We start from the raw sequence: 72,089 nt of genomic DNA on the forward strand, positions 1-72,089 counted from the left end.
TTTGTCGGCGGCTTCCACCTTCAGCGTACGGACATCGACAGCGATCTCGCCGGATTCTGCCTTAGGGCGATGTTTGCTTTTCTCGTTGTAGCCCACACTTATCGGTATTTCCACATTGGACCATGTCATCACACGGTGCTTTATGTCCAGGTTGATATCGAAGGCAATCATGAAGTCTACACCAAGTATAACTTCGTCCACAATATCGGCCACTACAAAATCGAAATTTACAGATTTTCTACCCATGCTCAGCCTTTGGTAGACCTTTCCATGCACCGTTGTAGTCTCGCCTGTGGCCGTCCGCAATTTGACTCCATTTAACGGCAATACCTTCCCTTTTACCAAATCCGGTCTAATAATGGACTTTGTTGCACCGGTGTCCAATGTCAAGGTACGCAATACACCATTGACGAAGCCTTTCACCGTTAAGTTTTGGTTCTTCTGCTGGACTATGGCTATAGAAATTGTGGGACCATCGTTTTCATCCTCTGCCAGCGGCGCCTCGTGATCGACGGAATTCATTTTATTTGATTCACCTGATATCTCTCTTTCCAGATTCTTGGCCACCAGTTGGTCGTCGCTTTTTGAAGGCGGTGAGGTGGATCTGGGCCTTGGTCGTTCCAATATGCATTCTCGTGCAATGTGTCCAGCTTTACGACAGTTATAACAAGTCTTTTTCGTTCTAGCAGCCCCTCGTTTCACACGCATCAGTGCATCTTTCAGCAGGTCGACAACGGTCTGGGAATTGTTGTCCTCAACTTGCAGCCTCCGCACGTTGTAAGCTTTAGGTTTCACCAGCATCTTCGCGGTTTCTTGGCCCAGGGCAAATGACACGGTTTCTGCAAATGTTCCTATCGGTGCCGCATACGTCGCAAATTTTATCTCTGGATCACGAATACCACTTGCAAATGTCTCAATCTCTATGCGGTCCACCAATGGATGTGTCTCTCCTGGATATGCCAACTGCGCCAACCGCTCAATACCAGCCGCAAAGTCTTGTAAAGTCTCATTTGGCTTCTGGACTCTTCCCCTCAGTTCCATGCGGTAGATCTCTTGCTTGTGTTCACTACCGTACCTACGTTCAAGAGCAGCCATTATATCTCCATAGTTGTTCCTAGAAGCGGCGGGAATACTCTGTAATACGTCAGCAGCATCACCCTTCAATGCCATCAGGAGTGATACCGCGTTGTCGTTGTCGTTCCAAGAATCTCTAGCAGCCACTGTCTCGAACTGTAATTTGAACACATTGAAAGGGGTAGAGCCGTCGAACACAGGAGGCTTGATTTCTAACGCGTTATGGATAGCTCTCACTGGACCGCCTTTAATTTCCAGTTCCGACATTTTCTTTTCTATGCCCAGAATCTTCTCATCTTGAGCCAGAAATTTCTCGTCAACAGACAAAATCTTTTTATCCAACTCTTTCATTTGTACCTCCACGTTTTCTACTCTCTTTTCAATCACTATCGTGATATTCTCGAGTTTCTCGTTAATTTTTCTAGAATTCTCTTCCAACTCCTCTTTTAAGTTTCTTGAATTTTCTTCAAACATCCTAGAATTCTCTGCCATTAAGTTTTCGGTGATTTTTCTAGAGTTCTCTTCTAACTTTTCCTCTAATTTGTCGTCGAATTTGGCAAATCTTTCCTCCAATTTTCTAGAATTTTCTTCGCTCATTCGACAATTTTCTGCTTTCATTTCCATCATAAGTCTGGAAGTTTCTTCATTCTTTCTAGACATCTCTTCTAACATCTTATAGTCGTTAGATTTCATTTCCGCCATAAGTCTGGAAGTTTCTTCATTTTTCTTATTCATTTCCATGGAGCTACCTTCTATTTTCTTAATTTCCAGCATCATCATAGCCAGCATTGATTTCAAATCGTCTCCACTGGCAGCTACCGATGAAACTTCCTCAACGGAGGATTCGCCCTTTGTCGATAACTCGACTTCCTCCTTACTGTCGAACTCATATGCGTCGATGTTCATTCCACGGCGCTCGAACTCTTCCAATAAGCGTTTTTGTAGTTCGGCCTTGTTGCCAGTAGAAAACAACTCCAACTTACTTAGCTCCTTCTTCAAGTCTTCCACTCGTAGATCCTTAAACTTCATTGTAGGATTACCGTAATCCCACTTCTGACACCAATTATTACGGAATTAGATTTAACTAATCTCCGTGTAGACGTTGTTTTATTCCCCGATACGATTTGTACCAAATAAAACAGGGTTCGTTTTAGATTACGTTTCTACAATGCTTTATTTACTTTATTACACTTATTCAGAACCGACTTTAATTACAAAGCACACAGCAAGTCTCTAGTTAGCACGCAGCTATTCTTTAACCGATCTGTTCAGTTCAACGCTTAAAACACAACTACTCCGTCATTGCCAGTTCCCCTGTATTTATATCCCAAAGTCTCCCTGTTCGAGAGTCCTCTAGGAAATGTCTGGCAACTCCTCGAATATGTACAACGAACACACAGACGCACATTCGCACTAAAGGGCTGTTTACACCATCTATCAATGTCATATGAGCTGCCATTTCTTTCACCCATTCGACATTCTCTATGTTTGTCAAAATTGACGCCATCCATACAACTTTCAATTTGTGCGTTCATACCTGCAAGTGTTATTTTCGTATAACATAAACTAAAAATATAAAAACAGCTGTTTTGTCATTATTTACATTTATTGTTGAGTTGCAATTTTGCGCAAATTTTAATTTTGGTTGAAGGAAACTGAATTGGTAGAATTGGTGTTTGGAGTTATAGAGGCATTCATGTTTTTGCCACCAAACAATCATTTCAAAGACTGACTTTCAATCGATCTGAAAATAACATTATAAACGCCATTTATTTACTTTACTGAATATTTAAATATACATACCTTTACATCATGGTAGAACAAATACAAGGTAAAGTTAATACTACAACAAATACAACTCGAACAACAACCACAAAGGAATTTGTTTTTGTTTGGAACGTTAGTGTCAAATATAAATGTAAACAAAATAAGGAAATGTCTATAAATTATTGGAATTTAAAAAACTAATAATTTTTCACATTTGATTCAATATTTTGAAAAACATAAATGAAAACTCGTTAGATTTTCAGTTTGAATGTTTCCATATCATTCCACTAAATGCACAATATCACGCAGGAAGTAGAATTCTTGTAAAAATGTTTGGGGTCGCTCGTAATTCATTGAAAAAAGAGAAGCTGTTTCAATCTTTTGTTTTTGAAAACAAGAAGCACATGTTTATTAGGACTTTATTATTTTCAAGTTTAACAAAATAACACACATATTAACAAATATTGTACCGCCTCTATAAGTGGTGTTTTAGTGTGCGACATGTCGTTCGGACCTGGAGGAGGTTACATGTCAATGATATGAAGGAGTCTTTATGGGAAATTGTTTTTATTTCAGATGAATAATTTTTTTCTTCAAAAAACATATGTCCCTAATATACATCGAACATAGAAATAAATATATAAAATGTCGTATGGAATTTGACACTAACACTACAGCCCAGTTCAGTCAGCTGGGTATTGCTGCTACCTTTTCTTGTTCTACCATGCCTTTCCATTTTCTTTTTTAAAAGATTTTGTTTTTCATTTTTTGTTTGAGAATGACAGAAAACAGCTGATAAATGTATGTTACATACGAGAATGCCGTATCAAATAGAGCGCTCCCTAAATGAAAAATTTACATATGAGTTGCCAAATCATTTTGATAGATGAAAATTTTCATAGTGGTTACACTATAGCCCTGTTCCTTTACGTTCAAGAATCTTCAAGTTTTACAACTTTTTACTCGAAAAGCGTTCCTTTACTTCAGACACAATACAATTCATATGGGAGCAGTTTTCAACTTTTACTACTTTTGCCGGTTTTACCATTTTCAAAAGTAAAGGAACAGACCATATGTGTACAACATTCGCAGGTAGAAAATTTGGCATCTCATACGACATTGATAGATGGTGTAAACAACCCTTAAGCGAACAACCAGACTCACATACATGGGGGATGATCAATGACGTAATTACAACAACAAATAAATGCAAGAAAAGAAGTAACAAACTAAACGATAATTACATGATTTTGGCAAAACAAACAAAAGAACATTAACAAAAGGTAATGTAACGACTAGAATGATGAAGAGAGTTCTACATGGTAGTTGTTGTTGCTTAAATAAAATAACTGCGTAATAAAACGTTACGTTACAATTCAAATTTTTAAATTAACGGAAATTAAACTAAACTAACTTAAACCTATCAGTTACATTCGTAACACTATCATAGTCCCGGTCCACACTAGAGTCAATTTCATTAAAAAATTTCATAAAATTAGGTGTTCTTAGGTTGAGTTCCCCACTACAGATTTTACTCTTCTACTTTACTCTTCTTCATGTCAAAATTTCAATGAAATTGCGCTAGTGTGGCTCGGGACATAGTTTTTGTTTACTGATTTTAAAGAAAGTTTCAGCCAAAAGACGAGTAAAATTAATTGATATGAATAGTCTGTCACAGGACTTACCCCCTGTTTTCGTAACTAATTTTTGTTCGTTCGTCTATTTTCTTAATAATTTAGGCATCCACAGCTCATCCCCTAGATGGCATACATACCTAATTATTCGTAAACGCGTTATGTATTTAGTAGAGAACTCCTCATTTAAAAATCAGTGCTGTACATTTGCGCTAAGGCGAGTAAATCGATCTAGAAAATTTGACAATTCGTGTGAGAAGAATAATTTATTTACAAAAACTGGGGGTTACTTTTGGAATGGACATCTAACTTTGTTCCAGAACTTTTGTGTGCCAACAATTTTTCTCTCTTTTACGATTTTTACTATTAAAAAGTACGGGAACAAAGCTTTAATTGCTTACTTTTGAAAGGGACATTTACGAAACTTGTAAAGAAACTTTAACGAAATTGGTTTCAAGAAACCTTGCTAGTCTGACCATCGACTTGGTAATTGTTGCTACATTTCAATTTTGCAATGATTCATATATATGGCCTGTTCCCGTACTTTATAAAGTGGTAAATGTTGTAAAAGTCGTAAACGATTTTCATATAAATTTTGTGTACGGGAACGCAAAATGTGTAAAAGTGGTAAAAATTGTAAAAACTTTTTAGTTCTGGAACAGAGCTATAGCTCTGTTCCTTTACGTTAAAGCATGGTTTAATAAAAAAGGTTACCTAAAGCTTTCTGTCAATTTAAAGCTCTGTTCCAGAACCAAAAAGTTTTTACAATTTTTACCACTTTTACACATTTTGCGTTCCCGTACACAAAATTTATATGAAAATCGTTTACGACTTTTACAACTTTTACGACTTTTACCACTTTATAAAGTACGGGAACAGGCCATAAATTTTTTCTTTCGACTGTCCCTAATAGTACGTTTACATTTACGAAATCCACTCGATTTCAACTGTCAATTCCATTGCTCAAAATTCAAATGAAATCGAATCGATTTCAGATGAGGTTTCATTTGACGTATACGCAAAGGAATTGATAGTTGAAATCGAGTGGATTTCGTAAATGTAAACCAAGCATAAAACGTCAAAACAATATACACAATTGGTCTGTTCCTTTACTTCTGAAAATGGTAAAACCGGCAAAAGTAGTAAAAGTTGAAAACTGCTCCCATATGAATTGTATTGTGTCTGAAGTAAAGGAACGCTTTTCGAGTAAAAAGTTGTAAAACTTGATGATTCTTGAACGTAAAGGAACAGGGCTAATCTGTGTATGTGTCTGTGCTGTTTGAATAATATGCCAAACAATTTTAAAAACAATCGAATTCAATGATTTTTAAAACTGTTTTTAGAACATTTGTATGGAAGAAATTCTTCAGCTTTGCCTTGAAAACATACATTTTATCATATCCACAACTCGATTATGTGAAAAACTTTGACTCTTCATTCATTTTTCGCGTTTTTTATAAAATGCTCAAAAATGGTATTGTAAACAAACCCACTTGTTGCTTTACCCAGCAAAAAATTTTTGGAAGTTGTGCAATTGAAGTTATGATTTCACTACATCTTTCGATGTAGTCCAACAGAGTTATGAAAAATGAAATGAAGAGAGCTTCTCTCTTTTGCTACTTTTACTATTAAAAAAGTAAAGGAACAAGGCTTATGTACGTACTTTCAGCTTTAATAATGGGGCTTCTACATGGTATGTTTGATACATGTTATGCATAGCAACTGTCACTGTTTTTTCGCCCATATGTAATTCCATCTGCACAGCAAAATTTCATTTTCCGTTCGTTTCCTGTTGTTTTCGTATTTTATATTGCGAGCAAACAAAACAGCTGTTTTCCTTTTGTTGTACAGACAAGAATAAAGCGCGTTCTTTTCGTAAAAAAATCATAGGTATATCACTTTGACGCATAAACATTTTTGTATGGTTCACACCATTTGTACAAAATTTAGATTTGTAAAAAGTGACAGTAGTTATGCATAAAACATGCCGTGTAGAAGCCCCATAACTGCGATATAAATCCGCGGCAGCTGAACCCTTAAAAAATAAGAGACGGCGGCGCGCCGCCGACTGATAGTCGACTCGCTCTGTTGTGAGGAGCTAGCTTAGCAGTCAGGAATTTCACGCAAAAATATAAAATGATTATGGCAAATAATAATGCCAATAGTAGTGATGCAGCAAATGCAAATTCAACAGAAAACAAACCAGCATTTCCACGTTTATATAATAAAATCGTGTTGACATTAGAAAACAGTCTTATTCCGGAAGCAAAACTCGATGAAACTCCATCACATTTGGATGGTTTGGATGCTGAAACTGAAAAGGATTTGCGAATATTGGGATGTGAATTGATACAAACGGCGGGAATTTTGTTGAAATTGCCACAAGTGGCTATGGCCACAGGTCAGGTAATATTTCAACGATTTTTCTATTCGAAAAGTTTTGTTCGCCACTACATGGAGACGGTCGCAATGAGCTGTGTGTGTTTGGCATCAAAAATTGAGGAGGCACCACGAAGGATACGTGATGTTATCAATGTTTTCCATCATATCAAACAAGTGAGGGCCCAGAAGTGAGTACAATATACAATTGAATTATTTCCAATACCATTATTAATATACTTCTTTTTGTAGGGACATAACTCCCATGATCTTGGATCAATATTATACCAATCTAAAAACTCAAGTTATCAAAGCTGAACGTAGAGTGCTCAAGGAGTTGGGTTTTTGTGTACATGTAAAACATCCCCACAAATTAATTGTTATGTACCTTCAGGTGCTGAAATACGAAAAGCATCAACAACTTATGCAAATGTCTTGGAATTTCATGAATGATTCTCTACGTACTGATGTATTTATGCGTTATAATCCTGAGACAATTGCTTGCGCATGCATTTATTTAAGCGCCAGAAAGTTAAATATTGCCTTTCCAACACAACCAAATCCCTGGTATGGTATTTTCCAGGTGAACGAAGATGATATTATTGATATTTGTTATCGTGTAATGGAATTGTACACTCGTGGTAAGCCAAATGTAGAGAAACTCGAGGCGGCTGTTGAAGAATTGAAGAAACGTTATATAGAATCGCGTAATAAAAACAAAGAAATTCACACACCACCAGCTGTTACTACAGTAGATCGCAACAATGGTTCTCACAATGCCTGGGGTGGTTTTATACAACGTGCCGTACCGCTTCCATTGCCTAATGAGAAATCACCCAGCAAAGAGTCTCGTTCAGCATCTAGATCACGTTCAAGAGATTCACGTCGTACAGCAAGATCGCGATCTCGCTCACGTTCAAGGTCTCGGACGCGATCAAGGTCGCGGTCCCGCTCAGCTTCGGTAGGTCGTTATAAAAAGTCACGACGTGATCGTGGCAGAGATCGTGAACGGGAGAGAGAACGTGAGCGGGAACGTGATCGATCACCACCAACATCGAAAAATAAGAAAAAGTCACGTAACTACTCGAGATCACCATCAAGTTCGCCACATTCCAAACATCGTAAAAGGTTCCAAATTTATAAATTTTGGTCCAAAGGCAGATTTGTCTAAATTATCTTCTTTTTTCTTTTAGGAAATCTTCCAGGGAACGCCATACAGATAAATACATAAACGACAGACGCGATAAATACGATGATCGTGACAAACGTCCGAATATGCATCATCATCACCATCATTCGTCTTCATCAGCTACTGGCAAACATCATCACAGCAATTATAATTCACATCGCGATTCTCATCGTGAAACGTCAAGAGATTCCAGAAACCGGAAACGCTGACATATTATTTATGGCCAAGATATACTTGAGTTAATCGATTAAATTGTGAAAATCAAAAATTATACAAATTCCATTTCTACAAAGAATGACAATTCATGATTTTTTCTAAATTTTGAAAATAAAGTTAAATGTACATAAATATATTTAATTGTATTGTATGTATGTATATCATTCTGGGTGAGATACTGGAGAATACAGCCGCAATATCAATTTAAAGTACGCACAAACCACCTACTAAATTTATGGATAGCAACTCAAATGTGGTTTCGTTGCCAGAAGAGAAAATCCAATTCAGATAAGTTAAAGGATAGACATTTTTGTCAAATTAATTCAGTATCCTTGTTTTGAACCTTCAGCTATTGTAAATAAAAAATAATTTAAAAAATATGTTAGTGTTTTATTTACAAATGCACTAAAAACTAGAAAATAATTTTTCATGATGGAATCTCTCAAATAAAAAGCTTGGCGTTTAATATTGTCATCATTTTTAATTTAAATGCGTTTTATTTGAGAGATTGCATCATGAAAAAATATTATTTAGCTTTTAGGGCATTTATAAATAAAACCTATGTAACTTATGGGTCGAATCTGTATTGCGACCGAGTCGTGTCGCGTTCCTAGTTGCAATTTTTCCATTACGTATGGCAAAAGTCGCCCGGCGACGTCAAATTCTGTCGCCATAAAGTTCATTTTCCGGCGACAAGAAATTAGCTGTCGCCGTGCATTTTTACAAACGAATAAAAACGAAAAATTGAAACGCAACTAACATTTTCATTTGTTTTAACTGAATTTATTTCATATTATATACGTTTTTTGGTGTTTCAGTACTTATAATGGTGAAAATTACAACAAGACAGCAATTTGAAATGCTGGTTGAAAAAATGGAAGCCCACCTAAACGTAGCTCGTGGAGTCAGACTTTTTGGCGAAATTAAAGCCACTTTTGATGATGTGTGGAAGGATGTTGCGGAGTAATTAAATAGTTGTGGTCCACCAACCCGTACACCAGATGAATGGCACAGAGTGTGGACTCATTTTAAATCCAAACTTCGGAAGACCAAAAGATCCACATTCTTAAGGAACAAATCGTTTTTTCTCTTCTGTTAATTTGGAAACAATCCAAATTGTACACAGTTTTTCCTCTATTAACTCCAGAACTTCTCTTAATACCATTGACAATGTGGGTTGAGCCAACCCGAGGTTAAAGTCATTGCCATGGGCTTTTTGAAAGCTTCCTTCTGCAAAGAACCTTAAAGCAGCATACAGCTCTACTATATAAATAATAGTGTATTTTGGAAGGCTTTAAACCAGGGACGAGCTTCTTTGCTTAGATCGTATAGTGAGGGCGCCCACTGAGTTGTTTTTGCATTTGCTTCTCTCTCTCACGTACAGTGTAAATGAATGAAAACAAACAAAAACATAATGTGGTTGTTGCTTTTTTCACTCATACGTTCATACATGTCTTCGCTTTGGTTGTATTTCTGTGGTCGTCGCTGCTTTAAACCTAAAAAATTAACAATTATTTTGATGAATGTTGGAAACTAAGTAAACTCACTATACTGATGGCAATTCTAAAGGATTAGATTTAGATGCTACGTTAACTATCGGGCATGTTCTGGCATTCACCTCTGCACCTCACGTGTATCGAACACACCTGAAGCTGTTCTGCAACACTCTTTACACCTAGTTGGGGTGTATTCCTCACACTGAAATTTTGATGGCGAGAGATGAGTGAATCCTTATTTTTTAAAGAAACTAATTGAAAATTTCTACAAAAACTGCATAGGACTAAAATTTAATTTTTTTCTATGAGCATTTAAAAAATATTTAATTTTCTTAACAAAACACCGTTGGCGTATTATATTATTACCGTAAATTGCAAGTTGGCCTGTCGAAACGACTGATTGGTATATGAACATACTATTTGTCGTATCAAAAAAATAAATGCTATTTATAACCCAAGAAATCCGTCGAGGGAATGATGAATGTGTTTCTTTCGATATTTTATGGATCTATGATGCTATAAAATAAAAAAATTTTCGTAGTATATAATTTTTCATCATATAAAAAATGCAAACTACGACTACGCCTACGACATTTGAACGCATACGACTACACCAACCGTAAAAAGGGTGAATGTATTTTTTCTTGAAGTACTGAATTCAACATGTACGCGCTCTTGTAAGAGTTCGTTTCTTTGTTTACGTCTGTTTCGTAAACAATCAAAAGCAAGGATGCCAACTGTTCCGAGGAAAAAATTGCTACAGCCACATACGCATCATAGGTCTGTAGCGATTTTTACCTTAAAACAGTTCACTTTCCTGCTTAATCAGTGGTTTTTGTACGTCAAAAATCACCACAAGTAGCGGGAAAACCACTGCTGATCAAAAGAACAAAGCGTACATGCGCCAACACAGACGGATATTTTTTCATTGTTAATGATAAAAGTCGAAAGCTCTAATAAAGCTTTCCAAAGTTCTTTCGTGAAATATGAAGCTCTTTTCACGTGAAATACAGAACAACAATTGCTTTCACATGTGAAGTGCATGTGTGATGTGAAATGGATGCACGGTGAATTCCAGAATATGCCCGTATATCTTCACTATCATCAAAAAATAGTTCCACTGAGCTTATCATTTTAGAAAACTATAACTTTTGTGTACAACTTGTTCTGATAATTGGTCTGTTCCAGAACTGCAAGAATCTACTAATTTCTAATATTTTTTCCGATAACATAAAGGAAAAAAATGTTATCGTAGTAAAAAATAGTAGCTTCTTGCAGGTTCTGGAATAGAGCAAGTTTTTCTATTTTATTCAAAACAAAAAACGCTGCGCAACATCACCGATAACTTTTTATCGACAATTTTTTTCTATCGCTTTACGTAGTACAATTTTTAAAATTTGACACAGAGACGATACGGAATCGACCCATTATTTTTTTAATTAGTTTTTATTTTTAAATTTTTAGTAATTAAATTCTCTGACCACCGAGAACCTCAACGTAAACTCTTTAAAATACCTGAAATCGTGCGGTACCATTATATAGGGGCTATGCCAAAACTTGCACTTATGTCATGTGCTAGTCTTAAAATGTTTACCAGAAATTTCCTTATCTTTCTTACAAAATGTTAAAATACAAAGGTTTTCCTTTAATTTTATTCTATATTTTGTTTCATAGTCTACGAAAGATTGCTAGGAAATGTGAACCTTTATTACGCACAACTTTAGCACCTTCTTCACTGCTTTGATATAATTTGGGAGTTATGGGATCATTCGCCTGAAATAGAAGACAAATCAATGATTAATATAATCATTTTTGTGCAGTAACGAAAGTTATGTCTAACCTCTTCTTCTGCAGAAATTCTTTCAAACAGCGGATGTTCTTCCATATGTTTTACAATCCATTTGTGTAGATCCTCAACATCAGTCATAGTATAAACAAGACCCTTTAAAAATTTTTACAAGAATTAGGAGATATTTTAGAGAAATGGTGTTTAAGGGTTGCACATTGATAGTTTGTTTTTTCGGGGATTAAAGACTCGAGTGGTTCCAACTTACCCCCTTCCTTAGAACATATGCATACTCCGATAATAAAGCCTGATTGATAATACGCCACTTGTGTTTAGCTTTCTTAAAATGTGGATCAGGATATAAAAAGAACATTTTATCCAATTGATGTTTGACAAAATAATTTGGCAGGTACTTCATTGCATTGGTGCGAATGCAGGCAATATTGTTATATTTTCCAGGATGTAGACAACGTAAAGCTTTTATACGATCCATAACATAATCTGATACTTTTACGCGAATTTCCATGCCAATAGCTAAACGATCGGGGAACATTTCTCCCAAGGTAACTAGAAAACCGCCATAGCCACAACCGATATCAGCAAATTCAACTTTTTTGGGTGGATCGTATGAATCATATTCCGGATATAGGTCTTTCCAATTTACATCATCTGGATGAGCTGGACTAAAGAAGAAACAGTATAATTTCCAGTAAAATATATAAAATATACAGTTGAAATGTGGTCATTCATTATCACTTACTATTCAAAACAATGATCAGCAATTGGGTTTGAATGCGCCCGTTGACGGTAATATCTTTTTTGTGGTAAAGATAAGATAGTTTCTTCTTCCTTGCTGGGTGCCATCATTGCATTATTAAGATTCCTATGGGATAGAACTGCCTTCCTTTTCTCTTGGAGCAGTAAACACGTTTCTATTTTTCTATTGTTTTGATGGTGGTCTTCTTCTTATTATTCATTACTTTTTAAATCACTATGGAATGATAGCATGTATGCGCAAATGTAATACCATGTTAACACAGAACGAATTAATCAGTAGTGGAATTTTATAACTCATTTTTGAGTTACCGACAAAAATCGGCAAAATATAAGTCCTAATTTACATTGGGCGAGTTTACTTGCGGCAATTGTCATTTTGTAGGAGAGAGAGGTGAGGCATATGGTAACCCTTTGCCTCTCAGCACCCTCTCTCACCTACAAACTGACAATTGCCGCAAGTAAACTCGCCTAATGTAAATTGGGACTAAATTCCTAACTTCGGACGTTATTATTCGGTAAGTTAACGACCATTAAAAGTAATCGTAAAGCTCTACCGATAACAGTGCTGTCAACTTTAATTAATAATTTTGCGTTTTAATTTTACCGAAGTATGATCAAATTAAAATTGGTGTTCTAGTATCCGGTTAGTCGTGGGAGTTATTCTGCTCTTTATCGGAATAGATAACTTTTTGTTTTATTGGGAACATAATACATTCTGGGAACAATTTGAAAGTTCTGCCGCCATGGCACAATTACAAAGGTAGATGCATCGCGAAACAAAAAACCTTTTAAATTGTCGACATTTTTTGTGGTTTTGTATGAGAATTCAATTGAAAATATGGTCCAAGAAAATTTAAAATTTTATATAATATTACTGATTACAAAGATATAAAGTTCTTTGGGGGAAATCCAATTATTCTCTGTAAAGCTTAGCCCATATTTACATTAGGCAATTTTCCTTGCGACAAGTGTCAGTTTGTCTGTAAGAGAGGGTGTTGAGAGGCGAAGGGTTATCATATGCCTCACCTCTCTCGCCATCAAACTGGCAATTGCCGCAAGGAAAATTGCCTAGTATAAATATGGACTAACGGAATAAACTATCATGTACAATACCACTCACTCTGGAGATTTAAGACTTTCTCCTATAGACGAAAACATTTTATTTTGAATTGTAATTTTTTCCAAGTAGTCGGCCGGCCTTCAAGCAAGGGAATTTTCGGAAGGCACATATCTCGGGAAGTATGGAGTTCAGATTTTTCCGACAGCGGGTCCGATTATCTAGTATTTTCTTTTATGGCATAAGTTGAATGTTTGCATTAGGCTTGGATCGGACCAGGTAGGTTTCGTCACCCTGATCACAAATATATATAACATTTATTGCGGAAGTCCATACTTCCAGAGATATGGGCCTCTGAAGTTCCGAAAATTCCCTTGTTAAAGGCCGACTATTTAGACAAAAATGTATGATTTTAAAGAAAATTTTGTCCCCGATCCCTAGAATTGCACCTGCACATAGGAAAAAGTCTCAAATCTCCGGCCGAAGGCCGTCTATTTATAATAAAATATATAAATATTATAGTATATTCATTAAGCTTTACAATAGTACCGAATTATCATTATCCGTTTAAAAATAGCGAAGTTACATACAACTTCAGAGGAACTTCAGAGGCCCATATCTCGGGAAGTATGGACTTCCGAAATAAATGTTATAATAAATGATCAGGGTGACGAGAGACCTACCTGTGAAAAAAATTGGTCCCGATCAGAGCTTAATGAAAACATTCAACTTGCTCCTCTTTTAAATACGCATTTATTTATTATTTCAAGGTAACTAGAAATTGGAAAATAACAAGGAAAATTAAAAAAATGGGGCGTATGAAAAATGCAACATAAAAATATTAATGGAAACTTATTAAAAAACATCCCCTCGAAGAATTTGTTCTATAATTGAACTGTTAAATTCATCAAGATCATCTTTTGGCGTTGTCGTCGATGGCTGTATGACATCCTTGTCATTCGCGGTAGTACCTTTTTTTGATTTTTTAGGAGGCGTTGGTTGTAAAGAATTAGGCACTTCAGGTGTTGTTGCAGGAGGATTTTTCGGTTTAATCAAATCCGTTGAATCACTAAACGCTTTACCCGACAAAAGTTGAGTATTTCGTGCTTTATAAAAATACTATTCTTTAGTATACAAATTATATGATAACACAAAATGGCTTTAGCTTACCTAATATATATTTACGCATTCTAATTTTGAATTCGTCTGGTGATGGATACACATCTTCGCCTTCATTACCTCTTATTATACTAAAGAAATGTTGAATTCCATCGAGATTAAGACGACGCGTGAGTATATGTTTAAAATCGTATTTTTTCAAATACTGATACATCATTTCCAGGGAAGTATTGGTTATAAGAATACCTTGTTGAAAGAATTCCAATGAGGATTTATTTGGAACAATTGGTTGTGACATGACTTCATTCATTTTATCCAGTATAGGCTTTTGTATTTCCCATTTCTTGCCATATGCTTCCTAAATTAGTAGTGAAATAAAAAATTTTTAAGGGGAACACATTTCACATTAAAGGGGAGGGTTTACCTTTCCTGCTTGCGAATAGTTTTTCAATGACGAATTGTGAATATCAAACCAGTCATTAACAATTTGTATGAAATTTGCCGTTTCTGTGGCTTTGTAAAAATCCAATCCCAACGAAGAATATTTCCGCAAAGCATTTGCTGTGGTATTAGAAAATAGTTGTGTAGCTGGTTTCATTCCTTGTGTCCCTGAAAATCACATTTCATTATATATTAAACTTTCAGTAATATTGTAACTTTGTTTTGGCTTACATGGTTTGCCGTTGATAACAAGATGCTCTTCAACCAGATGCAATTTAATAGGCCTGTTACTTTTTCTGTGTAATTTCAATAATTCCCGAATTATTGTGGAATCTATTGTTTGATTATTTATAATATAGCCGGTATATAAAAACTGATTCCGTAAGCATTTTAAAAGATTTGGAACATCGAGAAATGTAAATACTTTGTCTTCCGTTTTCACAGGATGTGAAAACCATGGTTTTTCTAAAAGACAAGATTGAATAGAAAATGAAGACAAAATATCAATACAACAGACCAAATAAAAATTTGTGGATGTTGTATCTCTTGCACAATTCCATTGATTCATTATATACATAATACTCACCCGGTGTTATATCCAAGTCGTTCAACAACTCACGATTGAGAGGTGTCATATCACAGACAATACCCACCACGGGAAATCCATCTTTACTTAATGCTGATATAACTTCCATCAATATTTCCTTAGTTATCCGACAATCAAAATCAAAGTATACAGGTTGTTTCCATGCCGTTTTTAGGCCACTAGCCAACACAACATTAACAGAATTTGGCGGTTGCTTTAGGGTATTATCATTACAGTTGAATTCATAAGCCCCTGATACCTTCATTTCTTCAAATGAGAGAACGCAAAATTTTTCTTCAGCTGTCATGAAACTATCATGTTTGAGCAAATCTATTGATATCGTCAATAGACCCTCCTTTGGTATCAGGGTTGAAGTCCAACGTTGTAGAGTAGATAGAGCCGGTATGGGAAATCCTGTACGATGCAAATGCCTATAAGCTCTCGGTCCGGTGGCATACAATGCCAAAGAACTTGCAACTTCTGGCCACAGCCATTGTACACTATTGTTATGCTGTTTTAGTTTTCTTACTTGATTTTCAGTGAATATTTTTCTTATAGCATTTATGGCAATATTGCATTCTTCAACTTCTTCTTTGAGTTGTTTATTTTCCTTTTTTAATGCCCTTAACGTTTCGCTATATTTGTTGGATTCTGCGGCAACAACAATGGGTCTAAAAAAATAAATAGTTTTTTAAATGTATTTATTTGTTAAGAAATATTGCTCTGTTCCAGAAATGCAAGAATCTACTAATTTTTACTTATAGACCAACCTACCTTGTTTGTGTTTTTTGATCCTTAATTAGTTTACGTTGCATTTTTGTGGCCGTCGTGTAAACTAATCGTTCTTCAGTATCCGAGTAATTACCATCAGAATCACTATCCTCCCCTTTGTCATAGACAATTTCCGTTCCTCCAGGAGTTTTTATTACTTTTCCACCCATGCCTTTTTTACCAACATCACTTGGCTTCTTTTTAGTGGCAATTGGTTTTAGTATTACAACGGTTGCTTCGTTGTTGTCAACAACGGTAACGGATTTACTTTGAGTTACATTTGGTTTTGTGGGAAAAACTGTTGGTGTGGGTTTTACAACTTTCTCCTGCTGTTTTTCAACACCAATTGATTTGCTCATAGTTTCACTTGGTTTTAATATATAAACACCAGCGCTTTTCCTGTCAACTGAAGACAATAGTTTATTTGGAGTTCCATTTGTTTTTCCTAGATTTGCACTTGGTGTTTGTTTTACAATTATTTGTTCTTGTTTGGCTACTTCAGTCGACTCACTTTGAGTTTCTCTTGTTTTCAGAATAAGTACTCCGGCGGCTTTTTTCTCAACAGCTGCAATTAGTTTATTTCCCTTTGATTTCTCTAAATCAGCACTTGGTGTTACTTTGTCAACATTAAGTTGTTCGATATGAGTTTCACTTGTTGTTTCTCCCAAAACTTCAGCGGCATTATTGTCAACAGCAAAATTTGGGCTTCCTTGAGTTTTATTTGATGTTCCGCAAGAAGCACCTGGCGTTTGTTCTACAATTCTGTACTTCTCTTTGTCAACACCAATTGGATCACTTTGGGTTTCACTTGATTTTTCAGGAGCAGAACTTGGTATTGGTTTTAAAACACTCTCCGCCCTTTTCTTAACACCAATTGGTTTACTTTGAGTTTCATCTGGTTTTGGTATTAAAACCTTTGCGATCTTTTTCTCCACACTAGCAATTTGTTTAATTTGAATTTCCCTTGATATTCTTGGAACAATAAGTGGTTTACATTCATTTTTATTTAATGTTCGTGGAGCTGCAATAAGTTTACTTGGTGTTGAATTAGACGTTTTTGGAACAGTAATTAGTTTACTTTGAGCTCCATTTGATATTGGCGATGTTTTCTTCACAGCAAATCGTTTTCTATAAAAAATAGTCTTGTATTTAAAATGTTTTAAAAGTAATAATAAAGAAAAAAGTTTCATTACATTGTAATATGAGTTTTGCCCACAAGCCGCAAATTTCCATTACTTTCTGTTACCAAATTCAAATTTGGCATATTGGGTGTAGAACTCTTTCTTTTTAAGGCATTTTGAGGCGGGGGCGGCTGGCCTACATTTATTTTAGTTGGTCGCAGTGTAGGTAAAGCTGTGGGAAGTAGTTTACCGCAATGAAGTATATGTGCTTCATTGAAGTGGTCTGAACATAAACGGGATGCATTTGAAAGTTCCACACCACAAATTTTGCTCCATAATAATCTTCTCGCATCATCTTTTGGAGCAGAGAAAAAACGGATACCATCTTGTGGACCGGCCTTTTTCTTACAAAGTTTGCAAATTCTCATTTTTTACATTTACTTCTTTATTCTGAAATGATGAATAAAAAAAACTTTTTATTATAGGAAATGTAAGTTTAAATTCAATGGATTAGAATGAATTCCGAATTTGGTTTGCTGGGCTATAACGCTATTTTCACTAGCACATATGCGAGCTTAAGGTGAGAACACAATGAGAAATGCATTGTGTTTTCACCTTAATGTTTTTGTTGCCCTATAAAGAACTTTTGCTCCCGAACTACACCATTTTCACATGTAATTCGAAGAATTTCAGTTGTAATTTGATTATTTTATTTGAAATTCGAAACATTTCACTTGTAATTGTAATGAATAAATTTAAATTACAAATGGAAAAAATTCGAATTACAAATGAAATTATTCGAATTACAAATGAAAAAAATTCAAATTACAAATGAAATAATTCGAAATTCAATTGGAATTTCAACTGAAATTATTCGAATTACATGTGAAAATTGTGTAGATGTTTTTTTTTTTCAAATTTTGAGTAACAATCCTTCAATTGGGAGTCCCGTAATCCTCCACTTAGTCGTCCCGTCGAAGGCTTGGCCGCCCGTTCCATCAGCAGGCTAGTGCTGATCCCGCCAATATATATATATATATGGGTGCCACCGTGGTGCAATGGTATGCACACCCGCCTTGCACACATAAGGTCGTGGGTTCGATTCCCCGGCCAGGCAACATCAAAACACTTTTCAACGGAGGCAAAATACCCCTCAGTAATGTTGGCGACATTTCCTGAGTATTTCAGCCATGTAAAACTTCTCTACAAAAGTGGTGTCTTAGACACGCCGTTCGGACTCGGCGATAAACTGTAGGTCCCATATCATTGAGCTAATATGAATCGGGGTGCACTCATTGATATGAGAGAAGTCCCCCTTGTCCCTATGGGATGTTGTGGAACAATTATTATTATATATATATATATATATATATATATATCATGCGAGACCATACTTCCCGAGATATTGGCTCCGAAAGTTCAAAAAATCCCTTAGTTTTGACGATATGTTTAGTTTAAATCATTTTTTATACATATACTAGCTGAACCCGGTGCGCTTCGCTACCCCTTTAGATTGATATGCATTTGAAATTTTACGGATTTTTTAAAATCAGAAAGAAATCAAATTCAAAAATATAAAGTAAAGTATTTATTGTAATGCTTTAGGATATACAATGTTTTTTTGTTTTTCCTTCAGGAGCGTAAACAAATAAATCGGCCGGTCTACAAACACGTGAAAATGCAACGTAGAGCTGACCATGAGAAAAGCAAGAACATGCTAAATTTAGGCCGCATACACGAAGAGTCTGTCCTTGGGATTTACAGGAAACTGCAATCTTTTAAAATTGAAGGGCGTTTCTGTTGCCTCAATTAAATAGTTATGTAGTTTTTTTACTGTTAACCTTGTACCATTGCAAAGGCGAGGTGGGTCTATGTTTCTTAATAAAATAATAGGAACACCAACTTTTAGCACTAAATTATGTGGTGGAAAGCCTGAAGATCCAACGAACTTAGGAATTCAACTGGATAGTTAACCGCGTCGTCTTCAGTTGCCACAGTAACAATGGATTTGTAAGTTCGTGCATTTCCTTAAATTCTATATGTAAATCTGAACCGATTTCAATATAATTTGACAAATTTTTTTGTAGATCAATTTCCGCCACATATTTCAAATCTCATTGAAATTGGACAAACATAAGGTGTTTATTGCATAAAATATATGAAATCGGCCAAAAATATATATTTGAGGTATATCCAAATCTGATCCGATTTCAATATAATTTGGCAAACTAATTTCTAGGATCAATTCCGTCAAAATTGAACATACATGGCCTGTTTGGTGTAGAAAATACATGAAATCGGCCGAAAATATATATGGGAGCTATATCCCAATCTGAACCGATTTCAAAATAGTTTGGAACATTTATTTCTGCAAAAAATTCCGTCACACATTCCAAATTTCATTGGAATTGGGCATACAAAACGTGTTTTATGCATCAAATGCATTAAATCGGCCGAAAATACATATATATCCAAATCTGAGCCGATTTCAAATTACTTTGGCAAATTTATTTTTAGACCAAATTCCGTCACACATACCAAGTTTGAAGACTGTATCGATAATCGTTCGTTAGATATCAGCATACAAAGTCTACAGTTTTTGGAGGCTATATCTCCAGATGTGGTCGGAATTTTTAAGATTTATATAGCCTGTGACACTTTCAAGCCATGTGGTAATATACTCTGAAAGTTTCAGGAAGATCGGTTCAGCGGTTTTTGAGTCCATAAACTTCAAACAAAAAACGTACAAACATTTTCCTTCGTTATAGATATACTCGTAGAGACCGCACAAATTTCATTGAAATAAATATGGGAGCTATAGCCAAATCAACACCGATTTAAAGACTTATTTCTACACCAAATTTAGTTACACATTGGACATACATAGCGTGTTTGGGGCATCAAATATATGAAATCGGCCGAAAATATATATAGGAGCGATATCCAAATCTGAACCGATTTCAATATAATTTTGCGTACTCATTTCTAAAACAAATTTAGTTACATATTCCAAATTTCATTGAAATTGGACATACATAGTGGGTTGGGTGCATCAAATACATGAAATCGACCGAAAGCTATATCCAAATCTGAACCGATTTCAAGATAATTTGGCATGCTCATTTCTGCAAAAAATTTAGTCACACATTCCAAATTTCATTGAAATTGGACATACATAGTGGGTTGTGTGCATCAAATACATGAAATCGGCCGAAAATATATAAAGGAGCTATATCCAAATCTGAACCGATTTCAATATAATTCGGCATACTCATTTCTACAACAAATTTAGTCACATATTCCTAATTTCATTGAAATTGGACATACATAGTGAGTTGGGTGCATCAAATACATGAAATCGGCCGAAAATATATATAGGAGCTATATCCAAATCTGTACCGAATTCAATATAATTCGGCATACTCATTTCTACAACAAATTTAGTCACACATTCCAAATTTCATTGAAATCCGACATATGTAGCGTGTTTGGTATATCAAATACTTGAAATCGGACGAAAATATATATGGGATCTATATCCAAATCTGAACCGATTTCGATATAGTTGGGCACATTTTGTTATAAGCCACATTCCGTCACGCATTCCAAGTTTCATGGAAATCGGACATATATAGCGTGTTTGGTATATCAAATACTTGAAATCGGACGAAAATATATATGGGAGCTATATCCAAATCTGGACCGATTTCGATATATTTTGGTACATTTATTTTTAGGCTAAAATCCATCACACATTTCAAATTTGGAGTCTGTATCTGTAACCGTTCTATAGATATTTGCATACAAAGTTTAAATTTTTTGGAGGTACCTCCGATTCTGATGCTATATCTCAGGATCAGAACGGAATTTCGAAACTTTTTATAGCCTATGTTACTTTCAGGCGATGTAGTAATATACCCTGAAAATTTCAGCAAGATCGGTTCAGCGGTTTTTGAGTCTATAAATTTCAAACAAACAAACAAACATTTTTCTATTTTATATATATAGATGTACATACAGTCTGTCGCAAAAGTTAGTATACACCGTTGAAACCAAAATGTATTAGGGATAAAAAGCACAATAACTTATTGAAAACAACAAACAATTAGTTTTATTTGAGAGACACGAAGGTCGTCTTCGGTAATAACAATTAAAAATGCGCAATATTTGCATACATTAGCAAATTTACGGTTCGAATCCAAAAAAGACCAAAATTTATATCGCAAAAGTTAGTATACAACGGAGAATCATCGTGGAACTGTGTAAAAAATTCTTGATATTTTTGAACAAAATTAAACTAAATCTGTACTTAAGATCATAAAGAGTATATTAATTGGTTTTAATGGCAGTTATAGTACTTATAGTGACAAGTCCAACGTACACTGGATCGTAAAATCTACAAAAATTGGTCATCTACATATACAACACTGTAGCGACAAAATTCCGGGTGTATGTCCTGTTTATGAATTCTAAAGCCATGAAATGCTCAGAAAGGCTCTAAAGTTTCAATATGGGGTGATTTTGATCGAGTTTCGACTTATCCTGTTTGAAAAAACGGGAATTTCTTGAAGGAAACCCATACTTTTGAGGCCATTGTAATTTTGAAACATGTGATAATCCTTAATCCTTACACATAAGGACTTTCCTTTTGCGTTAATTTTCTCACAAATGTTGCCCCTTTTCGTATTCCCACCTAAAGTAAATAGTAGGAGAACCTTAAGTTCTGGTGTAAGCCCTACAGTGATACTCCACCACCACAGAAGGATATGATAGCTAATTTAAAATTTTAATACAGAGTTTTCTCTGGTGTTATAACGCATGGATTGTGCAAAAACGTTTTGAAAAACTGTGTTCTAAATGGATCAGTAAGAAGTAGTTCATTAGACATTAGACACTATGGACACGAGAAGCATGTCCGATACTGCTAAAAGGCCGGTAGGACAGTATAACTGTAGGGCTTACAACGGATCTTCAGGTTCTCCTACTATTTACTTTTGGTGGGAATACGAAAAGGGGCAACATTTGTGAGAAAATTAACTCAAAAGGAAAGTCCTTATGTGTAAGGATTATCACATGTTTTAGAAGGACAATGGCCTCAAAAGTATGGGTTTCCTTCAAGAAATTCCCGTTTTTTTCAAACAAGACAAGTCGAAACTCGATCAAAATCACCCCATATTGAAAATTTAGAGTTTTTCTGATCATTTCATGGCTTTAGAATTTATAAACAGGACATAACACCCGGAATTTTGTCGCTACAGTTGTTGTATTTGTAGATGACCTATAAGTACTATAACTGCCATAAAAACCAATTAATATACTCTTTATGAGCTTAAGTACAGATTTAAGGCCGCGGCACATACGGCGCGTTCAGCGTTGCGTTACAACAACCACATGAAAACTGCAAGAACAAACTTGGCATCACTTACACATTTTTCATGTGGTTGTTGTTGTCAACGGGCAACGCATCGCACAACGGACCGTATGTGCCGAGGGCTTTAGTTTAATTTTGTTCAAAAATATCAGGAATTTTTTACACAGTTCCACGAGGATTCTCCGTTGTATACTAACTTTTGCGACATAAATTTTGGTATTCGAACCGTACATTTGATAATGTATGCAAATATTGCGCATTTTTAAATGTTATTACCGAAGACAACCTTCTTGTCTATCAAATAAAACTAATTGTTCGTTGATTTCAATAAGTTATTGTGCTTTTTATCCCTAATACATTTTGGTTTCAACGGTGTATACTAACTTTTGCGACAGACTGTATTTCTTCTATGGGCAAACCGAATTTTTTTTATCATAGATCACGAATCCAGTCCGGGCAATTTATTAAAAAACAAAGATCGGCTGTAGTGATCCTGCTCATTGCTTTTGGCGGCTAGACTAAGAAATTTTTTCCGCAGGTTGATCTGGGAATGCTGAGATTACGTATAGTCTTTGAAAGTTCCTAAAAATATGATGTTTGGGGAAAAAAATAATACATATTGGAATAATATGTGTTCGGGTAATCGAGCTTTAAATCCTTCTGTAGGAGAAAGTCCTAAATAGAAGACAGTTTACTTAAAAAAAATATACATTTTTTAATTTGTCTGTGGAAAACATTTTAATTCTCTCCAAAATAAACATGCTCTTGTTCTTGGATGTTGCTTCAGTGGGACTACTTACGACAATGATAAATAACAAGTTTCTTCAGCGAATTATTCTTGAAATGACAATGTGGAGCGTAACAATTGCATCTTTAAAAGTGAATAAAGGTTCCCAATTTTCTCCTTTTAAAATAATTTTTGTAAATAAAAAATTCTATTTGTTTACATTAAATGATTTTTCTTCTTCATCGTCGAAAGCGACATTCACGTGCAATTGATAGCTCCTATCCGTTGATGCCACCTTCAAAAATAGTGGATCCAGTTTAGGAAATCTACTGGGGGATTTATAGAAATAAATGTAGAGAATTTATAAATGTATGTTTTTAAAGTACATTTATTGTATAAATAAATTAAAAGTAAATTTTTAAGAATAATGTGAATATGAAAAGTTGAAACAAACAGTCAAATGATTCAAAAATATGAAAGTATCACACACTAAAACATCAATGTAAATTTATTAAAAAACATCCCCACGCAGAATTTGTTCTAAAATTGAACCATTTATTACATCAAGATCTTCCCTAAGGCCTGCCAATGCTATGATATCTTCGTCATTCTCGATAGTGTCTTTTTTCGATTTTTTAGCAGGTGGAGATTTTGATGCATTTGGCACTTCTGGTGTTGGTGGCGTAGGATCTTTCGGTTTTATTAAATCTGTTGAATCACTGAATGCTTTGCCCGATAAAAGTTGTGCATTTCGTGCTGTAAAAAGGAATAAATCACATTCTTTAATATGTAATTTTAAGGATAAAGAAAAACGTTTTAGCTTACCTAATATATATTTACGCATTCTAATTTTAAATTCTTTTGGCGTCGGATAATCATCTTCGCCTTCATTAGGTCGTATTATACTAAAGAAATGTTGGATTCCCTCGAGATTAAGACGCCGCGTTAGTATATGTTTCAAATCGTATTTTTTCAAATACTGATACATCATTTCCAGGGAATTATTCGTTATTAATATACCTTGTTGAAAGAACTCCAATGTAGATTTATTTGGAACAATTGGCTGTGACATGACTTCATTCATTCTATCCAATATGGGCTTTTGTGTTTCCCACTTCTTGCCATAGGCTTCCTAAATTAATATTGAAATTTATAAGAAAATTGTATTATAGGCAAATTTACATACTAAAGCACTGTTTACCTTCCCTGCTTGTGAATAGTTGTGTAATGACGAATTATGTATATCAAACCAGTCATTAACGATTTGTATGAAATTCGCTGTTTCGTTGGCTTTGCCAAAATCCATTCCCGATGAAAAATATTTCCGCAAGGCATTTGCCGTGGTATTTGAAAATAATTGTGTAGCTGGTTTCATTCCTTGTGTCCCTAAAACATGATTTTCATTATTAGTACAAATTAAAACTTTTTATATCAATGTATATATATATATATATATCAGGAAAAATGTCTAAAATTGTCTTTTCCATTTCAAAAAAATCCAAAAAAAATTTTGATACTACATAAATGATTTTTGGTACATTGGTTAAGAAAAAAATCAGCATTCCAAATCTGTTTTCGTTACTAACTTTGATCGTTGCGCGCAAAAGATATGACCGTTTTAATTATGATAATTGGAAAAAATTCTAAAAAAATCGCGGCTTAATATAGTTAGCTGTTATATCCTATTATCGTTAACTGAATTCGTAACCTTTGCGATGATGCAAAAAATAGTCGCGAAGTCTCAATGGATTCGCGAAAAATCAAATTTGTTAAATAATTTCACGTATTTACAAACATATTTTTGAAACAATAGCGCTCATTGTTACGAAAAATATATAAAAAAATTATAACAGCATCCAGACATTTTGAGGAATAAAATGAAACCTAAGTTGTGAAGGTTGGAGCTATAGTATTCATGTTATTTGCAAAAATACGAAGAAAATATTACGAAAAAAATAAAATCATATTATTCTAATTTTATTTTTTTTATGGTTTTATAGGAAAAGTTGGAGAACAAATGTTTGAGTTCTTCGGCATTTTCGTCAAAATTTCACGCATTAATGATGATATTCCGTTGTAACAAATTTTTCGCTTAAAGTTTTCCTATTGGATAATATTATTAGAACCTTATATTAAATCACAAGGAATTCCAATTGTGGCATAACGTTAAAATAATGTTATATTGAATATTACAACATTTGAGACGCATATAAACCGCGTAATTATGAAAATGACATGATGCGCACCCGATTTTCCAACACAGCGAATCAATCCCTCTTATTTGATGTACAGCTTGTCAAATTCTATTTGGCGGCCACGATGTAGCATCTGCTGCATATTAGGGTGCAAAATACAGTAAAATGGTCATAATTTCCGCGAAGTTCGTTTACATTTTATGCGCATCCGATTTCAATAATCACCATTAAAAAATACATCCTTCTATGCCGTTTCAATGCGATCCATCAAGAACCGTGGATGTAGCATCGCACTCAATTTTTAGAAAAAATCTATTATATCTCTGGATTTACGAGAGTTTTTAAATATCTGTTTTCGCGCAGTTTAAACACGCGTATCGATCTATTTATTTAAGTCGAACTGACACATTCAAAACGCGTTTTAATATGCGATATTTTCAAAATAATTTTTTGCAAATTTTCGAAATTTGAGGGGTATCATATCCGCCGATCTAGTGGGTGGATTTTTACGCGTCGTGGCTTGTTAGATTCAGAACGTAAAAAAACTAAATTTACGCGGGTTTCCACGGAAATCGAATGACGTTTGTAAATTTTAAACCAAAAAAATAGGTTTTTGAGAAAAATTTACGCACAAAAATTTCGTGTTTAGGCGCAGATTACTGTGATCCTGTGAGGGCTACACCCTCATGTTATACATTAAAAAATGCGAAATCGCGAGTACTACAATCCAATAGTAAGCCTTTAGGGAAATCCATCTGCGCGTTCCGATTAGAGCAAAAATTCAAAAAATCCCATTTTTCAGGTTTCAAAATGTCAGCATCCGTTTGAGGTAGATAGAGTGGATATATTAAAAAATGATACATTAGAAACTTCAACTCTGAAGTGTGCTCTTTAACTTCTCCTTTGAGCATTAAGCTCTACATTGTGTTGTAAAACCACTAATTGGAAAATAACATAATGAAACTCGTTTATTTCAAAGATTTTTTCCGATTTTTTTACATTAGTACGACCACAGCTTCCGCTGAAATTATTATTTTAAGAAACCCCTCGGTGAATCGGGCTAAAACAGTTTATTTTACCGAAATGCGGTCAAAAGTTATGGTATAGTAAAACTGATCGCGAGTTACAATACCCCATACCTCAGTTTCAACATAAGTTAATTTTCTACAAAAAGCTTGATATATATATATATATATATATATATATATATATATATGTAACTTACAAGGTTTACCATTAATAGCAAGATGTTCCTCAACTAGATGCATTTTAACTGGTCTCTTACTTTTTCTGTGTATCTTCATCATACTTCGAATAATTGTGGAATCTATTGTTTGATTATTTATAACAAATCCGGTATATAAAAACTGATTCCGTAAACATTTTAGGAGATTTGGAACATCAAGAAATGCGAATACTTTATCTTCTGTTTTTACAGGATGGGGAAACCATGGTTTTTCTGAAAACAAAAATGTAAAAAAGTAAGAATTAAAAAAAAAATACTTAGGGAAAGGATGTACAGAATAGTTTATAATTTTTACCAAACAACAACACTAACAAATATTTATTAATTACCCCAGCCACACCACACAACTGGCTACATTGAAATTGCACTATCTAAATATTTTAGGATATTTATTTTAAGATAGTATGCATAATACTTACCCGGTGTTATATCCAAGTCTTTCAACAATTCACGATTAACAGGTGTCATATCACAGACAATACCCACCACTGGAAATTCCTCTTCACTTAATGCTGATATAACTTCCACTAATATTTCCTTGGTTATCTTACAATCAAAATCAAAGTACACAGGCTGCTTCCATGACGTTTTTAGACCACTGGCCAACACAACATTAACAGTACTTGGCGTTTTCTGTAATGTATTATCGCTGCTGTTGAATTCATAAGCCCCAGATAACTTCATTTCTTCAAACGACAGAACGCAAAATTTTTCTTCAGCTGACATAAAACTAACATGTTTGAGTAAATCTATTGTCATCGTTAGTAGGCCCTCCTTCGGTATTAGAGATGATGTCCACCGATGTAAAGTAGATGGAGCCGGTATAGGAAATCCTGTACGATGCAAATGCTTATAAGCCCTCGGTCCGGTGGCATACAAAGACAAAGAGCTTGCAATATCTGGCCATAGCCATTGTACACTATTGTTATGTTGTTTTAGTTTTCTTACTTGATTATCCGTGAATATTTTTCGTATAGCATTAAGGGCTATATTACACCGTTCAATTTCCAATTTTAGATCTTTATTTTCGTTTTTCAATTCTCTAATCGAATCCATATATTTTTGACTGTCTGCAGCAAGAAATATGGGTCTGAAAGTAAAGTAAGTACATCTATTATTTTAATTAATTGCATCGTAAGGTATTGCTATATTTACCTGGTTTGAGTCTTTTGATCCCTAATTAGTTTACATTGCAATTTTGTAGCCTTTGTGAAAACCAATCTTTCTTCAGTATCTGAGTCATTACAATCTGAATCACTGTCCTCAACAATTTCAGTTCCACCTGGAGTTAGTTTTGGCCTTTTTCTCATCTTCTCTTTACCGAAAACATTTGGCTTATTTGGAACTCCACTTGATTTTAGTACTACAACTGTTCTCTCCTCGTCAACTGAAGTTGATTTACTTTGAGGTACATTTGATTTTCTTGGATTAGCTACAGGTGGTGATATTGCAATACTCTTCTGTTGTTTACCAGCATCAGTAGTTTCACGTTGAGTTTCACTAGTTTTTAATATGAAAACTCCTGCACCCTTTTTGTCTAAAGCAGCAATTTGCTTATTTTGAGTTTGTTCGGTTGGTTTTAGTATTAAAATTCCTGCTCCTTTTTTCTCAGCGGCAGCGTTTGGTTTATTTTGAGTTCCATTTGATTTTGAATCAACACTTTGAGGTAGTTTTGCAACTCTCTGATCCTCTTTGTTATTTTCAATCGCGACACTTTCTGTTTCACTTGATGTTGTTATTAAAACTTCTGGTTCGAGACATTCATTTATAGGTTCCATACATTTGTCTGCGCCGGATTTACTTGTATCAGCAGCAGTAAATGTCTTACTTTGAGCTTCATTTGCTTTTTCTGTAGCATCTTCTGTTGTTAATTTTTGAACTTTCACCACCTCTTTGCCATCTTCTAGCGGTTTACTTTGAGTTTCACTTATTTTCAGTACTGGTTTAATTTGACTTACATTCGATATTCTTGGGAGTGCAATTGTTTTGGGTTGACTTTGATTTAATAGCCTTGGAACAATTATTGGTTTACTTTGACTTGCCTCTAATTTTCTTGAATCGGTGGCAATTTGTTTACTTTGAGATCCATTAGATGTTGTTGGAGGTTGTTTTACGGCAAATCGTTTTCTATTATATTATATAAATTAAAAAAAAATATATATATTGTTTTCGAATGCCTAAATATTAATATGCCTGTCTGCGTACTCGATAATTTGTAATAATTATTACTAATGTTTCTAAAATTGACAGTTGTTCAATGGAAAAGTAGCTAAAAAAAGGGTCTCAGCAACATTTAGTAAGTACGAAGACAAACCTAATAATTGTACTTATTTACATTGTAATATTTGTTTTGCCAACAAGCTTCAAAAATTCATGATTTTCTAGTGCCGTACTTGGTGTACTTGTTGGAGAAGACTTTCTTTTTAAAATATTTTGTGGTGGGGGCTGGCCTACATTTATTTTAGTTGGTCGCAGTGTAGGTACAGCGGTTGGTAGTAGACTGTATCTTTTACCGGCATGCAATATGTGCGCATCATTGAAGTGATCAATACATATTTGAGAAGTTCTTGTAAATTCCACACCGCATATTTTACTCCATTTTAGTCTTCTTGCATCATCTTGCGGAGCTGCAAAAAAACGATCGGTTCCTTTGGGACCCTCCTTTTTCCTACAAATTTTGCAAATTCTCATTGTGTGTTAGGAATGTCCTGAAAGTAGGTGAATAGAAATTGAATTGTTTCTTTTTAATTTCCCTTAAGTGATCAGTGTGGATTGGTGCGAGATTATTATTATAACCGCTGCAGTCTATTTCGAGCTTGTATGAGTATGTAAGACCGATTTCGGCAACCTGGACTGGCAATGTCCATAATGAATCAGGAGATATGTGAATGGGGTTACCTGGGCAGCTAAACAAATGTAGCGGGTCGTTTGGCAACACATACGGCAATTATTGGGGGCATAAGATGAATGTTGTGGCTGGACTCGGAAAAGTAGATCTTGGAATACAGATTACGCCAATATATATATATATATATATATATATATATATATATATATATATATACAGTGTTGGTCACACAATTATCACACCCCACTACAAACATTTATTTTGCCTAAAAAGACCTTCAAAAGTAGTTGTATTGAATAAAGTATTTGTACTAATATATTCTCAGTAGTATGCCTAAAAAATACAACGCAATACAGAAACTGAAACATAACTGTCAATTCGACTAACCCCCAAAAATTTAAAAAATGTCTTAAATTCATTGGACACGTAATTAGCACACCTTAAAAGAATCACTAATATTGTGAATAGTTTCAATATGTTCGTACATATTCAGTTTTAAATCCCTTTCTTTTGGGAATAAGTTCCAGTCTGCTAGTTATACTCTCCACCAGTCTCCGAAATTTCAGTGTCAGAAGGGAATTATATGGGGTACACCTTGGGTCCCAAGGACTGATGGAAATTTCAGTTTTTAGTCTTTTTTATCGATTTTTGCACATGTAAACAAATTCAATGAGGCAAGTAGTTCATAGAAACATCAAATAAAACATCATATTCTTCTTCATCTCTGTAAATTTGCGAATAGTGGGATGTACCCACCAGCAGTGTGCATCTGTAAAATCCGTTTGACACAAAAATTTTCATTAAGAAACTGTAATACGATGGTTTAAGCTATTGATTATATAAATATTTATCCATCTGAACTGAATTTTACTGATATGTCGTGATGTATGCCACGATAAACCTACGTTCATCTCTATGGGACCTACGCAAATTTCAATAATTTTGTAAACATAAGGCAAATTGGAGATAGTCTAGTGAGACCGCAAGATAATATGTTTCCCGGAGCTTAAAACAATTAAATTTAAAATCAATAATCCAGAAAACATTTATCTTGAATTGTATATGCCTACTTTCATGGATTCTGACCAGTTTCAGCAAACCTCAAAATCCTTTATTGTTAGAAAGGGGTTATACCTTTAAACATACTCATGTGCTACGTGTTCACCTAGCGCTTTGTTGACAGTTTTGTAGTGATAGGTCTTTGGTGTTATTCAGACGTGTAATTTTGAATAACAAATGGTGTTATAAGTTGATCCTTCTTTACATAATGGTGCATTTTATTGATCTTCATTCTATAAACCCCTTCCAAATCGACAATTTTCTTGAATGAATCATCTATCTTAAACACTTTTTGAAAAGTTTTTGCACTTTATATTTAAATTTCGGTAATCGGTTAACAATTCCAATAATTTCAGATCCAATTGCACATTTGTTTTTAAAGTTTTGGCGACTTTCTGACGTTTAAGTGTGCATTACGAAAAATGTTCCGCTATTGGGATATATTTTGAGATTCCGGGGTGATAAATTATTTTTTCTTTCAAAAAATGATTTGTTCAATACGATTTGGATATGAATTAACTTCAATATAAAATAATTTTTGTAAATTAATTGAATTAAATTAGAAAATCTTAGGGTGTGCTAATTATATGTCCCCTTGATAATTTGGGCGTCTTCACAAAACTTTTATTTTCAAAAAACCACTGATAATACTATTCACTTATATCATTAAATCTGTTAAATACATTATAGAAAAGGATTTTGTTTACGAAAATATTTCAATTTGCCCTATCAAAACTCTTAGCTGACTGAAATCATTTTGCCCCAAAGGGATGTGCTAATTCTGTGACCAACACTGTATATATATATATATATATATATATATATATATATATATATATCATGTTTGGGAAGTCCGTATTTTCCAATATATAGGCTTTGAAAGTTCCGAAAATCCCATATGATTTTTGACAAAAAAATAAATTTGAAAAAAATTATGATCGCGTCTGTCCATAGAAAAAAGTCTTAAATCACGGCTGAATGCCGGCTATTTACGAAAAAAAATAATTTTTGAAAACTTTCTGTGGAACAAATTTTGAATCCAACCACTACATTCTATATTTTTGTAATCAGGACGTTAAGATCTACCTGTGGTAAACCTTTCAGATTTTTCCAACTTGTAGAGTATTCAATTTATGTCGTTATTTCTTTATATTCCAATACATTATCCGGCATGGGGGGTTAGCTCCTCGAGAAGTGGATTTAGCATCGCATTTATGGATTTAAGGGAGTAGACTACAACGATTGATCAAAATTAAATGTTTTTACACTTCCTAATTCTAGCACTCATCAATAATACTTACAGTTCGCTAAACTATGTTTACGATTTATTTGTAGATGGCTGGCAAATCTTCAAATGTTTGCAATTGTCTTTTCAGAATATATGTACATACAGATGTAAGTCTTGATGCATAAAAAAAATTTATTTTATGTTGATAAAAAATTGTTTATGTTTATAGACAGCGAATTAAAGTATATTATTCTCTTCTTCTTAAAAGTGGCATTCGCATACGCTGATAGCTATTTTTCAATGATGCCAGATTATAAGCAGTGTATTTCTCACACGAAATGAGCGGTTTTCCTAAAACGCCTGTTATAGTACGTTTAGACTTATAATTTCGATTTCAAATGTCAATTCCATGGTATATACGTCAAATAAATCGTAGTTCTAAATCCACTGGATTTTATTTGACGTATATTATATGGGATTAACAGATTAAATCATAGTATAAGTTCATAGTCAAATTGAAATACATGTATTTTGTTTTTGTATTTTTGAACGTACACGCAGGGTTATAGGTTATGCCCTAATAGTACGTTTATATATTACCGGATTTAACAAACCGACTGGGTTTTAAATGTCAGTTCCATTACATGAAGAAGGTTAACCCTGCAAAAGGCTATAATATAAACGTGGCCTAACAGGCGTTATAGACCATGGTAGAATCATTTGGTCTGTTCCCAGCTAAATAAATTGGAAGTGGTGCAATGCGGACTAGTTCTGTCACGGCATGTTTTGATGCAGTTCAACGGGAGTCGTGAAAAAGGCACTCCAGTCCTCACATTTTAACCGCATTTGGATGCAATCCAAAGAATCACATCCACTTGTCACATTTTAACAACATCCGGATGCAGTTCAGCGGAATCGTGAAAAAGGCACTCCAATTCCTCACAATTTAACAGCATCCGGATGCAGTCCAAACGGAGTCGTGAAAAAGGCACTCCGTTCGCTACATTTTATTAGCAGTTGTTAGGGGTACTTTACACGATATGTTTTTTACATATGAGTTGTCACTTCTTCCATACAAAATGTATATGCAAAGTGACAACTCATATGTAAAAAACATATCGTGTAAAGTACCCATTAGAGATGCCTACATGTACATTAATCAGTTTGTACATCTCTACAGGCAGCGGCATACATTTTCCAAAAAGTGATAAGCGTATTAACACATTTCCAAACATTTGTTAATACAAACTAAATAATAGGTGTGTTTGTTTACTCAACAATTTGCAAACATTTGTACAAGTTCAGCAACTTCTTGTAATCGGCTAAGGTCTTTTGCATTGTACTGTAGAGTAAACGAACAGCATCCAGTAACAATTTGTACAAATTTTGAGTAAACGAACACACATAATATTTAATTTGTGAATATTTTTCCGGTAACTCACGAGAAGAAAATTTCCGAATGGAGTGCTGTTGGAGTACATGTCGAAATCTTAACTGGTGATGGGAAGGCAACCCATTTAACAAATGAAGTAAAAACAGTTCAGCTTGGAACAAATGGGAGCGGAGGAAACACGCATGTTTGCGTTTGAATTCAATGGAGAATTTTCATAATTTGTGTTAATGTAATAATGTTCTTAATATTTTTGTTTTACACAAATAATAAATGCATTTTTTTTTTGTTCTGGCATATTTTGTAATGGTTTGCACAATTTCCGCAGAATGCTTGTATCAAAACAAGTTCTTTGGACTGCCTCCTATTCTACCCCAAAGGGTTAGTGAAAATGCAATGCCAAAGGGTCAGTTAAAATGCAGTGCAATGGAGTGCCTCTTTCAGTAGTCACGCTCTTGTAAAAATTATGAGTGAAAATGCATAATTTGATGCACTTCCAGATCACTTGTACATATCATTTAACTGCCTCTTTGGAGGCAAACTTTTTGCTGGGTTCCTTTACTTTTGAAAATTGTAAAACCGGCAAAAGTAATAAAAGTTGTAAACTGTTCCCATATGAATAGTATGGTGTCAAAAGTAAAGAAACGCTTTTGGAGTAAAAAGTGGTCAAACTTGAGGATTCTTGCACGTAAAGGAACAGAGCTATTACAAGGTAGGGCATATTGTGACGAAACAAACTTTTGAACATATACAGAAGCTGACTCTGTAAAGAAAACTTAGCCTCCCATTTCGCGGTTCTAGTTAATGATCCAAAATATCAAATAAACAGTGCAACCTGTTGCATATTCAGTTATGGTAAAGACCAGAGCAGAATCAATCGTCGCTTGCTTTGCTTGCTTCCCCAAATGTCAATTTGAAAGAATAAGCAAACCAATAGAAAAAAATTTTAATCAGCTGTATGCCCTGCCTTGTAATGATTCTACCATGATCGAAACTTCTTTTTTTTTCGAACTGACACTTGTTGCATGTGTTTCCGATGCTGAAATAATTTTTTTTTGATAAAGGAAATTGCCGGGGTTTTGCGCGAAGCCGAGTCGAGAGAAAACCGGATACACAGGGCGGCCGTCTAGAATATATAAAAAGTGCTGCCACCGTCAGGGTTGTTTTCCGACAGGGCAATTCTTGAACAAAGCCGTATGGCAAATACAACCCTGATATTACTATAGGGTTTAGAGGACAGCTGGTAAAAACCAAATAACTAAATGTCGGAAAAATGTGGGAAAATTTCAGAAAAGAGGGAAAACATGGGATGGCGTCTGTGACAGCCATATTTAAGAGACTAAACCGACTAAAAACGCCATCATAAATAAGTGGTGGCGATCAAAGAAAGGATCAAGTGTGTCCTATATTTTTTCCCTAGAAAAAAAAAGAACAACAACAAAAAATATTCAAATAGATTTCCAATTAGACTTTATTGACGGTGTTATGTGCTTTATTGTATGTGTGGTGTATACAAACAAAAATGTAAGTGTAACCTTAAAAAAACTTAGTATAACAGAGGTTTCAAGTGTTATGTTTTATTTATTTAAGATTACGCCGACCTGCATAATTAGCACCAGCCATTTCAATAAGGCTAAAATAAACACAACAGGTCATCTGTTAAAGAAGTCCCAAAGCTTGGCATTGATTAGTGACGGGAATCGTTGGGAAGTGGTGTGCTCTTCCACAGGCAACACATACGTCTGGGGGCTAGGAGAATATTTAAAACGGTTGCCAGTATCCTGGAAAGAGAACAAAATTTTGAATAAGTACAATTAACCAGGTAAAAAGGATAACCTAAATACACACCTTTTCAAGATCCCGTCCATTGTATATAACCGACTGGTATCCACTGGAAAACGGGCCTAAGTGCCCCATAATCGCCTAGCCACTGAAATGAGATACAAAAAATTCCGATAACCATAAAAAAATATTTAAATATGACTGTCGAAACCTAATTATTCCTAACCTTAAACCTCCATTTAATTTTATACTTAATGTGTGTCTAGTTTTAAGTTAACCGTGTTGTCAGTAGTTAATATCAATAGTGTTTAAGTTATTTTGTGAGGATTAGTAATGCCCAGTTTGGATGTTGAATTAATGTGAGATAGGGTTACCTTCGCCTAAATCTAGATTGGTATTTTGAACTTCTGCGGACATAAGATTTGAAAAGTCCCAAAATCTACTAAGCGAGCTCCTTTAGTCAGAATTTTCATATCTATTATATTAGCCTCGATTGGCGGTACATCTAAGAAGGAAGTGAAAGGTAATCTGAGTTAATGGCTCACCTATAATGATTTTTGCGGGTATTGATGATCCCAAACCTAATGCTCTGTTAGGATTAAGGAAATCTGCGACTATAGTAATAAATAGATTTTATGTTTGATTGAGTAAATTCAATATGTCGTGCTAAATCTGTTTGTGAGAGGGGAAGTCAGGCGTATGTTATGTTGAGGTAAGTGTGTGTGGTATTTGGGGCCCTTTTAAAAATCTTTTCTAGTATAATCTGGACGAAAGGGTCAAGGATGGGCGGGCATAGTGGGGGAGTACTAAACACCAAGCTCCTTTGTCATAGGTGTATGTTGTGTAGTGTTTGTTTTGTTTGTGTGTTTGTTTAAAGATCCATTTTTCACTATTGGAACATTCCCTAGGTTTGATGGTGGCAGGGTTAAAAATCCCCCCTGAATTGCGCTCCTTCCTGAGCTAGACGGAACCCCACCATGATGCCGCATAGGCCAGAATGTAACAATATGGCGCCCAAACTGAAACGTTAATGCCTTTAAGGCATGAATAATAATGCATGTGCAGTAAGACCAAAGCACTGTACAATAGACTATAGGGCCCAATAGATAAAAACGAAATATCGCATTTTCCAACTAGCTATCGGATATTGCATCCACGTTTTAATACCTAAACTGTGATAAATGTGCAATATATAGAATAGAAAGTTAGAAAATTAGGATATTTTGTTCCATGTAGTAGGGTCTAGTACAATAGCTCATTGTTCGTTAAGTGTAACAAAGAATGTATTGTGTGTATGACCTGTGTTTGTATGTTTCTGTTTGTTTAATTTTTTTTTTGTAAAGGCAATAGATAAAGATGGCTTAAGATAAATTAACGTATCTGCTAAGGCAATTTATGCCCTAGACTGTATGGTAAATTGTATCTTTATCGTGAATTCTTTTTTCTCGTCATATGAGAAAACTGTCATGATGCCATCCTGGCAAGAAAAGTTCGTAAAATTGTAATGTCCAACCTGTTCCATACCCTATGACAACCAGATCAGGCCACTTGATTTAGAAATACAAGTTTTTTTATTCGAAAAGAAACAGTCCACACACTTTATCTAAAACGTAACTGAAAATACTCCTGATAACCTCTCATAGTTGTGATTGTCTTGTGTGAAACTAATTTTATTTTGTGTTTTCTTTTTTTTTATATTAACCTAACTAGTAGTATTCTAATCTATTAAGAGTTTTCTATAATAAGATTTTTACTAAATCGACATTTGTGTAACCGAAAGCTAACATAAAATAGTTCTAGTAAAGTCTAGCATAGTTCTGATTTACCCTAGCGTTTATTTACATTAATTAAAAAAAAAAATAAATAAATAAAATCTCCTTTGGAAATAGAAGACTAATGAGTGGATCGGCTGGTAAAAGGCATTTGAAAAGAAATAGATCTTTTGACTTGAATAGGACAGTAATTGTGTTGCCTAAACCGAAATATAAGAAAAAAGGACCTGAACCCATAATGGATAGCCCTAATATCGATCCGACAGTCCGGGATCTCTCAGGTTCCATTAATAATCCTAATAGCGGCATTAGCGCTCAACCGACTTCGCAACCAACTAATACACTTGAACTCAATCGACTTGTAAGAAATATGGTCCATGATACCCTAAACCAATCACAGACAAGAATAGAGTCCATGGTACAGGGGACTGTCACTAAAGAAATGGAGAAAGTATATAATATTATAGGAAAACTGAATGAGGCTATAGGAAGACTGTCTTTCAATGGACAAAACCCCCCACAAGTCCCACCTGTTCAACCACCCCCTACCGTAGATCCAAGACCTTCATCTCCACCCCCAAGTACGGAAAGTAACCCAAGTGTAAATCGTGCTTCTACAGTTACACCGTCATTCATGAGCACTTACGGATGGCAAGGTATAAAATTAGAACGTTTTGGCTTAAATTTCTCTGGCAGACCTAACACCCTTTCTGTAGAGGATTTTATATATCGTTTGGAACATTTCCAAAAACTTTATAATTTGGCGTGGGAAGATATTCTGAAAGAATTTCATGTTTTAGTTTCAGGACCGGCCAATGAATGGTTTTGGCTGGAACAAATGAATCATAATATTTCTACTTGGGATTCTCTAAAATTTGCGTTGTGTGAAAGATTCAAAACAAAAAGAACATGCTTTGAGGAAATGAGGGATTTGTTAGAGCGAAAACAACAACCCGGAGAATCCATTAATGCATTTTTTCATGACCTGAATTTGATGAGGGTAAAACTTGAAAGACCGGTGAAAGAACACGAAATGATTTCGCTGGCTAAGAAAAATTTAAGAAAAAATATTTCGGGAATAGTTTATTCTATGCCAGTAAGTTCACTGGAACAACTGAGGATAGAATGCCTTGAAATAGAGAAAACATTTTTTCGCCGCGAACCAGTCCCAATAACCAATCCCAGCAACAACAGGCCAATTCGCGTGAACTGCGTACAAGATGATAATGATGTTGAGGATTTTCAGAATTTTTATGAACCAGAGGGGGCAGTGGACGTCTCGGCTATTAATTCTCAATTAAAATGCTGGAATTGCCAGACCCCTGGTCATGGTTTTAGAGAGTGTATGTCTTCACAAAAAAATCAATTTTGTTTCAAATGTGGTAGACCAAATACAATCACTCCTAAATGCGTTAATTGTCGTACGGGAAACTCGAGGAAGAACGTGGTTGCCGCGGGGAACCGACGTTCGACCGAACAACCCGCCGACCCAACCGATCCCCAAATGAGTTAGAAACTGATAAGAATGAAGAAATAGATTATTCCAAAATACGTCATTATTTGCCTCTGGAGGCCAGAAAGGAAAATTATAACCGAGTAAGGTCTCGAATTTTCCAAGGACAAAATGAAAATAGTCTTAGTAGCCAAGAATTCAACCTCCAATTGAACAAAATACCGAAAGTGTCAACTAAGAATAAACAAAAGATATTAAAACTAAGACAAAAGCATAAAGAAATTAAAATAATGAAAAGATCAGTGGTAGAAGCAATCGCGAGATGCCAACACAGAAAAGATGAAAGGCCATATGCCAATATTAAAATAGAAAGCAGAGAAATACGTGGTTTACTAGATTCTGGGGCCACTGTCAGTCTATTGGGAAGGAACTGCAGAGAGATAGTGGAAGAGATAGGAGTTGAAGTAAAACACTACACGTCGAATGTTACTACAGCCTCCGGTCAACATCACCGCATATTAGGTACAGTGGAAGTAAACATTGAGTATGAAAATAAAATCGCCAAAATGTCTTTATATTTGTGTCCAGATTTGGAGCAGGATCTATATCTGGGTATAGATTTCTGGAAGATATTCGGGATTGCACCCGAAATCTTTCCTGTGGAAGAAATCAATTTAGATCTCCAGATGAAAATTCATGGAACGTCAACGAATGAAAACATAAATATGCATATTCTAACTGAGGAACAGCTAAGTAAACTGAACGAAATCAAAGATAAATTCCTGACATTTGAAAAGGATGGGTTGGGATGCACTAAGTTGGAAAAGCATAGTATAAAATTAGTAGAAGGGGCAAATCCTGTAAAGGACAAGCACTACCCCCTATCGCCCGCCGTACAGGATATAGTTTACAAGGAGATAGATCATATGCTCGCACTAAATGTTATAGAGGAAAGCGATTCTCCGTGGAGTAATCGCACAACGGTAGTACGGAAACCGGGCAAAAATAGATTTTGCCTTGATGCAAGAAAGCTCAACGCCCTAACTATAAAGGATGCCTATCCGTTACAAAATATTGACGGCATACTGAGTCGCATAGACCAAACGCATTATATCAGCAGTGTCGACCTGAAGTATGCGTTTTGGCAAATAGAACTTGAGGATGCAGCCAAACCATACACAGCCTTCACGGTACCAGGTCGACCGCTGTACCAATTCAGGGTAATGCCGTTTGGTCTATGCAACGCGGCGCAACGACTCTGCCGGTTAATGGACCGAGTAATTCCCGGGAAACTAAAGTCAAATGTTTTCATCTATTTAGATGATCTACTCATAATATCAGAAGACTTCGACAGCCACATAAGATTATTAAATGAAGTAGCGGAATGCTTACGAAAGGCCAACTTGACAATTGGTCTAAAGAAATCATTATTTTGTTTTCGAGAGTTGAAATACCTAGGATTCATCATTGGTAACGGATGCCTTAAAACGGATCCTGAAAAAGTAAGTGCGATACTCAAAATACCCGTACCAAGAAGTCCTAGGGAAGTCCGAAGCTTCCTGGGTACCGCCGGATGGTACCGACGTTTCATCCAGGACTTTGCTACCATCTCCGCAGCTCTGACAGACACGTTAAAAAAAGGTCAGAAATTCACTATAACTCCCCAAGCCACCGAATCCTTCAAAAAACTCAAAAAAGCGTTGACATCGGCACCAGTGCTTCGCCATCCAGACTTTCGAAGAGAATTTTTCATACAGTGCGATGCATCGGAATATGGGATTGGGTCAGTTCTATTCCAAAAGGATGACGATGGTGGTGAATACCCCATCGCATTCTATTCGCAAAAACTTAATGCAAGTCAGAGAAACTATTCGGTTACCGAAAAAGAATGCTTGGCTGCGGTGTTAGCTGTAAAGAGATTTCGACCATATGTGGAATTGATGAAATTTACCATCATTACCGATCATGCCAGCCTTAAGTGGCTGATGTCACTTAAGGATTTGAGTGGAAGGCTTGCCAGATGGTCGTTGCAGCTACAAGCATTCGATTTCTCAATTGAACACCGTAAAGGATCCGAGAACATCGTTGCGGATACCTTATCGAGAACACCAATAGACTCTGATATAGTGGTCGAAGAAATTGGAAATGATGATCTGCTAGACTTCGAGACCACCGCATTCGAAAGCGAGGAGTATGTAGAGTTACGTGAGACGATAAAAGGAAACCAAGAACGGCTGCCGGATTTAAAAATAGACAATGAAAAAATTTTCATAAGAATGAAACACTTTGATGAGGTGACGACCGAATTTGAGTGGAAGTTATGGATACCGCAGGAAATTGCTCATGCGATGATCGAAAAGGCTCATAATTATACGCAATCGGTGCACGATGGTATTAATAAAACCTTAAATCGCCTAAAGACGCACTATTACTGGCCCAATATGGTTTCTCAGGTGAGGAATTATATAACGAACTGTCAAATATGTAAAGAGACCAAGTCATCTAATCAGATTATGCGACCTATGATGGGAAACGAGGTGATAACGGAACGACCATTCCAAAAACTTTATATAGATTTTCTTGGGAAGTATCCAAGATCTAAAAAAGGCAACGCCTACATCTTCATAGTAATGGATCACCTTACTAAATTTATATTCCTGCACGCGATGAAAGATGCGACCGCGAAAAACGTTGTGAAATTTCTGGAATCCCAAGTATTCCACCTGTTCGGGGTCCCAGAAATAATTCACAGCGACAACGGTAAACAATTTGTTTCAAAGATATTCGAAGACATGATAAAAAGCTACAAGATAAACCACATAACCACAGCCTATTATTCTCCACAATCTAATGCGGTAGAGAGAGTAAACCAATCCGTACTGGCGGCGATAAGGACGTATGTCGAAAATGATCACCGCGATTGGGATCTGTATCTTCCAGAAATAGAAACGGCCCTTCGAACTTCAGTGCACTCAGCCACAGGTGTCAACCCATTCTTCGCACTATTTGGACACAATATGTTCACTAACGGGACAGATTATAAACTTGCGAAAAAGCTTCAGTCCCTGACAGACCATAATATAGTACAATTAAATAAAACCGAAAGGTTGGAATTGTTAAGAGAAAAGATTAAGAGTAACCTACATCAGGCGTATGAATCAAGCGCAAAGAGATACAACTGTAGATCAAGAAATGTTAATTTTAAGCCCGGTCAGGAAGTTTACCGCAGGAATCATATCCTATCCAATTTCAAGAATAACATAAATGCAAAATTTTGCAAGAAATTTTTAAAATGCAGGATAGTTCGACCCATCGGAAACAATATGTACGAACTGGAATCTCTGCAAGGGAAATCCCTTGGTAACTTCCATGTTAAAGACATTAAAGCATAAAAAGATGCAACAAATCTGTGATATTACAACTTAAGTGCAATATAGAATAAAAATGTACGTCCATATTTTTTATGTTGTGCTTGTTGTAATTATACTAGAGATTGTTGTCTCAAATTATTATTTTTTTATGCAATAGATATACTTTTTGAAACGAATGTGCAATATCCTAATCTGTGATACATGATACCTTAGTGCAATATAGATTTAATAAATTTATTAGTCTAAGTTACATTTTAAGGATTCATGTGCCCAGAGGTATTGATTTTTCGTTTACAATAGTATAACTTCTGCATGAGAACAGATTAATAGCCCGGCTGAATGAGACTACAGGGCGTGGGAGTTCCCCACGTTGGGACTAGAAAGTATGAAATGGCAATACCGAAAATCTATAACAAATCATAAGAGCCTATTTCAGGCAATAGCCACCATCTCCAATATATGTAAAGCACAAAAAACTGTAAACCTGCGTTGGTTATAACTCGACACAATCATAAAAGGGTTCCATTATTTTTAATGTAAAAAAATTCATCATTGAATTTGTTTGAAAGCCATATAAAAATAGATGATATTAAAGATAGTAGTAACTACTACAACTGGAGTCTGTAAATCGGAATAATTTTCCTTGATCGTGTTTGGTTCATAAAAATCTCCCGGCACGAAAATATGAAAATCGCATTATATTTTAATTGTTTAATTGCAATAGACATAAAAAACCGATACGATATCTATTATACCGCGAATCAAAATAATTAATCCCGATATCAAAACCCGATAAAAATTTGCTGAAAGAAATATATATATATATAAAATATGTAATGACGTAATAAAATATAACAATATAATATAAAACACAACCAAATAAAAATTTAATATAAAAGATTCAAACAAATACCCCTTGTAAATCATCATGCAATAATTCAATGGCAAATAATAAATATTTAGGATATCATCCACTGATATCGCTGTGGCAATACAACCAACCTCCCACATGAAATTAATTTTTTTTAAATATTTTCACTGATATTTAAATTTGTTTTCTCAGTCATCTTATTAGGTGGCATTTTTTTTCTTAGTTGCATCCGCTGAAATTTCATTTGTTTTCCCAATCATATTTTAATATGAAATAGTTATTTCTTAATATCATCCACTGATATTTCAAATTGCCGCTAATAACTTTGCACATGATATTAAAATGTTTTAAATAAAATCCATTTAAGTGTCCTTTTGGTTAATCAACAATCTTTTATTATGCCATTATTGTTTTTAAATCATACCAAATAGAATTTCATGTGAGTTTCTCAATCAGCTGTCATTAAAAATAAAATGTTTTTTTTTACCATCCACGTAGAATTTAATCTGCCTCAAATCCCCACATAAATTTAAAAGTATTAACTATTATCCACTAGCATTCACATTTATGTCCCATGCGATTAAAAAAATGTATGTTTCACACTGATATGTATCATGAGTATACGAAGTAAATTTGCATAAAAATATTTATCGCATGCGACAATATACAATGAAGCAATGGATGGTCAACCACCTTCAACACGTAATTATGTATGTGTGTAACACTAAACAGCTGCAACATATGGCTGGTAATTCTGACGGCTATTAATGTAACACAGGCAAAAATAAGCGCTCACTATTACTGCACAGATTTCATAAATGTAAACAAAAGGTTCGTCTTGCCACAAATCACTAAACGTCCTATCGCATTCACTTTGTTTTCTTTTTTTCACACAAACAAATAACCCACAAGAAACAAGAAAGTATGCAGACTCACCCTTATTGTGACGGCAACATATCCCACGACGAAATTAACGTTCTTGCAATTCACCAATTTATCCCTGTTATAAACACTCCATGCAATACGGATATTTGTGGCAGGTTGTTATTTAAAATTCACTCATGGATGCACAAATTTGCTCTTATTCATTTCTTGTCCACATAGTTTAATCTTAGTTATGTCACAATTGTTATTAATTTCTTATCAACCACTGTATTTATTTGAACAAAAACACACACATCGATGGGCTCAGCCAACAGACAACGTAGAAGCAGGTAATTGAATGACCAGTGGTAGTCAGGATAGAATATGACTGGGAAGGCACCACGTTTACCACTTTCTTGTGTACCAATGTACCTAAAAAGAGAAGGAAAATAATTGTTAGCCAACTCAAATAAGCATCGTTGCAATACTTAGTGAAGGAACAAGTAAAGAATGTGTATTTTAATTACCTGAATATCAAGTACTTTGGAACAGACTATGTCTGACATTCCACAGTTGACGGTAATTCAAGGGTAACACGCATTCACAGGTAGACACAGTCCTCAACTTAGGCATGGCATTCAACCCTGCTCAGGATATTCAAATTACAAAAATCCAATTTATTTTGCATTTCTAATGGGATGATCTGTTTTGGCTGCCACTATCTCTCAATGTTGTTAAGCATGAGAAATTTCAACTGTCTGAAATAAAGAAACAAAGGGGTTAGAATGTAGGAATCAATAACAAAGAGAAGAGAAAAAAACTCATTACCTGCTTGAGTGGATTTGTTGAGTGTTGGGTTACGGTGGATGAATGAGAGAACTAGGTATGTGTGTGACTGACTGGTTGATTCAAACTGGTTTACAAACGGTGTCACACACGCACACACTCATGTATGTACCGCATTGAATTGATGTTTTTTCAATGAAGATGTTTAGCGTGGCTACACACACACCTGTACATACATGTGTACCCATGAGACTCCCAAGGCAATGGCGCTGCTAATTAACAATTTTCTGGAAGCATAAGAAAAAAAACACTTTTTATTTCCATTTTTATGTTGAATAGAATTAAATTTTTTATTCTTACCTTTATAATAATGCAGCATGATGGCATATGTCCCTTGGACCATGGGTGACCACATGGAAAATTCCATAAAGGGAAAAACGCATATTTCCAAGTTTTCGGCACTATATAATAATTTTTTATTTGACTACGGAGAACATTGTGAACCCACGCACATCGCCACTTTCTTCAATTTACTTGAAATTGGCGAAGTTTTGTTGCATGTGTTTCCGATGCTGAAATAATTTTTTTTTGATAAAGGAAATTGCCGGGGTTTTGCGCGAAGCCGAGTCGAGAGAAAACCGGATACACAGGGCGGCCGTCTAGAATATATAAAAAGTGCTGCCACCGTCAGGGTTGTTTTCCGACAGGGCAATTCTTGAACAAAGCCGTATGGCAAATACAACCCTGATATTACTATAGGGTTTAGAGGACAGCTGGTAAAAACCAAATAACTAAATGTCGGAAAAATGTGGGAAAATTTCAGAAAAGAGGGAAAACATGGGATGGCGTCTGTGACAGCCATATTTAAGAGACTAAACCGACTAAAAACGCCATCATAAATAAGTGGTGGCGATCAAAGAAAGGATCAAGTGTGTCCTATATTTTTTCCCTAGAAAAAAAAAAGAACAACAACAAAAAATATTCAAATAGATTTCCAATTAGACTTTATTGACGGTGTTATGTGCTTTATTGTATGTGTGGTGTATACAAACAAAAATGTAAGTGTAACCTTAAAAAAACTTAGTATAACAGAGGTTACAAGTGTTATGTTTTATTTATTTAAGATTACGCCGACCTGCATAATTAGCACCAGCCATTTCAATAAGGCTAAAATAAACACAACAGGTCATCTGTTAAAGAAGTCCCAAAGCTTGGCATTGATTAGTGACGGGAATCGTTGGGAAGTGGTGTGCTCTTCCACAGGCAACACATACGTCTGGGGGCTAGGAGAATATTTAAAACGGTTGCCAGTATCCTGGAAAGAGAACAAAATTTTGAATAAGTACAATTAACCAGGTAAAAAGGATAACCTAAATACACACCTTTTCAAGATCCCGTCCATTGTATATAACCGACTGGTATCCACTGGAAAACGGGCCTAAGTGCCCCATAATCGCCTAGCCACTGAAATGAGATACAAAAAATTCCGATAACCATAAAAAAATATTTAAATATGACTGTCGAAACCTAATTATTCCTAACCTTAAACCTCCATTTAATTTTATACTTAATGTGTGTCTAGTTTTAAGTTAACCGTGTTGTCAGTAGTTAATATCAATAGTGTTTAAGTTATTTTGTGAGGATTAGTAATGCCCAGTTTGGATGTTGAATTAATGTGAGATAGGGTTACCTTCGCCTAAATCTAGATTGGTATTTTGAACTTCTGCGGACATAAGATTTGAAAAGTCCCAAAATCTACTAAGCGAGCTCCTTTAGTCAGAATTTTCATATCTATTATATTAGCCTCGATTGGCGGTACATCTAAGAAGGAAGTGAAAGGTAATCTGAGTTAATGGCTCACCTATAATGATTTTTGCGGGTATTGATGATCCCAAACCTAATGCTCTGTTAGGATTAAGGAAATCTGCGACTATAGTAATAAATAGATTTTATGTTTGATTGAGTAAATTCAATATGTCGTGCTAAATCTGTTTGTGAGAGGGGAAGTCAGGCGTATGTTATGTTGAGGTAAGTGTGTGTGGTATTTGGGGCCCTTTTAAAAATCTTTTCTAGTATAATCTGGACGAAAGGGTCAAGGATGGGCGGGCATAGTGGGGGAGTACTAAACACCAAGCTCCTTTGTCATAGGTGTATGTTGTGTAGTGTTTGTTTTGTTTGTGTGTTTGTTTAAAGATCCATTTTTCACTATTGGAACATTCCCTAGGTTTGATGGTGGCAGGGTTAAAAATCCCCCCTGAATTGCGCTCCTTCCTGAGCTAGACGGAACCCCACCATGATGCCGCATAGGCCAGAATGTAACACACTGCATGTGTAAACGTTCGGAAAAAAATTGAAGTTACTTTCAAAGCACTTAAGGCCTGCGTAAATAAGCTGCTCTGCGTGATTGCCTTGCTTTCCTGCTTCATTTTTGACATAATAAAAATAAAAGAATGAAGAAGGCCGAGGAAATTTCGAACTGGGTTGCCCTTTTCTTTTTTATTCTTTTATCAGAAGTAAGCAAGGTAATGGGTACTTTACACGATATGTTTTTAACATATGGGTTGTCACTTTTTAAATACAAAATGTATATGCAAAGTTACAACCCATATGTAAAAAACATATCGTGTAAAGTACCCATAAGCAGGCAAGGCATTTATGAGTCAATTGTGCCCAAGGATTGTATCGGACCATATTACAAAACAATTCTATGCCTTTTGTATGTAATTTGCGACCGGAATTTCGCGGAATATATAAACTTCCTGAGAAATTTTAAGGAAAAACGTGAGTTAATCGACGTCCAGGAAGAAATGTGTTGCTCAATAACAACTCTAAAGCTTTCTAGGGTCTCATGATTTGCAATCTGAAACTAATTTTGTGCTTTTTATAAAGTACAATACCTAAAAACGCAAAGAATTAAGCAAGGGTCAGGTTTAATGAGCTATACAAGAAGTCCGACCTTAAATAACGGCATTAAACCCCCAAAAATTATTTGTTTTCTCCAAAATATATCTCAGACACCCAGAAACATTCGCCAACGCAAAAAATGTATAAATTTTGCTACTAATTCCATAAATTTTACGATAATACTCGTATTTCCTTGGGGTGTATGTATGCTTTTCTGTGTTGTGAAAATTGAATTTCTTTAATCGTATTAAATATACGTATTAGATTAAAATAAATTTGTGCAATTATGGTTATTTTGTCACCAAGGAGCCCCACAGTGCAGTTGTTGCTGTAAAAAGCCCAACGACTTAGCCTAAACTGCATTTTTGCAGGGTGTATGTATACTTTTCTGTGTCACTGTATATTTTGGGTAATAAATGAAACAATTGGTCTGTTCCAGTACTGCAAGAATCTACTATTGTTTACTATTTTTTTCGACATCATAAAGGAAAAATTGTTACCGTAGTAAAAAATAGTAGCTTCTTGCAGGTTCTGGAATAGGCATATTATGAGGAAAGCAGCCGAAGTGAGTTCTTGATAAGTGTGTAGCAAAGCATTCCATCAGCCTTCAATGTGCAACCGAAATCTTCAAAATTTCCTCTAAAAATTAATAAACTTATATTTTTATTTCTCCACAAACACAATGTTCTTTTTGTCAAAAACCAATTTTGAAAATAAACCTATTCATCGGATTGACTGCGTTTCATTTTGATAATCAAAACTATTTTGATTCGTGAAAAAACTTGTATGAAAAAAGGGAAATTTTAAAGGAATTTTAGATTATCTGCACAATTTCGAAAAAAAAACTCTGAAGGAACATTCGAAAATCGGCAGAAAATAGGATGATTTCGGATACTTTTTCAGAACATCGGAAAAAATTCTGATGTTTGATCCGAAATTCGAAAAATTATGGAATGTTTGATCCGATATTCGCTTGTTTAGTCCGAAAGTCGGAAACTATTCGGATGTTTGATTCGAAATTCAATTTTTTTTTGGTCAAAATTTTAAATCGGAAAATGGAAAAAAAATCGGATTTTCAATCAGAAATACAGCCCATTTTTGGGGATTTGATGTAAATACGCCAAAAATTAACTTCATTTATTTGTAGAAATTTATAATGTGGATTTAATAGTATGCATTTCTGCTGCTCGCTGACATTGTATATCTACAAAATTATAAAACATAGCTCTTCCAACCGTAGTTTCCGTATGCCATCACTCTGTTGTTTTTTTATTAGACTTATCTAAACAACAAAGACTTATCTAACAATATAATTTGTTATAAACATCTTATTAAAAAAATGTGTATCCATTTTCCCTTGTCATTTGTTTTTGAACACAACATTTAAAAACAAACGCAAAATTTCCCTTCAGAGAATCTCGGAACAAATTTGATATCAGAGCCCTCGACGAAAATTTCTAGCTGGGATACTACTACAAATATTGACGTCAAAATTTGTCAGTGTATGGGCCGCTTAAGAAAATTTTTTAAAAAGCATATTTGTTAAAAAGCATCTGCTCTAAGAATCTCCTCTAAAATTGAACCGTTAATTTCATCGATATCTTCTTTTTGAGTTGATAACGATATGATATCCATATCCTCATCACTATCTGATGTCTTGGAATTCTTTGGTTCTTTTTGAGTTGATAACAATTTGATATCCATATTCTTATAACTGTCTGATTTCTTTGATTTCTTAGCTTCTTTTTGAGTTGATAACGATGTGATATCCATTTCCTTATCACTGTCGGCTTCCTTGGATTTCATAGCTTTTGTTGGTTTTATTGTTTTGGGTAATTCCGATTTTTGCGAATCCCTAGTTTTTAACAATTCTATTGATTCGTTAAAACCTGTACCCGAATGAAGTTGTGCATTTCGTGCTGTAAATAAAAATAAATTATTTAAATATTTCATTATATAACATACATGTGTACATTAGCATACCTAATATATATTCACGCATTTTTACTTTAACATGATTTGGTGTTGGACATTCTTCTTTATCATCTTCGCCACGAATTATAACGAAAAAATGTTGTATACCATCGAGGTTAAGTCGACGAGTGAAGATATATTTAAAACCGTGATTTTTCAGATACTGATACATCATTTCCAGAGAATTATTGGTTATTAGAACTCCCCGTTGAAAGAATTCCAAAGTAGTCTTATTTGCCACAACCGGTTTCGACATGTATTCATTCATTTTATCCAAAGTCGCCTTTTGAGTTTCCCAATTCTTGCCATATGCTTCCTAATTCGAAAAAATATACATTTGAAAGAAAATCATTGAACTAGAAAATGCAAAAATCAAATTATTTACCTTTCCTGCTATAGATTGAGTTTTCACTGTGGAATTGTGAGCGTCAAACCAATCATTAACCGATTGTATAAAATTTGCCGTCTCTGTGGCTTGGGAAAAATCCATTCCCAAGGAAAAATATTTTCGCAACGCATTTGCAGTGGTATTTGAGAATAGTTTTGTGACCGGTCTCATATTTTGTCTTCCTAGAAACAGATTTTCGTATATAGAAAAAAAAAACTTATTATAACCCTTTAATTCTTCTAACCTGGACCACCAATCGCCATATGTTCTACAGTTAGATTTAATTTAATTAATTTGTTAGACTTTTTGTGCACCTTTAGTAATTCCATAATTATCGTTGAATCTATTGTTTGATTATTAACAACGAAGCCAGTATAAAGAAATTGATTCCGTAATAATTTCAGAAGATGAGGAACATCAAGAAACATAAACACTTTATCTTCCGTCTTAACAGGATGTGGGAACCATGGTTTTTCTAAATAATGAAAGGATAATCACGAGAGAAAAATTAATAAGGTAACGTTGTCGATTTGAGGTATAAATATAAATAACTAATATAAATTAATCAGCACAGCAATCTTCATATATGAATACTTACCAGGTGTTATCTCGAACTCGTTCAGTAACTCACGGTTTGTTGGCCCCATATCACAGACTATGCCTACCACAGGAAATCCTTCAGTACTTAAAGCCGTTATGATTTCCAATAATATTTCCTTGGTTATCTTGCAATCAAAATCAAAATATACAGGTTGTTTCCATCCCGTTTTTAAGCCACTAGCCAAAACAACATTAACGCTATTTGCCTCTTTCTCTAAGGTGCCATCATCGCCGTCGACTTCGTAAGTTCCTGCCACCTTCATTTCATCAAACGAAAGAATACAAATTTTTTCTTCGGGTGGCAGAAAACTAGCCTGTTTCAACAAATCCAATGCCACTGTTAGAAGACCCTCATCTATTTTGATAGCTGAAGACCAGCGCTGTAAAGTACATACAGAAGGTATGGGAAAGCCTTTTCGATGCAAATATTTATAGGCTCTTGGTCCGGCAGCATACAATGATAAAGAACTTGCGATATCCGGCCATGACCACTGTTGTACACTATTGCTACGTTGTTTTAGTTTTTTTATTTGAGTTTCTGTGAAAATTTTTCTCATTGCATTTATGGCGTAATTACATTCTTCAAGTTCTTTTTTCAGTTTTTTATTTTCCTTTTTCAATTCCTTTATAATATCTACATATTTTTCAGTCTCTGCTGCAACTACTATGGGTCTGAAAGGAAAGTGAAAATTTGATTTTGAATTGAAAGGACTAGCAAAAAATTTACTTACTTTGTTTGGGTCTTTTGGCATTTTAGTAATTTATATTGTGGTTTTGTAGCTGTTAGTAGCACTGTTTCTTCAGAATTGCTGCAATCCGACTCACTGTCTTCTCCATTGTCAATGATAATTTCAGTTCCACCTGGAGTTAGTTTTGGAACTATCTCAGGGTCTTCCATGTCAACATCAATTGGTTCACTTTGGGTTTGAGTTGGTTTGAGAATTAAAACTCCAGACGTATTTTTATCTAAAGAAGCACTTGCTGGTTTACTTTGTGTTGCAGCTGATTTTTTGCGATGTTTTGGCTTTACAACAAATCGTTCTCTAATGAAAATTAATTATAGGTATATGCAACTTAGAATATATGCATTTATGAAAAAACAGTTATTTACATTACAATTGGTGGCTCGTTGTCAATCCTTAAAGGGTCTTCAAGTTCTGTTGGTCTAGGTTTAATCTTTTTTTGCATTTGTGGTGGTTTGCCTACATCCAATTTAGTTGGACGAAGTTCAGGAACAGCGCTAGGGAGCAGACTAAATTTTGTACCACAATGGATTATATGTGCATCATTGAAATGATCAGAACATAGTTTATTTCCAACAGCTAGTTCTATGCCGCAAATATAACTCCAATTTAGTCTTCTCTCTTCATCTTTGGGAACAGAGAAAAATCGATTGGTTCCTTTGGGACCCTCCTTCTTCTTACAAAGCTTGCAGATTCTCATGTTATCTTTAATATATTCTAAAAGGATAAGATAATTTTTCATAGTGATCAAGAGTAAAACCCAATACTCAATGCTTTTTGGAAGTGTTTGTTTTTTGGGAGACAATTTTCGGAGCAAGTTGAGTTGAAGCATTAAGCTCGGATAAAATTATAATTTTTCCTATATAGCCGGCCTTCGCCCGGGGATTTAAGACTTTCTCTTATGGACAATAGCCAATCTAGGGAACTGGAACAACATTTTCTTTTCAATTAAAATTTTTATCTAAATAGCCGGCCTTCGGCCAGGATTTAGAAATTTCTCCTATGGACAGGTGCGTTGGTTCGTTGGAATAGGGATAGCACTATCTGTGGTATTTTTTTTCATAATTAACTGAGATGGGTCAGTAAAGAAAAGATAAGCCAAATGTTCTATATATTTGTGATCAGGGTAACGAGACCTACCTATGGAAAAAATTTGGTCCCGAACCGAGCTTAATGCTTCAACTCATTTTAAGCCCAATTTTCCTTAGCTAATTGTGGCAACAACTTTCTGAATCACGTCCTGCTTTATCCATAATGTTATGAAATCCAGGTTTTTAGGTTCGTGGACTCCAGGCCAATTGAATTGTTGAGCTCTTCCCGCCCGCTCTTCACATAATGATGCTAAAAATTTGTACCTACGTCAAGTTTCTATGATTTCTTCTTAGATATGCTACTTTATTCGTCAAGTATTTTAGTATTTTGGATATTGAATACAACTTTGATAAATATCAAATCGAACAAATAGCTAATTTGTTTACGTTTAGTTTAAATTCGGCAAAACAAATGTTATGTGAATCTTCATCTTAAGTTGAGACATTCACTAATTTTGAGAACTAAAATGCGTTGCCAAGTTATTTGAAAGGCTTATAGCACGTTTAGATTTACGAAGTCCACTAGATTTCATATGTCAATTGCATAGCGTATGTTAATACAGTCGAAATCGCTTATAACGTCGGTCAAGGGACCGGCCAAAATCGGACGCTATAAGCGATAGTCGTTATAAACGATTTTTATAAAAGAGGTAAAGTTATATTATGTATAGTGACTTTTGGGTATAAATACGGTGTTTTATGAAGTAAATAAATAAAATTAATTCAACTGTTTACTTTTTCTCTCTATATACCTAAGTATAAATGGCTAAAAACAAAATAATAAGAAATAACGATATTAAATTCATTCTTCAGCAGATGTATCATCTTAAAATAGGATATGGTTCTATTTCTAATAGTCTGTTATTTTAGTTTGTGCTTTTGAATTCCGACATAAGTTTTAAATTTAACTCAGATTTTAAAGGGGGTTTCAAAATACATTTTTGTTTGTAACATCTTCCGACTAAATACACTTTTGAAGGGTTTCTACAGTCAGAGGCATGTCTACTCTGACACTGACGGCCTTTGAAATCTCCGAAATCTCTTCGTCACACTTGCCTCCATCTAAAACTTGCAACATTATGTCGTCGTCATTATTTTTAGCAGATGTGAAAACGTTGTCATCGATGGCAACTAATTAATCAATCAGGGTTATCATGAATATTTCCCTCGGAATTTTCCGCACGGAAAATAATTTTAAAAAAGTGAAATTATTTGAAAATCAATATTTTAAAAAGTTGAAAACTACTAGAATCACTTTTTTATGGAATATTCTAGCCAAATCGACAAAAATATTCCCTTTTTGGACATAAATATGGAAATAAAAAATTATGAAATTGGGGAAAGGGAAAAATTCCGCACGGAATTTTTATTCATGATAACCCTGAATATCTTCTAAATTAGAATGTCTTCAGAATCGTTCAAAGGACCATTAACAATACCACATGATGAAAACAATTTCCAATAACAGAAGACGTAACATTTTTCCATGATTCATCTAAAAACAACACGCCATCCAACACATATAATTTCGTACTTTGATACTTTTCCATTTTTGCCAGGATAGTGGATATTTGCCAATCCGGCAATGCGATTTTAATGATTTTATTCCACCTTGGTCCACGGGTTGTAAAACAGATGTAACATTGGGTGCAAAAATTCAAGCTTAATTGACCGTCATCTTCGAACATGTTGTGCATAAGTTTGGTATTTTGTTGTTGTTTGAGTTTGAAAAAAATATACATATTGAGAAAAAATTGCCTTCTTCGTATGATTCGACGTTATAACCGATAGCAAAATTCAAATATTTCACAAAAAAAAAAAACCGACGTTACTTTATAAACGATGACGTTATAAGCGACATTTATTTCTATGGAATATAAAGGGCAGAAATTCGGGACTTTTGAATTTCGTCGCTATAAGCGATATGACGTTATAAACGACGACGTTATAAGCGATTTCGACTGTGCTATGTTTACATTTACGAAATCCACTCGATTTCTTCTGTCAATTCCATTGTGTATACGTCAAATGAAAACACATCTGAAATCGATTGGATTTCATTTGACGTTTGAGCAATGGAATTGACAGTTGAAATCAAGTGGATTTCGCAAATGTAAACATAGTGTTGGCAATACCAAAGACAATTAAACGCCGTCTCATATTGAGATGAGCTTTGTATTCTTATCAGCTGTCAAATAAGAAAGATTAAATAAACATTCATTCTAAGCTTGAGATTTAACTACAACAGTCCTTTTGTTCTTAATAAATAAATATAACCAGTTTTAGTATTAAAGTAACACTAAGTCCTTTTATTGCAATTAGTGGAAAAGGTAAAATACAACAAGTGGCGACGAGGTAAACAAAATTAACAAAATGACAACGAGATCAATGGAAGAAGTGGTTGGTGAAATTTTGGCACGACAACAGGAGTCGGTGGAGCGACAAAACAGGTTGATGGAAATGCTTATCAACATATCACAAAGCAACCCCACTCCTGTATCACAACCATCCACGGCCGTACCTAGTACTTCCACAGCACCTGAAGCTTTAATGGACATAATTGCCAAGAACATCCGTGAATTCAATTACGACCCAGAGGAAGGCAACATATTTGCAACATGGTACGACAGGTACGAAGACATATTCTTGACAGAGGCACATGATCTCGACGATGCATCCAAAGTGAGGTTACTCCTACGAAAACTTAGCACGGAAGTCTTCAATAAATACAAGGATTACCTGCTTCCAAGGAAACCACGGGATGTAAAATTTGCTGGAACAGTTGAAATATTAAAAAAATTGTTTGGTCGAAAAGAAAGTTTATTCAGTGTTCGTGTGAAGTGCATGCAGAATGTTCGAGGAGCCACAGACGACATTATAGGTTATGCCGCCATTGTAAATCGCATTTGTGAAAATTTTTTGCTAAGTAAGTGCAGTGCTGACAATTTTAAATGCCTAATATTTGTAAATGGATTAAAGAGTGAAAGAGATGCCGACATAAAAGCGCGCCTTTTAACCTTATTAGAAGGAGAAACAGAGACTGTACCAATTACCATAGACAAATTGGTGGCAGAAATACAGCGTATTGAAAGTCTAAAGCGCGACATCAGTGTTGACGAAGTTAATCCAAAAACAAATATTAACAAAGTTAAGACAGCTACACAATTACCAAAGCGACCTTGTTGGCAATGTGGAAATATGCATTTTGTACATGATTGCGAATACACAAAACACAAATGTAGATCATGTGGCAGAATTGGCCACAAGGAAGGGTTTTGTTCATGTTTTCCCGACAAAAACAAAAATAAACAATCCAATCACAAATACGGCAAATCAAAATATGTGAAAAGCGTGCATACAACTAAAGCAACAAACAACTGCAGAAGATACGTGATTTTATTTATTAATAACGTAAAGGTTAAACTACAGCATGATTCCGGATCAGATGTTACAATTATTTCAAAACAAACATGGATAAAAATCGGAAAGCCATCATTACAGACATCCTGTCTAACTCCTCGTGATGCTTCAACAAACAGTATACAGATATTGGGGCAATTTCAGGCGATGGTATCTATCAATGACACCGATATTTCCTGTAACATTTTAGTTTCGTCGATTCCAGACTTAAATCTTTTTGGATCAGATCTAATCGAAAAATTTAAATTGTGGAGTAAAGCTGTAGATTCATATACATCATGTTTCAACGTAAATCTCACCAAATCGTTAACAGCAATGGAGTTACGAAAACAATATCCAGACGTTTTCAGGGATGAAATAGGACACGTCAAGAGTTTTAAAATTCACTTGCCATTAAAACAAAACGCAGTTCCTATATTCCGTCCAAAGCGACAGGTCGCCTACGCCATTAAACAGACTCTGGATGAGACACTCGACGTGTTAGAGCGAGAAGGCATTATCAGTTCAATAAATTACTCAGACTGGGCCGCTCCAATTGTTGTGGTAAAAAAGTCATCTGGTAAGCTTAGAATCTGTGGTGATTATTCGACAGGACTCAATGACCAGCTTGAGGCACACAATTTTCCGTTACCACTACCAGATGATATTTTTGTAAATTTTAATAATTGTTCATCGTTTTCAATTATAGATCTAAACAACGCATACATGCAACTAGAAATAGACGACGAAACGAAAAAGCTTTTGGTTATTAATACTCATCGTGGTCTATACACATTTAACCGCCTTGCCCAAGGAGTAAAATCAGCGCCTGGTGCTTTTCAACAAGCTATACAAACTATTCTGTCTGGTGTTGAAGGTGCTTACCCCTACCTGGACGACGTGGTTATTGCAACAACAACACGGGAACAAAATGAAAAAGTTGTAAAACAGGTTTTGGATCGATTGAAAACGTACAACATGACTGTAAATTTTGATAAATGTCAATTTTTTAAATCTTCGTGCACTTATCTGGGTTATCACATTGATAGCAAAGGCATATACCCAGACAAAGAAAAAATTAAACAAATTCGTGAGCTTCAACCACCTAGAAACATCAGTCAATTGCGATCGTACTTGGGAGCAGTAAATTATTATGGAAAATTTCTCCCAGAGATGCGGAAATTAAGAGATCCCTTGGACAACCTCTTAAAGAAAAATGCAAAATGGAATTGGTCAATACAATGTCAACAAAGTTTTCAACGTTTTAAACAACTTTTATCTTCCGATTTACTATTAACGCATTATGATCCGCGACTTCAAATAAAGGTTGCTGCTGATGCTTCTAATGTTGGATTGGGTGCATATATTTGCCATGTATTTCCAAACGGAACAGAGAAGGCCATATACCATTGCTCAAGAGCATTGGCACCTGCAGAAAAAAATTATTCTCAAATTGAGAAAGAAGCACTAGCATTGGTATTTGCAGTAACAAAATTTCACAAATATTTGTACGGAAGAAGATTTATTCTTCAAACCGATCATAAGCCGCTTCTGGCAATTTTTTCAAGTAAGAAGGGAATTCCTGCTCACTCTGCAAATCGCCTTCAGCGTTGGGCATTGACATTAATGTCTTATGATTTTGAACTCCAGTACATATCAACAAACAATTTCGGTGCTGCGGATATCTTATCGAGATTAATAGACAACATTCCCAAACCAAATGAAGAAACCGTAGTCGCCTGCATTAAACTAGAAAAAGACATCAAATTTGTGATTGAGGACGCAACAAAAGCTTTACCAATTACATTCAATATGATTCGAGAAGCAACCGCAAAAGATGTAGAACTTCAAATGGTAATAAAATATTTGCAATCAGGTGAGTGGCCAATTAAAATTGATGCAAATGTAAAGTGTTATTTTTCTCGAAAAGACGAATTGAGCTATGCTAGTGATTGCTTAATGTACGGTGACAGAATTGTCATACGTGACTGTTTTAAAAAGAGGGTTTTGAGAGAGTTACATAAAGGTCATGATGGCATTGAACGTACAAAAATGCTAGCACGGAGTTATGTTTATTGGGCTCATATAGATGATGACATAAAAAAATATGTACAACAATGTTCAAAATGCGCATCGGTAGCAAAAACGTTACCAAAAACAACACTACAATCTTGGCCAATTTCAACGCGACCAATGCAACGAATCCATATGGATATAGCAGGTCCATTGGGCAATCTTTATTATTTTATAATTGTGGATTCATATTCCAAATGGCCTCAAATATACCAGATAAAGTCAATTTCATCTTCAACTATAATCGACTGTCTACGTGATTTTACAACAGCTTTTGGTAATCCAGAGTTAATCGTTAGTGATAACGGAACACAGTTTTCAAGTCACAGTTTTCTAAATTTCTGTATAGAAAATGGGATACAACATATTTTTACTGCACCGTATCATCCACAATCTAACGGACAGGCCGAGAGATTCGTGGATACCATGAAGCGTGCTCTAAAAAAGTTAGAAGGATCCGGGTCTGCAAAAGAAAATTTGTGTACATTTCTTCAGTGTTACCGGTCTTCACCAAATAAAACAACTGGTAAAACACCATCTGAATTGTTCGTGGGGAGAAAAATAAGAATAAATCTGGACTTGATTAAACAGCCAAAAGTAGATGATTTTGTACGAGACACAAAAATGGAAAATCAATTTAATAATCAACATGGAGCCAAACATAGAACATACAATCTTGGAGAAAGAGTTCTAGTAAAATTACACAAACAAAATAAAATGGAGTGGGGTTCTGGAGTAATTATTAAGAAACTTGGTAGTGTTATGTACGAGGTAAAACTCACAAGTATGCAAAACTTTAGAATTGTGAGATGCCATGCAAATCAAATGAGACCAGATTTTTCAAACAACGCCGCTTCAAGAATGTCATCATTAACATCGCTACTGGATTGTTTCAGTTTACAACCAACATCTTTAAGTACATAAGAAACAGCAAACGAAACAATGGAAATAGATCAACAATATTTACAACAACAACCTAATGAAAATGAATTGGATCATCAAATCATAGAACAAGCTGCAAGTTGTCAAGAAGATGGACCATCAAACCATCAGGTCATAGAACAGAACAAGCCTCAACCATCAATTAACCGGAATATTCAACAAAAACCTAATGTTGCCGCCAACTCCAAAGTGGAACTACGAAGGTCCAATAGAAACCGAAAACCTCCATATTGGGCCCCATACTATATATCTAAAACTAGGGGAGATGTTGGCAATACCAAAGACAATTAAACGCCGTCTCATATTGAGATGAGCTTTGTATTCTTATCAGCTGTCAAATAAGAAAGATTAAATAAACATTCATTCTAAGCTTGAGATTAAACTACAACAGTCCTTTTGTTCTTAATAAATAAATATAACCAGTTTTAGTATTAAAGTAACACTAAGTCCTTTTATTGCAATTAGTGGAAAAGGTAAAATACAACACATAGTATAAGTTTACATTTACGAAATCCACTCGATTTCAACTGTCAATTCCATAGTTCAAACATAAAATGAAATCTCATCTGAAATCCATTGGATTTCATTTGACGTTTAACCTATGGATTTGACAGTTGAAATCGAGTGGATTTCGTAAATGTAAACCAAGCAGTATATTATTGTTCCACAAACATCCCAGTAGAGCTGGCAAACAATCGATGGCACTATCGATAATATCGATTATTATTTAAAAATTCAATATCGATAGATAGTTTTGCCTATCGATATTATCGGAATAAAACACCCTAACCTGAAATCCATTGAAATAAATAGAAATTTCGCTGCTTTTCGGTTATGTGTGTGTAAGAAAGTAAGCACGTAGTCACACGTACACATTTTTCGGTAAAATAAAATTTATTTTTTAAATTTTTTTATAAAATAAAAGCAGTCGTTTATTCTCCTTTACATTTCTGTCAACTACTTTTGCATAATTTCAAGAAAATCATTGACATTTCCGCCATTTTCATCTCAAAATGAATGCCCATGACAACTTAACGATAATATCGATAGCAATCGATATTTTAAAACATTATATCGAAAATATCTAATGTTGGGAATATCGATGGTTTGCCAGCTCTACATCCCAGTAGTGGGATTCTGTAACTGATTTTTGCAGTTATCGATAATTGTCGGTAAAATTAAAATGCTTATAATTTCGATAATTAACAAAAATTTTCGGTAAGTTAACGATGAATAAAAAGTAGTCGCTAGCCTCTACCGACACAAACAGTGATGCCAACTTTTTTTTATGTTTTTAGTCATAATTTTTCGATTTAATTTTACCGGTTTTTGTCGGTAACAGCAAAAGTGAGTTACAGAATCCCATTACAGAAGAGACAAGGGAGACTTCTCTTATATCAATGAGTGCACCCCGATTTATATTAGCTCAATGATTTGGGACCTACTGTTTATCGCGGAGTCCGAACGGCGTGTCTGACACCACTTGTAGAGAAGTTTTACAATGCTGAAATACTCAGGAAATGTCGCCAATATTACTGAGGCGTATTTTGATTGTTGAAAAGTTTTGATATTGACTGGCCGGGGAATCAAACCCACGACCTTTAGCGTACAAGGCGGGTGTGCATACCATTGCAAAATTGCTCAAAATTGCTCTCTCATAAACATTTTTACCAGAAAAGGAACGGAAAAATTGTAGATCTGGCAGCAATGTCAAAAAGAAACATAAAAAAATCAATTTTCGTGTTTTATTTCACAGTTTTTAATTTAGTTTTGCCAGCGTTCGACTTTTTCTTCTGTTTTTCGTCCATTTTCTTCTTCATTGTGAAATAATCGTCAAACAAAAGTCGAAAAATCAGTTGTGCCATTAGGTCTGTACGATAACTTCTCAAGTGAAAAGTACTTGCAAGTACTCAGAAAGTTCTCAGTAACGTCTCTCCACCAATTTTACTCTCTCGAAGCTAAAAATTTGCAGATTGTTATCGAACAGCAATTTGTAAAAACTTGCAAGAAGTCAGGTGATTGGAAGAAGAAGATGTAGGCGGAAAATATTAAATAAATAAATAATAAAATAAAATAAAATAAAAAAGTAGTCACCACAAACTACAAAATAAGTTATTTTAGTTAAATTATCGTTTTCCATAATTTATTTAATAATTTTTCCCTTTTTTATTTCTATTTATTTTAGTAACCAAACGTTGTTTATGTTTTTTGTCAAGAAGTCCGCCACAAAACATTCGAATTTATATCAGCTGATCAAACTTGCAAGTTCTTACAAGAAAAATTTTCCTTGCAAAAACTTGTAAACAAAACTCTTCAAAATTCTCTCACTATTGTCTCCAAATTAGCTCTCTTTTACTTTGCAAGTTTGTTGTCGAACAGCATTTGTAAAAGTTTTTACAAATTTGTACGAACTTATGGGTTAACGTACAGACCTATTTTTGTTTTTTTGCTGGTAGCCTGTGGTAGGAGGGAAAGCCATTTTCGCTCTGTCTCCTCTCTCTCTTAAAAATTCAGGTATGTGATGAAAATCGACTTCGATTTCAAAACGAGTCGAAAACGATTGTAGGTGTGATGCATGTACATTTTTCGATCTCGAATTGTTTTCGATATCGGTTTCATATTCCATTGTGTTCTATGGAAATTTGATCAAAAAAGGGTGTGATGCAATCCGATAATCGTTTGTTTTTCTCGTTTTGAAAACGGTCATATTTTTGTGGTCGATTTATAAACGATGTAATAAATTTTGAGAGATTTTTAGGAGAAAAGGATTGAAATGTAAGCTCGTTTAGAGAATAGATAAATTTCGATTTATTTTCCCTACTTTTGGCATATTTTGTTGAGAAAATGTTTGATATTTTGATAAAAAAAAGCATAGAACAAAAAATGTACTTTTAACATCTGTGTTTTCTCCAAATTGGTGAAGGCACCCGCTTAATATGTTGTTATGCACTGTTTGTAGTTCTCATCATGTAATAGCACAAGAATTCCCTCACTAAGCTTCCATATAGGCCCATTTAAATAAGAACACACAGTTATCTTATTTTTCAGTAAATTTATTTCGGTTTTTGTTTTCGCCACAACAAAAAAATTGTATGCCTCTTTCATCTGAGGATTTGGGGTCACTAGTCTGTTTTTTGTTTGGGGGAATTCAATGAAATTGAAACAACGTGGAATTGAAATTCGATGCGGTTTCCGTCACATCTAAATACGATTCACTCGTTTTGTGCAAATCGTTTTTATCCCAAATCGATTCGGAATTCATCACATACCTGATTGTTTCCAGTTTTGCCACTTTTCGGGGCTAAGGAACGCTTTGCAGGTTAAAAATGGTATCAAATGGTAAAAATTCCACAGGTAAGTAAAGGAACACCGCTTATAACTGTGTTTTATTTGACGTACATGCTATGGAATTGACATTTGAAATCTAATGGATTTATAAACCTAGACGTACCCAGCAAAAAAGGTTGGAAGTAGTGCAATGCAGAGCTATGATTTCAATACATCTTTCGCTCCGCTCGATACATTTTAAAAACACTCGCTTATAGATCCCTAGCCAAGCAAGCCAATTTTTTGATCCCTACAGTCGCAGCCTTTTTTCTGAACACAAGAAAGAGTGTCTAAAATTATAAGAATTTGTTTAAAAAAATAAAGATATACAAACTAAAGATGCTGTAAAAAAAACAAAATCATCAGATTCCTATACCCTTTAATAAATAGACGATCTCATGGTATAAGTAACTCTTGTGCAAGACATTGAAAATATGACATGAACATATTTTGACTTTTATGCCATGTCCATACCAGCATTTGAATAACGTCGTTCGTTCTCATAATTACGTACAGGAATTAACCCGTTCACACGACATGGTACACAATTCATAGCAACACGATTCATATTTTCATAGTTTTTTGTTTACTGATTTTAAAGAACGTTTCAGCAAAAACACGAGTAAAGCCATGGTACAATAATTCTTAGGTAGGCCACAGCTAACAGCTGATTACAATTTTTTTTTGTTATGGCTTAATCTGTCAAAACCGTGTTGACATGCAGAGTTGATATTTATTATTGATCAACAAATTCAACTCTGTTTTGTTTTCATTTCAACATTTCGTTCTTCTTCTTCTTTGTATACTCATCCGTTATCATTCATCAAAACAATTTTGACGTTTTAAGCCATAGCGACAGGGTTGTATTTTTTGGCGATTCTCATACCTGGCCTACCTATGAATTATTGTACCATGAGTAAAGCTAATTGATATGAACTGAAAAAATATTTGTCCTTCTTTCAGATATCTATTTAATATTAAATTATATTAGTTTCATTCATGTTTTCTATTTTTTCTCACAATTTTGGTGTTTTCAGTATATTTTCAAATTTTTCTATTTTAATAATTAGCGAGAGAGAGAGACAACTTTTTGGTATACACATGTGGTCTGTTCCAGTACTGCACATGTCTACACATTTTTACTATTTTTTTCGATAACATAAAGGAAAAATCGGTTATCGGAGTAAAAATGTGTAGAAATGTGTAGTACTGGAACAAACCAATGGTTTAATAAGAAAGGTTAGCCAAAGCTTTATGTCAATTTAATTTTTTCATTCGAGTATGCCTAAAACTTCAAAACAATATAAACAAACTGTGTATGTGTGTGTGGTGTTTGAATAATATGCCAAACAATTTTAAAGACAATCGAATTCAATGATTTTTTAAATTGTTTTTAGACCATTTGTATGGAAGAAATTGGTGAGATTTGCATTGAAACAATCAGTTTATCATATTCAAAACTCGATTATGTGGAGAAAACTTAACTCTTCATTCATTTTTCGCGTTTTTTATAAAATGCTCAAAAAATGGATTGTAAACAAACCCACTTGTTGCTTTTATTTTGAAGTTTTAGGAATTCAAGAAAAACAAGTGTTCTATAGATTTTTTCATTTAAATCTACCTCTTTACTTATACCATGGGTATACAGACTTTCCGGCAGGCATTTGATTTTTGTTTCTAAATTTGAACGCGAATTTGAAACGATGGACAAGAAATGCAAGTGCAATGAAAGAGAAGACACAATTTGCTATGATTTGAATATATACTAGTCCTTAAACCGTTTACTTTCCATTCATATTTTGCAGTTTTTCTAAAAATGTTTGGGCTTTTTAATAAATTTTTAATTTTGTATTTTTTCTGTCATTATTAATTTATTTCGATAAATTCTCTCATTTGTTAGAGGTGGGACATATTTTATCGTCGTTCTGAGAGTAATTTAAATCGAACAATGTACACAAATCGTTGTTCGTTCTCAATATTTTGTATGGGAAATGAAGTAATTACATCGTAATTTGGGGTCGAACAACGAATAGAGAGCGAAACACCGTCAGTCTGAACAAGGCATTAGGAGAGAGATGATGTGAAGGGGCTCCCTTTCTCCCTTCTTACCCATAAACCCAAAACATTATCATGAAAATTTTTATTTTTTTTCTGGCACAAGAGTAAAGAGGTAGATTTAAATGAAAACAAACTATTGAACACTTGTTTTCCTGTAGTGGGATTCTCTAACGCATTTTGTGGTTACCGACAAACATCGTTAAAATTAAAATGCTTATAATTTCGGTAATTAACGTAATTTGTCGGTAAGTTAACAAACAAAATAAAGTTTTCGCTAAGTCCTTCCGATAGCAACAGAGTTAACAACTTTTATTCATACCTTTATTTCTTAATTTTGCCAAGCAAGCCAATTTTTTGATCCCTACAGTCGCATTCTTTTTTCTGACTGTTAAAATTCTAAGAATTTGTTTTATAAAAAATAAAGAAATACAAACTAAAGTTATGAACATTTCTTTAATTCACGAGACGCAAATTATTTTTGAAGTGGACTTGGAGTTTTTTGGAAATCTGAAGTAGGAGGAAAAATGAAAAACCATTTGGATAATGAAGCAATATCAATTTCGATGTCATAAAAAGCAGATTAGAGGAAGTAAACTTATGGGTCACTTGAGTTGCGTTGTCAGTTGTCTGCGCGACTGAGACGAAATGTAGTACCATTAATGTCAACTCAACTGGGTGGTCGATAAACATGTTATCGATCAGTGTTTTTTCAAACTTGTGACCTCTATTCGCAAAAAAAAAAAAAACATTTTAATGTCATGTTCACACGAGCGTTTCAATTACGTTGTTCGCCTGTCGAACGACGTACACGAATTAACCCGTTTTCACGACACCATTCGTAATTAACAGAAACATAAACAGAATTTCCTTCATTTTTGTTTCCTTGTTTTCACGAAAATTTGAACCGAAAACACATAAAATTTTCATTAAATGAATAGGAAAAGCAATAGACTCTCCTTCAAATGTATCGTCTTTATTTAACTACACACATTTCATTAATATTTTCCATTAATTCTGAAAATTTTTGTATTTTCAATATATTTTTTTATGTTTCTATTTTCAAAATTAAAGAGAGAGAGAGACACGTCAAAACATTGCTTGTATATACAGACTTTCAGTTATTTGTTTCCATTTTGATTCTGATTTTTTACGCGATTTTGAACTAATGGACAAGAAATGTGTGTGGAATTAAGAAGGAAACACAACCATCTTCCTTCTGCATCTGTATAAAATGTTTAGTTCATTAATCTTCATTCATCTTTTTCCTTTTTTCTAAAAATGTTTGCGTTTTCAACAAATTTTTTAATTTTGAATTTAGACATGTCATAATTATTTTTTTCGATAAATTCTCTCATTTGTTAGGGATGAGACATATTTTATCGTCGTTCAGAGAGTATTTCTACTCGAACAACGTAGAAAAATCGTCGTTCGTTCACAAAATTTTGTGTGGGGAAATAAGTAATTTATTCGTAGTTATGGGTCGAACAACGAATAGAGAACGAACGACGTACCGTGGAAACGGGCTATAAAAATAATTGCGCTTTGGATAACTCTTTTGTGTATTCTGGACAATATTTTAATATTTTGGCTGAGTTTTCGAGCAAATTTGGAAAACAACCCAAGATTGGAATATAACCTGCCCATTGAATCTTCGGATCGCCAAGTTTTATTTGCTGTCCCAAAAAATGATAAGTTCGGTGGAATTATTTTTTGATGATGAAGAAAATGTACAAGACATTGCATCTATTAGAAGAAATTTGAGGCACAAGTCGAATCCATTGGAATTGCCATCTGCGCTGTAAGCTGATGATCATGTGGAAAGATCTGTATAATCAGTAAATTATTTCAGGTTTAAGGCGTATTTTCGATTGCCAAAGGATGCCGTAGTTTACGTTGTGGAAACGTTAAAGGATGACTTCAAAGTAAGTTACAGATCAACAGCAATACCCCAACTTTTAAAAGTGTGCGCAGCGTTGCGATTCTTGGAGGACGAAAGTTTCCAAAAGTCCCATGGCAATGATTTCAACAATTGCATGGCTCAATCTACATTGTCGAGAGTATTGAAGGAAGTTGTCCACTTGATAGAGGACAAATTGTGCCAAAATTGGATCGTTTCGATGTTGACAGAGGAGGAAAAAAGGCAAAATAAAAACCATTTTTATTCAAAAACGAAATTCCCTGGTGTAGTTGGCTATATAGATGGAGGATGTTCGTCATTTGTACTTAAACTGAACCTACTGTATTTGTCACCAAATTCATTTGCAAAAGATTTACTGCTGTCCGCTCCAAAGACGATAAATTCACTTGTTGTGATGGACCACCCACCACCAGTGTCGTTGAAGTTTATTTTATTTTGAGGCATTTTCTTTTTCAACTTTGCTTTAAAGTGAATCCAGACTCTGCCACTCTTCAGGTGTTCGTGTTGGAGGTTCATGGCTGTTTAAACTGTCCGAAATGGACCTCCACGCTTCATCCGCCGAACTCCTCGGGCTAACACGGCGTTTATATTATAGCCTTTTGCAGGGTTAACCTTCTTTATGAGCATTTATTTGAAATATAAGCAATGGAATTGACATTTGAAACCCAGTCGGTTTGTTAAATCCTGTTATATATAAACGGTGAAGCAGTTCTTCGGTGTTGTGCTCCACGTTGGTGTGCCAATTAAGCAGTTCTTCGTCTAAGGTTATACCCAATGTCCATTAAAACGAAGATTACTGATGTTTTAAAAACAAATTATTAAAACTTTGTACTTTGGTTGGTATCTTCCACTTGGTTTCTCAACTAGGTCCCAATTTACATTAGGCGAGTTTACTTGCGGCAATTGTCAGTTTGTGGGTGAGAGAGGGTGTTGAGAGGCAAAGGGTTACCATATACCTCACCTCTCTCTCCATCAAACTGACAATTGCCGCAAGTAAACTCGCCTAATGTAAATTTAGACTACTACTATGTCCAAAACTTATTAAAAGCTGGTTGACTAGTTGGTTTCTCAAAGGTTGATCTCAAAGTGATTTTATTCATTTTTATTCTACTAAGGTACTTGGTTTGAGAAGCGCAAAAGTCGTCTAGACTTATGGGTACTTTACACGATATGTTTTTTGCATATGAGTTGTCACTTCTCCAATACAAAATGTATACGCAAAGTGACAACTCATATGTAAAATACATATCGTGTAAAGTACCCATTACATAGATGTGTATTTTAGTAGTAAATACAAGGTTGTAATGGAAAAGTATGATAATATAAATATGAACAGGGTTGCATAGAAACCGTTAAAATTTTAAAACACAGAAAATATAAACAGAGTTGTATGGAATATTTACAAGCTTACATAAGCTCTGTTCCTTTACGTTCAAGAATCTTCAAGTTTTACCACTTTTTACTCGAAAAGCGTTCCTTTACTTCAGGCACAATACAATTCATATGGGAGAACTTTACAACTTTTACCACTTTTGCCGGTTTTACCATTTTCAGAAGTAAAGGAACAGACCAATACTAAACGTTGTGTTGGGTGTCCACATAATATACCAAACTTCCTTCGAAACCTCCCCCTGGAGTAAAACTGCATCATGAATTGTGGTTGTTGAATCGACTATGGCAAATTACATTTGATTATGGTGTAGATGGCGTTGTTGGATGCCCAATCAAATATCATCTGGCGTAAAATTGATCAAGATTTGTGGATTTCCCAGTTGTTGTTGTGCGTCGGTTAGCCGTTGTGCGTTGTTGATGTTTTGTGTGTGGTTGTTGTAATACATCATCCCAATGTAGTTGTTGTCCATCCCTAATTTTCTTCAAGATGAATGTGACTGTGTGTTCTTTGCTGCTTTGTGTAAGGAGTTGACGTTCTTTTTTACGCCAATCCACCAATTTGCTGCGTAATCTGTATGATTGTCGATGGATTCTGATCGCCTAGTACAAAACGTTCCTGGATTGCCATTGTAACGCGTTGTCTGGATGGATTTTGAAATGCCCCAACTGACAGTCACCAGATAAGTACGCGTCGCAATAAATTTTGTTGTTGTGTCCTCGGCTGCTGCTTACATTTTATGGTATGGAGTGGTCGTGTTACATGGCCACGAGTTGGGCGACAATGAAGCAGTTCTTCGGTGTTGTGCTCCACGTTGGTGTGCCAATTAAGCAGTTCTTCGTCTAAGGTTATACCCAATGTCCATTAAAACGAAGATTACTGATGTTTTAAAAACGATTTATTAAAACTTTGTACTTTGGTTGGTATCTTCCACTTGGTTTCTCAACTAGTACTATGTCCAAAACTTATTAAAAGCTGGTTGACTAGTTGGTTTCTCAAAGGTTGATCTCAAAGTGATTTTATTCATTTTTATTCTACTAAGGTACTTGGTTTGAGAAGCGCAAAAGTCGTCTAGACTTACATAGATGTGTATTTTAGTAGTAAATACAAGGTTGTAATGGAAAAGTATGATAATATAAATATGTACAGGGTTGCACAGAAACCGTTAAAATTTTAAAACATAGAAAATATAAACAGAGTTGTATGGAATATTTACAAGCTTACATACTAAACGTTGAATTTTAATGATAATTCATGACATATAAATAATGGTTTGGATTTTCACTCAGTTTATCAATTAATATTTCGAACTGCTGCTTTGTCGTTATTTTCACCATATTGATACACAAAATTAATTAATGATGCAAAGAATCAATAATTGTTAACAAAATGTTTATTTTTCCTTCTATTTTACTTCTTGTTTCTTCGAAAATGTTCACTGCAGCTGAAAATTGGTGGTTGCTGAAAAACAGCCGCTTCGTCAACTGAGATTCGCAACTTCAGTTGAGAGTTGCCATACGTGGATCAATTTTGACAACTGGGAACGCCACTTAACGATAATTGTTATCGATGATCGACCCCTTAGTTACTATCAAATTTAATGGAGAGTTTCTATAATTTGTGTTAATGTAATAAAGTTAATATTCTTATTTTACATGAATAAGCAATGTATTTTAATTATTTTGGGATATTTGTAATGGCTTGCATTTTATAGCATCTTTAGACTGCATTTAAATTCAATCCAAAACACTACATCAAAAGCTGTGATTTGGATCGAAAATGGAGTGCATCCTAGCTGTGTGCCGTTGAAGCAAAATGGAGTGCATCCTAGCTGCGCGCTCTCTTGTAAAATTCATAGGTGAATTCATAGGAAAAGGTGTATTCCAGCGGCAATTGTTCTAGTGATTTAACTGCATCCGCGGATGCAAACTTTTTGCTGGGAAATGTCAAAGTTTCTCGACATAATCGAATTGTGGATATGATAAAATTATTGTTTCAATGCAAAGCTGACGAATTTCCTTCATAAAAATGTTCTAAAAACAATCTACCAGATTTCCCATACAAAAATTAATTCTCGTATTGAGTGGATTTGTGTTAAATCCTGCATAAATCCACGTATACAACTCTGTTTTTTGCAACATGTTGCTACAAAATACAAAAAGTTGCAAGCTGGAACTAGAAACAAGGTAGATGCATCGGGAAATTGCTACAACAAAAATAATTTAAAATTGGTCTGTTCCTCTACTTTTGAAAATGGTAAAACCGGCAAAAGTGGTAAAAGATGTAAACTGCTCCCATATGAACTGTGTTGTGTTTGAAGTAAAGGAACGCATTTCGAGTAAAAAGTAGTAAAACTTGTGGTCTGTTCCTTTACTTTTAAAAATGGTAACATTGGCAGAAAATGGTAAAAGTGGTAAACTGCTATCATATAAATTGTATGCTATTAAAAGTAAGGGAACACTTTAAAGGTTAAAAATGGTAAGAAATGGTAACCTCAGGCACGTAAAGGAACAGAGCATTGAAGAACAGAGCTAATGTCAACATTTGTAAGTCCCGGTCCACACTAGAGTGATTTCATTGAAAAAATTGCATGAAATTATGCGTCTCTAGATTGACTTCCAAAGTAGAGTAAAATCATCAAATTGCTGTAGTGGAGAATTCGATTTAAGAACGCCTAATTCCATGAATTTTTTATGAAATTCACGCTAGTGTGGACCGAGACTAAAGAAAGGCGACAAAATGAAATTTGTTTTGATATACAAAGTTGATTTTAATCAAACAAGACAAATATTTACTATGTCTAAGAGGCACAATAATTCATTATTTGCTCATTAGTAGAATAATGTGCCAATATTTTCAATATTAAACAATAAATTTCTAATTTGCAGTATGTTTTTTAAGACGAATTCAATTCACAACAACTTCCTTGGACGTTCCAAATTCGATCAGATGGGCATCTACCTTAGTAATTGTATGTTGCGTGTATCTGTAGGAGTTTTTTTATTTTTTGTAATTTCGGGCCGGCCTTATAAAGGCGTAAAGATATTGAATGTAGCTGCAGGCCATGAAAAGAATGAAAACGGAAACAGTTTTGCACCCAGGGTCATGGTTGAAAAACAGTGCTGCCAATATTATTAATGCTTGTAGGTTACCCTGCGTTTACAAATGCCAGTATATAGCAAAAATGCAAACCTTTTTCACAAATACATTTACAAATTTTTAAATATGAATAGAGAAAAGTGTGAATGTATTGGTGAAAATGGTTTGTAACTTTGCTATTGTCTTGCCAATACTGTCTGTGTGTAAACGCCTAGTTAGTGCATAACTCTAAAGCCACACGCTGAAAATTTCATAAGAAACTTTCCCATTGTTTTGGCGTTCTTAGGTCGAGTTCCCCAATACAGAAATTTCATAAAAATACTTTAGTATGGAACTCGATCTATGAACGGCAAAATAATGGGAAAGTTTCGTATTAAAGTTTTAGCGTGTGGCATTAGAGTAAGTAACGCACTCAAAAGAAAATACAGCTCTGCCTTCATTACAGAGCGAACAGATGTTTAGACAGAACAAAACCAAAACAACGAAAAGAAACGTCGGAAAATTATGGAAATCAGGAAAGGAAGGAAATTCAGCGTCCTTTTTCTTGGTATAAAAAGGGGAAAAGGCCAAACTCAGACCATTTCCATTTCCAAAGTGGTGCCGGCAAATTAAAACACTCCAAACATGCAATTTAAACATATAACCAACAAACTAGAAACAAGAAAAAACAGACATTGTTTTGCAACTGATGTGCTTTTTTATTAAAAGACTCGAAAGACTCGTTTTTATAATTGTTGTGGACGTGATGAAAATCGTAAGTGTCGAGAATATTATGTTCGGTGACTGTGTTTAAATATTTGTATTTTGTGTTCTTTATTTATTTAAATTGTACCCCACTTAGCCAAACCAGACCTTCACTGACCTCCTCAGCCGTTACAAAGGAGGGGGTCAGCTCCATTTATTTATAACGGCCGTAAATTGATGTGCAGATGACGGCATTGATCATTAATTTGCCGAATGTTTGTGGGGCATATAGCTATTATATTATGTATGTGTGAAGTTTACTAATGTCTGCACCCAAAACGGCTGGTCACCTGGAATGAGAGAAATGAGAAAAGAAGACAAAGATAAATAAATTGCTAAGTACCAGTAATTAATTAAAAAGAAAATTAACATACAAAAATATTGATACCTAAAATGTTTATAATACATAACTACAAATAACTGGACCCTTAATTTTAGGTAGACCCCTAATTTTTCAATGTATCTCTAAGTCCCAATTTACATTGGGCGAGTTTACTTGCGGCAATTGTCATTTTGTAGGATAGAGAGGTGAGGCATATGGTAACCCTTTGCCCCTCAGCACCCTCTCTCACCAACAAACTGACAATTGCCGCAAGTAAACTCGCCTAATGTAAATTGGGACTCAACTCGAAAGAGAATTAATTAAAAATAACTAGGTTAAGTTGTGTTGTCCTAAGTGTTTATTCTAATTATATTATTTTTATTAATTGTGAGGAAAGTTAACGCCAAGTTTTTTTTTAATGCGAGTGTAGGGTTGCCATTTAAAACGTTTAGCCTACATTTCTATTAATTTAATTGAATTTAATTTTTTTGGAGACTAGAGAAATGAGTCTCAAAAACCGCTAACAGAGCTCTATTAGGCAGGTCTTAATAATAATAATAGGGATTGGCCCAGGTTGGCCTAAAAATATACATCGCTATACGTGGTAAATGGTAATCTGAGAGTTGACTCAATAAATAATTGTGATTGTTGGTGTTAAGTTTTCATATAAAATTATTCTTTAGGTTTCAAAATGTTTAATTCCTCAATAAATATTTATTAGGAGGGTTTTATTTATTTAAT

The 72,089-nt window shown here is 34.7% G+C and overlaps 4 protein-coding genes and 3 long non-coding RNA genes across 7 annotated transcripts; 4 read left to right on the forward strand and 3 right to left on the reverse strand.

Moving 5' to 3' along the window:
* Positions 1-6,506: 6,506 nt before the first annotated feature.
* On the forward strand, positions 6,507-8,393 carry LOC141397437 (cyclin-L1). The gene is made up of 3 exons (XM_073973592.1): positions 6,507-7,045; positions 7,107-7,982; positions 8,048-8,393. The coding sequence occupies exons 1-3, from the start codon at positions 6,612-6,614 to the stop codon at positions 8,250-8,252; spliced, it is 1,515 nt and encodes a 504-aa protein (XP_073829693.1). The 5' UTR covers positions 6,507-6,611; the 3' UTR covers positions 8,253-8,393.
* Positions 8,394-11,393: 3,000 nt separating this feature from the next.
* Positions 11,394-12,516, reverse strand: LOC141399897 (tRNA (guanine-N(7)-)-methyltransferase). Its single transcript, XM_073979255.1, has 4 exons — positions 12,302-12,516; positions 11,810-12,224; positions 11,596-11,697; positions 11,394-11,528 (listed from the first exon to the last, which is right to left on the reverse strand). The coding sequence occupies exons 1-4, from the start codon at positions 12,406-12,408 to the stop codon at positions 11,424-11,426; spliced, it is 729 nt and encodes a 242-aa protein (XP_073835356.1). The 5' UTR covers positions 12,409-12,516; the 3' UTR covers positions 11,394-11,423.
* Positions 12,517-14,114: 1,598 nt separating this feature from the next.
* LOC141397438 (uncharacterized) lies at positions 14,115-23,780 on the reverse strand. Its single transcript, XM_073973593.1, has 8 exons — positions 23,585-23,780; positions 17,486-17,863; positions 16,296-17,420; positions 15,522-16,192; positions 15,167-15,400; positions 14,919-15,103; positions 14,546-14,852; positions 14,115-14,481 (listed from the first exon to the last, which is right to left on the reverse strand). Exons 2-8 carry the CDS (start codon positions 17,839-17,841, stop codon positions 14,231-14,233), a joined length of 3,129 nt encoding a protein of 1,042 aa, XP_073829694.1. The 5' UTR covers positions 17,842-17,863; positions 23,585-23,780; the 3' UTR covers positions 14,115-14,230.
* An 11,152-nt stretch (positions 23,781-34,932) lies between these two features.
* Positions 34,933-45,027, reverse strand: LOC141397439 (uncharacterized). The gene is made up of 6 exons (XR_012411402.1): positions 44,737-45,027; positions 44,419-44,663; positions 44,118-44,348; positions 43,663-44,022; positions 35,326-35,407; positions 34,933-35,258 (listed from the first exon to the last, which is right to left on the reverse strand). It is a non-coding gene; the product is annotated as an uncharacterized lncRNA (long non-coding RNA).
* Positions 44,929-47,958, forward strand: LOC141397440 (uncharacterized). Its single transcript, XR_012411403.1, has 2 exons — positions 44,929-45,434; positions 45,501-47,958. It is a non-coding gene; the product is annotated as an uncharacterized lncRNA (long non-coding RNA).
* Positions 47,959-65,262: 17,304 nt separating this feature from the next.
* On the forward strand, positions 65,263-66,348 carry LOC141399898 (uncharacterized). Its single transcript, XM_073979256.1, has 2 exons — positions 65,263-65,673; positions 65,725-66,348. Exons 1-2 carry the CDS (start codon positions 65,561-65,563, stop codon positions 66,230-66,232), a joined length of 621 nt encoding a protein of 206 aa, XP_073835357.1. The 5' UTR covers positions 65,263-65,560; the 3' UTR covers positions 66,233-66,348.
* Positions 66,349-70,757: 4,409 nt separating this feature from the next.
* LOC141399899 (uncharacterized) lies at positions 70,758-71,316 on the forward strand. Its single transcript, XR_012412018.1, has 2 exons — positions 70,758-71,036; positions 71,124-71,316. It is a non-coding gene; the product is annotated as an uncharacterized lncRNA (long non-coding RNA).
* The last annotated feature ends 773 nt before the right edge of the window (positions 71,317-72,089 follow it).

The sequence above is a fragment of the Musca autumnalis genome, unplaced genomic scaffold (genome assembly GCF_047663935.1).
Source record: "Musca autumnalis isolate F117 unplaced genomic scaffold, ASM4766393v1 scaffold_3, whole genome shotgun sequence".
In the NCBI taxonomy this organism is placed as follows: Eukaryota; Metazoa; Arthropoda; class Insecta; order Diptera; family Muscidae; genus Musca; species Musca autumnalis.

Coding starts and splice junctions, on each gene's coding strand:
- LOC141397437 (XM_073973592.1), top strand. CDS start 6,612: ATGATTATGGCAAATAATAATGCCAATAGTAGTGATGCAGCAAATGCA. Junction 7,046..7,106: donor AAACAAGTGAGGGCCCAGAA/GTGAGTACAATA, acceptor TTCTTTTTGTAG/GGACATAACTCCCATGATCT. Junction 7,983..8,047: donor CATTCCAAACATCGTAAAAG/GTTCCAAATTTA, acceptor TTTTTCTTTTAG/GAAATCTTCCAGGGAACGCC.
- LOC141399897 (XM_073979255.1), bottom strand. CDS start 12,408: ATGATGGCACCCAGCAAGGAAGAAGAAACTATCTTATCTTTACCACAA. Junction 11,698..11,809: donor CATATGTTCTAAGGAAGGGG/GTAAGTTGGAAC, acceptor AAATTTTTAAAG/GGTCTTGTTTATACTATGAC. Junction 11,529..11,595: donor GAATTTCTGCAGAAGAAGAG/GTTAGACATAAC, acceptor CTTCTATTTCAG/GCGAATGATCCCATAACTCC.
- LOC141397438 (XM_073973593.1), bottom strand. CDS start 17,841: ATGAGAATTTGCAAACTTTGTAAGAAAAAGGCCGGTCCACAAGATGGT. Junction 15,401..15,521: donor CGACTTGGATATAACACCGG/GTGAGTATTATG, acceptor CTTGTCTTTTAG/AAAAACCATGGTTTTCACAT. Junction 15,104..15,166: donor TGTTATCAACGGCAAACCAT/GTAAGCCAAAAC, acceptor TGTGATTTTCAG/GGACACAAGGAATGAAACCA.
- LOC141399898 (XM_073979256.1), top strand. CDS start 65,561: ATGATAAGTTCGGTGGAATTATTTTTTGATGATGAAGAAAATGTACAA. Junction 65,674..65,724: donor TTGGAATTGCCATCTGCGCT/GTAAGCTGATGA, acceptor AAATTATTTCAG/GTTTAAGGCGTATTTTCGAT.